Here is a 72089-nt window from a genome sequence, read left to right as displayed (position 1 = left end):
TTGATTTCTTCTCTTGTAATCAAACTGGTGGATCTTGAACCTCCATGACTTAAAACATAAGCTAGAACATGGCTTCCTTTGAGTTCCTCACAATAAATCCATCTTATTTTACTTTCTTCTTTTAACCTTGAATCCAACATATGATCAAGGATATTTCAAATATGATTGAATGAAAACATTAGACGATATGGTTCATTAATTACCAAAACCACATATGAGGCTCCAACACTTTCACATCAATAAAGTGTCTCCCAAAGTTTTTTTGCAGCATATCAACTTATCATTCCTCATGGGAAGAACGATGCATGGTAGATTGTATGCCGGCACAAAAATGCGTCATGGTAGGTGGAAGGCAAGACCTCCGCATTTTAATGCCGTAGTAGATGGGTGCATGCATACTTTATTAGAATCTAGAATACATGGTTGAAATAAATGAGGCAAAATTGTTATAAATACATATTGGCAGTCAGAAATAAGGATTATAGCTTGCCGGTCCCAAAGCAACATATTTTGTACTTGGGCACAGTAGTTTGTAAGTTCTAGTAAATTTAAGTTATTTACTTGCATTTGTGGACAACTGATAACTTTGAACTTGTAAGTATTGGTAGTTGTATGTGATAATTTTAGTTATTTTGGCATAAAATCTAACTTGTGATAAAAATGGTATTAATCAAGCAAAAAGTTAATCGATATTGGTTCATATGTAATGAAAGTGGTGGATGCTTTGTTCTCCAAATTTTGAATTTTTTCAAACGATGTGAGATGGTAAAATAAAACATGGTTTGACCTAAAAGTAAGATAGGATGAAGGAAATTTCTCAATGTATTTGTATATATCAGGTAAGTATTATTCATTATCTAAAGAATTACAAAATGCTCCATCTTTGTATTCCCTCCGCTCGAAATTAGTTGATGCAGCGTTTTTCCAAAATGAGCGAACCTACCTACTGAAATGTGTCTAGATATATTGGTCAACTAATTTGGAATGGAGGGAATATTGAACATCTCATTAGTGAGTTATTTTCTACTAAGCAATCTAATTGTTTGGTATTTAGCGCTTTGAGACTAGGTTAAACCTAAGTGCCATGTCTTAAATGATTGTATCTAACTTGTGCATTGTAGATCATTGATTCATATAACATTTAAACCGCGTTGTAAAGTATAATTTTTCCATGTATGATTACTTTTAGCTCTTAATGAATGGTTCTATTAGTCAAGGCTTAGTGGTTCACGCATGCATCTTTGAATGCTCGTATGTATATGAATCAAAAACCCTACGGTGGTATACTATGAATTAATGAATATGACTACCAATGTCGAGGCAATGAATTACTTTGATTTCATCCTCGCCTTCACTGTGATTGCCGCTGTATTTGTGGGTATTCATTCTTAACTGGTATAAGTGTCGCTCCAAGCTGCCACGGGGCTTCGGGCAAATTTTCATAAATCTTGCTTGGTGCCAATGGATGTTGACGAGGTTTACGCTACTGCACTAGCAAATTTCTTTGGATGATCCCGCCCTCCACCTACCTCGCTTTGCCATTGGGAACTACTTCGAGACCCACAGTACTTGAATTGGCACCTTTGGTGGACAGTTTGGAAGGACAGGTGAACACTTGCTCTTGTTTCCATACCTGTGGAGGCAAGCTTATACAGTATATGTTAATTCAGTAATTTATCCGCTTCCAACTTTCTTTATGTGCTTGCTGAAGCTTAATATAAAACAATCATCAAACAAGTTGATCGTGTAAGGAGTCACTGCCTCTTGGTCTCTTGGACAAACAAATAAGATGAGGGACAATTCTCTGGAGGCATGAGATTTGGTTTGCAGACCAAAACCTAGAGGGGGATTGTGAGTTATTAGTTTGGAGTTCCAGAATGATGCCTTACTTTTGATACCCCCTGAGTTATTATGGTTTGGCAGGCTTACTATCGAAATTCAGTTCCGCAAGTAACTTGCAAGATTATGTCTTTCTGGTGGCTAGATATTTGCTCTCTTCTTACCTCTTTCTGTGGTGCATCGAAATGTTCTCCAGGCAATGGAACCGCAGTTCTCTTTTGGATAGATTTCTCGATTGAGTCTCGGTTAGCAACTGATTTTGCGAGACTGTACCCGTATGCCCTTGACACAGATGTTTCTTTGCACACCATGCTTGCTTGCACGGGGCTATATCAGCTGGCACATCTCTTCGGAATTCCTCTACCTGAACAAGCATATCAGGAGCTTGATTCCCTGAGACAAAGGCCTTCAGACAGCTGAGTTTCGACAGACAGACCTTCATTTTACATAATGGTGTTTATTCTTTGGCTGGATACTTATAAGTTCATGTGTTTGACAAAACCTTATATTCTAAAAATCCAGGTTTTACTTGTCCTCCCTGAAGCAAACATCAAACTGTGTAAACATATTTTCTATATATAAACCATAATAAAAGCAAAGTGAAACTACTCGTTCAAAATGCGGTTAATTTTAGAAGTTTGCTAACAGTTATACTTTAAACACTCTCCTAAAGCCGGTAAGCCAACTAGTCCCTCTGTTGCAAATGATTGAAGTTCTAGGCTTGTCTTGAATGAAACTTTAAGTTTTACCAAGCCTACATAAAAAATACAGATATCTACAACATCAAATATAGCATATAATTTAAAAGTACATTTTATGATGAAACTAACCGAACTAATTTGGCATTGTAGATGTTGATTTATACTTCTGCAGACTAGATCTAAAGATTAATTGTGAGTATTGCAGTTTTTTCAAGCTAACCAAATTTGCTATTTCACCACAGGTTCCACATTACAGCTGAAAGGACCAATACATATATTAACATAGAATATCATAAATAAACCTCTCCGATTATTGGAAGACTGAACTTTCCACGAAAAGTTACACATATTTTCGTCATTCTACTATCCTTTCCCAGCAACATACACCTTTAACTCCTCTTCAGGACAACGTTAGAAGGCTATGAAAATGTGTGCGATCTTTCCTCACATGCATTAGCATCATCACCATTTGTAAACCTGAACGAAAGTACAGTAAACATAGCAAGACTGCAGTAGTTAGCCTTGCACAAGGAGTCTAAGTCTCAACCGCTGCTGCTTCAAGGTCCCCCATCCATGGGGGCCGGCCTCCCCGGTGGAGGGCTACTGCTGCCTAGGTCTCTTTGAGCTGCAGCTCGGGCATTTGTACTGCTTTATGCTCTCCGCCTTGGCAGGAGTTATCTTCACACACTTGCCATGGTACCACCTCTCGCAAACGTCGCACCCGATCCAGAATTCCTCCGCGCTGTATATCCCACCGCATGTCCCGCAAAGAGTCTCGCTGTGGTCGCCGTCATCTTCATCGTAGCCTTCATCAGCCTCCCTGGCGTTATTTTCCACACGTGGTGGCGGCGGCGCCTCACGTGCATGCTGAGGAGACAGAATGCAATCACACATAAGAGAAGGGAGGAGCCGTGGAGGTCAACAGCAAAGAATTTATTTTACCTTGGCTGGCAGCTTGTGTCTACCGCTGTTGTCAATACCAACCGATCTATCCCTCTCCTTCGATTGTCTCATCTCTGAGATGACTTCATAAACGGTTGCCAAATCATTCATCATGCCAAATAAACGCTTCCTGTTGGATTGCCAAGTGAAAGTAAGATAACATCATGACAACTTACTCTTTGCAACAATAGGAAATGCTATAAAAGGGTTCTTTTGTATTTGCATCAGCAGTGGTAATTAGACCATTGTCAAGCTGATTCACGACTACATATATTATCCTGATAAACTGTATGACCTCTATAGTTGGACTAGGCCAACGCATGATCTAGTTGTGCAAGCACATGCCACAAAAAACACAAAGGAGGGATCAAGCCAAGGCTGCTTATAATTGTGTAGCTACTTAGATACCAATATGATCAGGAAAATAATTATTGCTTAAATAAAGACTCAGACCCCCACCAAGAAATTCCAAGCTAGAAGCTCTAAAGAAACATTTAAAACAGCCAATTGCTTTGAGTTTCGAAGTGAAAAAGATGGGTAAAAACAACAAAGTTTCACTCCCCATAAGAAACCAACCTAGACCAACTGATTCCCACCCCTAACTGTTCTTCCTTAGATTGTGTGCTAGTCCTTCTGTTCTTCAAATCCAAACCAAAATATTCAACAAGTTCTCACAAATCTCAGACTCTATCAGAAAACCCGGTATAGATTCCTTTGTGGCATCCTTTGACAAAGGGCAGTACTACTATGTATGGTGATGCCACATGAAGAAATACAGACTTACTTGTCATCATCTACTAGCATACAAGAGGTTTTTAGTTGCTGATCTACTAATGGTACATCACCGATCGATCTATAAAATATAGTCTCCACAGTTTAATACAGCTTATTCACGTGAGGCATTTATCATGCAAAACAAATGAATGCAGTTGCTGTAGAGATCTCATGCCACGCTATATTTTTCTGTAGCAAAAAAGTACAATGACGTTCAGCCGAATATGTTTTTATCAGGGAGGGATGAAGAAATATTTAGTGTTTAATCCATAACTGAGTTTTAAAAAAAAACATCTATATCTAATTGACAAGCTGGTCAAGGTTTAATATGATAACAAGCCATACAGATTAATAGGACAGTTGACACAAATAGAATTGGTTAGCTCAACAGAACACAGTAAACTATCGGTCCCAATAAATTTAGAGATATCTCTACTGCAGAAACAATAAATGTTTGCAGAACATAATTTAAACCAAAATTGACAAAGCATAAAAGAAAGGGAAATACAATTTCGAGGGAAAAGGCTAGCACTACGGGATTTAATTAACACTGGGAAGACCTAATGAAAAAAGGTGCTAAAATAACGAGCAATTATGGGATACCAAAAGCAACTGCAATTGTTAGTCCCATAATGCTAGTCCCTTCAGTTCAAGCTTTTCTTTGATCAGGGTAAGAACACGAAGAATGGAAAAAAAGCATAGATAAGAAAACTTTAGTACAGTGTATCTAAAGGATCATAAATTTGGAAAAGTTTCTCACAGAAGAAACAGGCTAACAAAAAGACGAGACTATTATGCAAAACTACAGGTATTTTGTACAAACTATCACAAAACTTCAGATCTAAGTTCTTTCACATAGCTGTAGATTCAAGAAGCTTCCATACCACATTTCTCCAGATTTAAGACTTAAACGTTACATGCACCCATAATGACAAAACCAGCCCACATGTAATCCTCTAGATCCAACTCCAGCCGGTTTCAACCTTGGTCGAACCTCTCTTATAGGAAGGTGCAAGGCCAAGAGGCTAACAAGTTGACCAGGTGCGTTAGTATTTTGTTTAAGGGTGCGCAAAACACCAGATCATGCAAACTGGCCGGTAGCAACCTAGTTCAACTCCTTTCAGAGTTTCAGTTCACTTTCAAACTAGTATAAAAAATGAACTAGCCTAAACCGTGCAAACCGTTTTTGCACACCTGTAATATTGTAACATATAATGGCCCAACCTTAAATCTAATAACTTTCCAACATGATATCTTATGTAAAGAATATGTTTCAATACAATTTTCGGGATGGTGTGTTTTTGGAAGTTCTGCAAATTTTACACAAGAGAAAAATACATCTCTGTGGGAAATACAAGGTACAACCTAAAAGGCTAAAACTTGGCTTAACCAGGAACAATGAGGCATCTGTGGGGCATCACATCAACATTGACATTTTATGGAGACATTGAGTGAGACACCGCTTCCACAGTAGCAAACAGAACTATCCTTCTTCACAGAAGAAAGAACATATGATGTCAACATTATTATTGGCTGAATAAGAAATGTTTATTCTTTACATACATCTTTGAAAGTTAACACGGGACCAAACATAAAGGGGCAGACCAAAAACATGGATGTGTTCCTCAAGAATATATCTTTCTGAGCTCATATACCACACCATCCTCCATCTGCCCATGGCCAGTTAGGACAGTACAGACTATACGCGATAGCCTTAGGCACAAGACTGAAATCCATGGGGATATTAGGCATGGTTGGAATTTCATATCACAACTACAAGATAGAAAAACAAATAGACTCGCCTCATTCCAATGAAGTCACTACTCATGAGTTAATAACCTTAATCTTTCTCCACTCAGCTATTTATTTTCATTACTTGATGGAACATGTACACAAGAGACAACCATGATAGACTGGGTTAGATCTCCTTCTCCATGAGATCACAGAATAGCCACTAAGAAATTCCCCATTTAGAGATATATTTAGTATCATAGTTGTATGCAATAAATCGAAAATCAAATCGAAACAAGCCCGTAGATCACCCTTCACACGCACGTGAATAGCACATAACTTCTGAAATCAACCATATATACTATACAAGGCACCAACAAGTAACAACTTGCCTCTATGAGCTAATAATAGAATCCTATAAGGCCTGGATTTACTAAGAATCTTAACATGAATGCCCACAGATCCCCTACTTGTCTATGCACGACACCAAAAGGAAACAACTTGCCGAACTCCGCGGATTTAAGAAGCTTAACATGAATGCATTACGCGCTGTACTGCAGTAAAAGCATCGCTGAAATTCAAAGTAACAGAGGGGAACACCGCATACCTGTCGCTGCGGGTGAGGCGCGCGGCATAGTAGAAGGCGACGGAGACGAGCCATGAGTCTGAGTGGACGGCGACGAGCGCGAGCCAGTCGGTGCGCTTCATCCCGTCGCGGGCGAAGTTGATCCCGAGGGCCGGCTCCGGCAGCTCGGTGGGCACCTCCTCCGCCGGCAGCGCCACCTCCCAGGCCTCGTTGGCGTAGCCGTACAGGCAGAGGTTCTCCTTATCTGCCACATCGCGATCTGTCTGAGGCGGCGAATCGAAACGAAACTGCAGTGCTTGGGGGAGAGATCGCGACGGGGACTCACCTGGATCGCACTGCCCGTAGAACTCCTCGACGTCTGCGGAGCACAGGAGGGGGAGGGAGGGTTAGGGGTAGGGTTTGGGGTTTAGGCGGCGGGCGGGGAGGGAGGGAGCGGCGCTTACCGTTGGTGAGGGCGCGGAGGATGGCGGAGCGGCGGCCGCGGTAGTCCTTGTAGATGTCCTCGACGGTGCGGGGGGCGGAGCCGCCGCCGCCTCCCCCGGCGCCGGAGCGGCGGTAGGAGGCGTCCATCGCGGGCCGGGGGGGACGGGCGGCGGCCCTTGCGATCTCCGGCGAGATGGAGGTGAGGTGATCGCGATGCAGGCAGGCCAGTGAGGATGGAGTACACGCACGGGCGGTGACGCGGAAAGAGGGGGAGAGATGTGTAAGAAGCAGATTTCGCTCTCTTGCGTCTTGGTCCCTGTAAATATACTCGGATCCCCCCCCCCCCCCCTGTTTTCTTTTGGAAGCCATTGTTGACTCTACGGGTGTAAACGGAATGGATTTTTTGCTCTTATCGTGTTTCTTACCATTTCTATTTTTCTTGGATTTTGCTTCTATCGTGTTTATTACCATTTGTGTTTTATCTTTCTTAGAACCCATTTGAGATATGCGCGTGTCGTTGCATTAACCTCGAAATGGGAGAACAAAGATAAATATTTATCAGATTCGGAGACGGATAACGGATGCGGATTGGAATGCAAATTATGTTGGATGAAAACTTAGAAAGGGAGGCGGATTCATAACCAAACAATTAAATATATATGAATAAACAACATACAAAGAGAATTATATTTTCGACAAAACATGTATAGATCGAGTAAAATCAGGAAGATACACATAAGAAATAAGGTATACTTTAAGTGCGTGGAGTCTCAATCCAAAATATGTTATCTTCCGTAAGACAACATATTTTGGATTGGGACTTTGCAAACTTGGGTGGCGATGCCATGTCGCAAATCAACCACTTCATTCCCACATCACGTGTCCCCTCGTGATTTTGCCTCAGGCATCCTTATCTCTTTCGAATTTGATGTTTCCTCAAATTAAACTTTCTCTTGTCTCACGTATAGTTGTGGTTATTTTATTGCGAGATGTCTTGCTTCTGCCCACTTAACCACCGCGTCAACTCGCTTCCTTGGAGCTGCCCCCAAATATCCTCTAACTAGGTTGTGATCTCCATCCTATTCCAACCACCCATGGCAAAGCATGTATCTCCATTTGAACGGATCTCGTCAGTACTTATGTTGAGAGACGCAAGTTGCAACGAAATTTCCTACGCGGTTTTTTGAATGTTGAAATCATTGTAGTTTTTTTCAATGAAAACATTGATGCTTATTGTTGTAAATGGCAATGCAATATGCTGCAAAATAATTTTCACACTAGTTGAATGTTGGATCTTTTACTAATTTATTTTGTAATGCTATGTACTTTGCTTTGATAGTTTTGAGGTATTTGTTGTGAGCATTTTGCTGCAATGTTACATGTGTGCTTCGTTTTTGTAGAAGTATAAAAATTATGTAATGAACATACACCAAATTTTGTTCGATTGCATACCCAACTGATGTCGCTACTGTCCACGTGATGGTGAACCAAGACCTGAGAGACATGACGATGCATGTAAAATGCATGCATGAACTTTGTAGTTTATTGACACATATTCGCACATATCTGCAACATATATGATGTTATATCCATGTTTCGATTTTTGGGAATTTACTAATGATTCCCTTTATTTTGGTTATAACTCTGCAGGACATCAAAACTCTATTTTGTGTATATTTAGCTTCCAGGTACCTAAACGAAGTCAAATGAAGCTAGAACTCTCGGTGTGTCAATATTTCGTCAAGAGAAGCATCTGGAGCACTTGGACCTCACGAGATGGGCCAGGAGGGCCAAAAGAGGCCAGGTGGCGCGCCTAGTAAGCGGGGCACTCCACCCTACCTCTTTCCCTCCTCGGTCGTCTGATTCGCTTGATTATTTCATCCATAGACTTTGTATAACCTAAAAACCTCTATATAAAGGACTTCCCGAGGCTTCCTCAAGAGATCACCGCTGAAACACTGAAACACAAAAACAAAGCCAGAACCAGCAAATATTAGAGGAGGGAACTCCACCGGAGCCGTCGCCGGAGGGATCCCCACCTTTTCCAACATCTCCACCACCATCACCATGTTTAAGAGGGAGTAATCCACCTCTGGACTATGGGTTTGTGTCAGTAGCTTGATCTATTTCTCTCTTATTCTTCATAGATCTAGTACCATATGAGTTGTCCAACATGATTATGGTCATATATGTAATTCCTATGTGGTAATTTTTTATTCTATGATTTGATATGTGAGATTGGTAAGATGTATTGATAGATGCATATTATGTACCCCGTTCTTAAGTATTTGTTCTAATCCAACTTGTATGTAAGAGCATGTGTGGGCAGAAATGCTTATTAGATGGAGTAGCATGGTGGTAGTGGTTGAATAGTGACAACAAATTCAAGATCTATTATGGTATTTACCTTTCTTTTGCTACCTCACTAGGGATAAAGTGAATCCATGTGCTATAATTATCTTGTGACAATGAGATAATCTTGTTTGGTCAAGGTAGCATATTTATGATTCAAACATCATGTCAAATTACTTACGGCTATACTATGTTGATTCTTAATTCAAGATTGCTTGAAGTTTTCCCTTTATTGAGGAATTTAAGAGAGATGTGTTGCATCATCTCTATGTTAGGACGTGATGCCCATATGAATGCTTAACAAACATATGTTGAAGTTCCACCAATATTTTTGTCTTTGATGAATTGTTTATGTCCACTACAACTTAAAAAGAGAGTATACATGTGAACCCATGAACCCGGTCCATTTTAAATCATTAGAAACACCTTTCCAACACAATATGACAACACTTCATATTTTCTGCAATTTATTAATCCAAAAATAAAAAAATACTTTCTTCACTTGCAAACACACAAAACCCAAAAACAATTATCTCTTTATTGCTTTCATATTGCTTGCTTAATTTACTTGTTTTATTTTACTTTACTTTTCATATTACTAATACGAAACCTTGTGCTTGACAACCACACGGTGAACGTGAGGACACAAGACGAAAACTTTGCTTTGCAGGTTGCTAGAAGAGGAGAAGAAGAATTCAGCCTCTAGCTAACTCCCCGAGAGTTCAATATAAACCCTCTAGTCACTCTTGTGTGGAAAAGATGCTTGCTACAACACTCTCCACTTGGAGTCCCAACAAGTTGGTACACACGGAGTTGTTGCCATCACGTCGAGAAGCTATCTTAGAGGGACGCATCATCAACGCTTGGCCAAAGCGTGGAAGCAATTGTAGGGTTCCATTGCAAAAAAAATCCTACGACAGAATAACATAGCCAAGATCTATTCTATGGAGATGCAACGTAACGTAGGGGATCAGTGTTCATACCCTTGAAGATCCAAAAGCCTAACATTCCCAAGGAACGTTTGTCAATGAAGGTGTGCGTCGATGCCGACCTCAAGGTCATGAAGAATTCCAACGATGAAGTGCTCCAAGTGTCGCGCCTACGCACTTCTACGCACGTACGGTGTATAGACGTCTCCCGTGCTCTGTTCCAGCGAAGCAGCGAAAGTAGAAGATTCGTACTAGTGTTCCAGCAGCACGATGGCGTGCATATGGTGGAGAATACCCCAATCCTACGGATGTTCCAAGCTTCGGGAACACACGTGAGGGAGAGGAGAGGGAAGGGAGAGAGAACTCAGGGGGATAAATGTGGAGAGCCCCCTGATACGTCTCCGACGTATCGATAATTTCTTATGTTCCATGCCACATTATTAATGTTATCTACATGTTTTATGCACACTTTATGTCATATTCGTGCATTTTCTGGAACTAACCTATTAACAAGATGCCGAAGTGCCGCTCTGTTTCTGCTGTTTTTGGTTTCGTAAATCCTAGTAACGAAATATTCTCGGAATCGGACGAAATCAACGCCCAGGTTCCTATTTTCACCGGAAGCATCCGTAACACACGAGAAGGACCAGAGGGGGCACTGGGCCCCTGCACCATAGGCCGGCGCGGCCTGTGCCCCGGCCGCGCCGCCATATGGTGTGGGCACCCCTTCAGCCCTCCTGCGCCGCCTCTTCGCCTATATAAAGCCTCCGTCGCGAAAACCCTGATGCGTTCGACGAAACCCACAGAAACGTTCCAGAGCCGCCGCCATCGCGAGGCCAAGATCTGGGGGACAGGAGTCTCTGTTCCGGCACGCTGCCGGAACGGGGAAGTGCCCCCGGAAGGCTTCTCCATCGACACCGCTGCCATCTTCACCGCCATCTTCATCACCGCTGCTGCTCCCATGAGGAGGGAGTAGTTTTCCATCGAGGCTCGGGGCTGTACCGGTAGCTATGTGGTTCATCTCTCCCATGTACCTCAATACAATAATCTCATGAGCTGCTTTACATGATTGAGATTCATATGAGTTTGTATCACAATTTATCTATGTGCTACTCTAGCAATGTTATTAAAGTAGTTTTATTCCTCCTGCACGTGTGTAAAGGTGACAGTGTGCACCGTGTTAGTACTTGGTTTATGCTATGATCATGATCTCTTGTAGATTGCGAAGTTAACTATTGCTATGATAATATTGATGTGATCTATTCCTCCTACATATGCATGAAGGTGACAGTGTGCATGCTATGTTAGTACTTGGTTTAATCTGTTGATCTATCTTACACTACAAGGTTACTAAAATATGAACAGTAATTGTGGAGCTTGTTAACTCCGGCATTGAGGGTTCGTGTAATCCTACGCAATGTGTTCATCATCCAACAAGAGTGTAGAGTATGCATTTATCTATTCTCGTTATGTGATCAATGTTGAGAGTGTCCACTAGTGAAAGTGTAATCCCTAGGCCTTGTTCCTAAATATCGCTATCGCTGCTTGTTTACCGTTTCTTTACCGTGTTACTATCGTCGCAATACTACCACCATCAACTACACGCCAGCAAGCTATTTTCTGGCACCGTTGCTACTGCTACTATATATTCATACCACCTGTATTTCACTATCTCTTCGCCGAACTAGTGCACCTATTTGGTGTGTTGGGGACACAAGAGACTTCTTGCTTTGTGGTTGCAGGGTTGCATGAGAGGGATATCTTTGACCTCTTCCTCCCTGAGTTCGATAAACCTTGGGTGATCCACTTAAGGGAAAACTTGCTGCTGTTCTACAAACCTCTGCTCTTGGAGGCCCAACACTGTCTACAGGAAAGGAGGGGGAACGTAGACATCAAGCTATTTTCTGGCGCCGTTGCCGGGGACCAGAAAGCTACACAACAGGGATTTCCTCCCTCGTCAACCACGCGCCAGTCCTGGACAGCATCAAGCACTTTTCTGGCGCCGTTGCCGGAGAGGAAAGGTAAAAGGTACTCACACTCCGTATCTCGGCTACTAAGCTATTTTCCGGCGTTGTAAGTACTCAAAGCTATTTCCTTTAGATCCTGCAATTGCAACTTTTTGTTTCTTGTTTACACTAGTAAGGCATAATGGACAACATCTGTGAGCTTTTTATTCTATTTCCTGAGTCAAGACATGAATGGTTTAATGCGAAAATTAAAAAACCTATGGAATCTTATTTGCATGCTAGTAGCAATGATATTAGTATGAACGCTTTGAACACCATTGTTGCTAATGATATGGAAAATTCTAAGCTTGGGGAAGCTGGCTTTGATGAGCATGATATTTTTAGTCCCCCAAGCATTGAGGAGAAAATTTTCTTTGATGATACTTTGCCTCCTATTTATGATGATTATAATGATATTGGTCTTTTAGTACCGCCTGTTATGGAGCATAAATTTGATTATGATTATATTATGCCTCCTATATTTGATGATGAGAATAATAATGATAGCTACTTTGTTGAATTTGCTCCCACTACAACTAATAAAATTGATTATGCCTATGTAGAGAGTAATAATTTTATGCATGAGACTCATGATAAGAATGCTTTATGTGATAGTTATATTGTTGAGTTTGCTCATGATGCTACTGAAAGTTATTATGAGAGAGGAAAATATGGTTGTAGAAATTTTCATGTTACTGAGACACCTCTCTATGTGCTGAAATTTTTGAAGCTACACTTGTTTTATCTTCCTATGCTTGTTACTTTGCTTTTCATGAACTTGTTTATTTACAAGATTCCTATGCATAGGAAGCATGTTAGACTTAAATGTGTTTCTAATTTGCCTCTTGATGCTCTCTTTTGCTTCAATTACTATTTCTTACGAGTGCATCATTAAAACTGCTGAGCCCATCTTAATGGCTATAAAGAAAGAACTTCTTGGGAGATAACCCATGTGTTATTTTGCTACAGTACTTTATTTTATATTTGTGTCTTGGAAGTTGTTTACTACTGTAGCAACCTCTCCTTATCTTAGTTTTGTGTTTTGTTGTGCCAAGTAAAGTCTTTGATAGTAAAGTCAATACTAGATTTGGATTACTGCGCAGAAACTGTTTTCTTGCTGTCACGAATCTGGACCTAATTCTCTGTAGGTAACTCAGAAAATTAAGCCAATTTACGTGCATGATACTCAGATATGTACGCAACTTTCATTCAATTTGAGCATTTTCATTTGATCAAGTCTGGTGCCATTTTAAAATTCGTCAATACGAACTGTTCTGTTTTGACAGATTCTGCCTTTTATTTCGCATTGCCTCTTTTGCTATGTTGGATGAATTTCTTTGATCCACTAATGTCCAGTAGCTTTATGCAATGTCCAGAAGTGTTAAGAATGATTGTGTCACCTCTGAATATGTTAATTTTTATTGTGCACTAACCCTCTAATGAGTTTGTTTCGAGTTTGGTGTGAAGGAAGTTTTCAAGGGTCAAGAGAGGAGGATGATATACTATGATCAAGAAGAGTGAAAGCTCTAAGCTTGGGGATGCCCCGGTGGTTCACCCCTGCATATATCAAGAAGACTCAAGCGTCTAAGCTTGGGGATGCCCAAGGCATCCCCTTCTTCATTGACAAATTATCAGGTTCCTTCTCTTGAAACTATATTTTTATTCGGTCACATCTTATGTGCTTTACTTGGAGCGTCTGTGTGCTTTTATTTTTGTTTGTGTTTGAATAAATTGGATTACATCATGCTTGTGTGGGAGAGAGACACGCTCCGCTGGTTCGTATGAACACATGTGTTCTTAGCTCATAGTATTCATGGCGAAGTTTCTCCTTCGTTAAATTGTTATATGGTTGGAATTGGAAAATGATACATGTAGTAATTGCTATAATGTATTGGGTAATGTGATACTTGGCAATTGTTGTGCTCATGTTTAAGCTCTTGCATCATATACTTTGCACCTATTAATGAAGAAATACATAGAGCATGCTAAAATTTGGTTTGCATAATTGGTCTCTCTAAGGTCTAGATAATTTCTAGTATTGAGTTTGGACAACAAGGAAGACGGTGTAGAGTCTTATAATGTTTTCAATATGTCTTTTATGTAAGTTTTGCTGCACCGGTTCATCCTTGTGGTTGTTTCAAATAAGCCTTGCTAGCCTAAACCTTGTATCGAGAGGGAATACTTCTCATGCATCCAAAATCCTTGAGCTAACCACTATGCCATTTGTGTCCACCATACCTACCTACTACATGGTATTTTCTGCCATTCCAAGTAAATACTTCATGTGCTACCTTTAAACCTTCAAAATGCTTCTCAATTTGTGTTAATGTTTTATAGCTCATGAGGAAGTATGTGGTGTTTATCTTTCAACCTTGTCATTTACTTTTGACAGACTTTCATAATGGACTAGTGGCACATCCGCTTATCCAATAATTTTGCAAAAAGAGCTGGCAATGGGGTTCCCAGCCCCAATTAATTACAACTTGCATTAATAATTCTCTTCACATGTTTTGCTCTGATTCATCAGCAAAGCAACTTAATTTTGCAAATAGATACTCCTCCATGGTATGAGATTGATGGTAGGCACCCGAGGATTCGGTTAGCCATGGCTTGTGTAAGCAAAGGTTGGGAGGAGTGTCACCCATAAATAAATAAAAACTAAAGTACATGTGTAAACAAAAGAGAAGAGGGATGATCTACCTTGCTGGTAGAGATAACGTCCTTCATGGGAGCCGCTCTTGAAAGTCTGGTTGGCGAGGTAGTTAGAGTACCCATTACCATTCGTTGACAACAACAAACACCTCTCAAAACTTTACTTTTATGCTCTCTATATGATTTTAAAACTTGAAAAGCTCTAGCACATGATTTATCCCTGCTTCCCTCTGCGAAGGGCCATTCTTTTACTTTTATGTTGAGTCAGTTCACCTATCTCTCTCCACCTCAAGAAGCAAACACTTGTGTGAACTGTGCATTGATTCCTACATACTTGCATATTGCACTTGTTATATTACTTTGCATTGACAACTATCCATGAGATATACATGTTACAAGTTGAAAGCAACCGCTGAAACTTCATCTTCCTTTGTGTTGCTTCAATACCTTTACTTTGAATTATTGCTTTATGAGTTAACTCTTATGCAAGACTTATTGATGCTTGTCTTGAAGTGCTATTCATGAAAAGTCTTTGCTTTATGATTCAGTTGTTTACTCATGTCATATACATTGTTTTGATTGCTGCATTCACTACATATGCTTTACAAATAGTATGATCAAGGTTATGATGGCATGTCACTCCAGAAATTATCTTTGTTATCGTTTTACCTGCTCGGGACGAGCAGAACTAAGCTTGGGGATGCTGATACGTCTCCGACGTATCGATAATTTCTTATGTTCCATGCCACATTATTGATGTTATCTACATGTTTTATGCACACTTTATGTCATATTCGTGCATTTTCTGGAACTAACCTATTAACAAGATGCCGAAGTGCCGCCTCTGTTTCTGCTGTTTTTGGTTTCAGAAATCCTAGTAACGAAATATTCTCGGAATCGGACGAAATCAACGCCCAGGTTCCTATTTTCACCGGAAGCATCCAGAACACACGAGAAGGACCAGAGGGGGGCACTGGGCCCCCAGACCATAGGCCGGCGCGGCCCAGGCCCTGGCCGCGCCGCCATATGGTGTGGGCACCCCTTCAGCCCTCCTGCGCCGCCTCTTCGCCTATATAAAGCCTCCGTCGCGAAAACCCTGATGCGTTCGACGAAACCCACAGAAACGTTCCAGAGCCGCCGCCATCGCGAGGCCAAGATCTGGGGGACAGGAGTCTCTGTTCCGGCACGCTGCCGGAACGGGGAAGTGCCCCCGGAAGGCTTCTCCATCGACACCGCTGCCATCTTCACCGCCATCTTCATCACTGCTGCTGCTCCCATGAGGAGGGAGTAGTTTTCCATCGAGGCTCGGGGCTGTACCGGTAGCTATGTGGTTCATCTCTCCCATGTACCTCAATACAATAATCTCATGAGCTGCTTTACATGATTGAGATTCATATGAGTTTGTATCACAATTTATCTATGTGCTACTCTAGCAATGTTATTAAAGTAGTTTTATTCCTCCTGCACGTGTGTAAAGGTGACAGTGTGTGCACCGTGTTAGTACTTGGTTTATGCTATGATCATGATCTCTTGTAGATTGCGAAGTTAACTATTGCTATGATAATATTGATGTGATCTATTCCTCCTACATATGCATGAAGGTGACAGTGTGCATGCTATGTTAGTACTTGGTTTAATCTGTTGATCTATCTTACACTACAAGGTTACTAAAATATGAACAGTAATTGTGGAGCTTGTTAACTCCGGCATTGAGGGTTCGTGTAATCCTACGCAATGTGTTCATCATCCAACAAGAGTGTAGAGTATGCATTTATCTATTCTGTTATGTGATCAATGTTGAGAGTGTCCACTAGTGAAAGTGTAATCCCTAGGCCTTGTTCCTAAATACTGCTATCGCTGCTTGTTTACTGTTTTACTGTGTTACTACTGCTGCAATACTACCACCATCAACTACACGCCAGCAAGCTATTTTCTGGCACCGTTGCTACTGCTACTATATATTCATACCACCTGTATTTCACTATCTCTTCGCCGAACTAGTGCACCTATTTGGTGTGTTGGGGACACAAGAGACTTCTTGCTTTGTGGTTGCAGGGTTGCATGAGAGGGATATCTTTGACCTCTTCCTCCCTGAGTTCGATAAACCTTGGGTGATCCACTTAAGGGAAAACTTGCTGCTGTTCTACAAACCTCTGCTCTTGGAGGCCCAACACTGTCTACAGGAAAGGAGGGGGAACGTAGACATCACCCCCTTCGGGCTCTTTATATGGGGGGTGGGAGAGGAGAGGGGGCACCAGGGGCAGCCGCCCCCTCCCTCCATGCGCCGCCCCCCTAGTGTTAGGGTTTGGGGCGGCCGGCCTGACGTTGTGCAGTGCACACCATTGGGGAACCACAAGAGGAAGGTATAATGAGCACATTAGCAAGTTTTCCCTCAGTAAGAAACCAAGGTTTAATCGACCAGTAGGAGAAATAAATCACTTCTGAAGGTGTTGCTAGCTGACTTTTGGCAGGGCGCACTACCGGCGCCAGCAACAACGTGGAACCTGCACACAACACAACCAAAATACTTTGCCCCAACTTACAGTGTGGTTGTCAATCCCACCGGTTTTGCTGAAAACAAAGGATTAACCGTGTAGTGTGGAAAGAGATGTTTGTTTGCAGTGAAATAAAGAGAATAGTGCTTGTAGTAAGTAAACAGAACAGGTGTTTGCAGTAGATAAATTTATCAGTGTAAAAGAAAGGATCGGGGTCCACAGTTCGCTAGAGGTGTCTCTCCATAAAGATAAATAACATGTTGGGTGAACAAATTACAGCTGGGCAATTTACAGAATGAAGACCATACATGACAAGATGATTACTATGAGATTCATTTGGGCATTACAACATAATACATAGACCGTAATACAATTGCGTCTATGACTAATAATCCACCTTCCGGTTAGCGTCTGCACCCCTTTCAGTATTAAGTTGCAAGAAACAGATTATTGCATTAAGCAAAGTGTGTAAAGTAACAATAGAATTATCCTTAGACAAAGTATTGTTGTTTTCTCCCTAGTAGCAACAACACATCTATAATCTTAGAAGTTATTGTCACTCTCACAGAAAACTGGAGGCATGAACCCACTATCGAGCATAAATACTCCCTCTTGGAGTCACAAGCACATACTTGGCCAGAGAATCTACTAGCAACGGAGAGCATGCAAGATCACAAATAACATATGACAAGTATATAATCAATCTCAACAATAGTATTCAATATTCATCGGATCCCAGCAACACAACATGTAGCATTACATAAAGATGATCTTGATCATGATAGGCATCTCATAAGATCTAAACATGAAGCATAAATTGGAGAAGACAACCATCTAGCTGGTGCTATGGACCCGTTGTCCAGAAATTAACTACTCACGCATCACTTTGGAGGCGGGCATGGCGATGTAGAGGCCTCCGGTGATGATCTCCCTCTCCGGGAAGAGCTTTAGAACCCTCCCGAAATAGGGTCGGCGATGGCGGCTGACGGTGCTTGATGGAACGGTTGGGGAACCCCAAGAGGAAGGTGTGATGAGCACAGCGACAAGTTTTCTCTCAGTAAGAAACCAAGGGTTAATCGACCAGTAGGAGAAAGGCGTGACTTCTGAAGGTGTTGCTAGCTGACTAGTGGCAGGGCACACTACCGGCGTCAGCAACAACGTGGAACCCGCACACAACACAACCAAAATACTTTGCCCCAACTTACAGTGAGGTTGTCAATCTCACCGGTTTGCTGAACACAAAGAATTAAATGTATCGAGTGGAAAGAGATGCTCGCAGTAATTAAAGAGAACAGTGCTTGCAGTAAGTAATCAGAAACATGATTGTAGTGGTTGAATTTATCAGTGTAAAGGAAAGGACCTAGGTCCACAGCTCACTAGAAGTGTCTCTCCATACAGATAAATACCATGCTTGGTGAACAAATTATAGCTGGGCAATTGACAGAATACTGACCATACATTACAAGATGATTACTATGAGATTCGTTTGGACATTACAACATAATACATAGACCATAATCCAACTGCGTCAATGACTAATAATCCACCTTCCGATTATCGTCCAAACCCCTCACAATATTAAGTTGCAAGCAACAGATATCGCATTAAGCAATGTGTGTAAAGTAAACAATAGAATTACCCTTGGATAAAACATTGTTGTTTTCTCCTTTGTAGCAACAACGCATCTACAATCTTAGAACTTATTGTCACTCTTCCAGAAAACTAGAGGCATGAACCTACTATCGAGCATAAATACACCCTCTTGGAGTCACAAGCATCTACTTATCCAGAGTACCTACTAGCAACGGAGGGCATGCAAGATCACAAATAACATATGACAAGAATATATAATCAATCTCAACATAGTATACAATATTCATCGGATCCTAGCAAACACAACATGTAGCATTACATAAGGATGATCTTGATCATGTAGGGCAGCTCACAAGATCTAAACATGAGGCACAAATTGGAGAAGACAACCATCTAGCTACTGCTATGGACCCATAGTCTAGGGATGAACAACTCACGCATCACTTCGGAGGCGGGCATGGCGATGTAGATGCCTCTGGTGATGATTTCCCCCCTACGGGAGGGTGCCGAGAAGAGTTTCAGAACCCTCCCGAGCTAGGGTCTGTAATGGCGGCCGCGATAGAACTTTTCATGGATGGAGGCTCGGGTGTTCAGGGTTTTCCCGAGATCGTGATTAAATAGGCGGAGGGGCGATGTCGATGGAGGCCAGGGTGGCCCACACCACCTCTAGGCGCGGGCCAGGGCTAGGCCGGGCCTAGGGCAGGCGTGGCCGCCCTGGTGCCTCTCTTCGACCCCCCTCTGGACTCTGTCTTCGTTACGGAAAAATATTGACTTTGGATTTTGTTTCCTCCAATTCCTAGAATATTTCCTGTACAACTTTTCTGAAATATAAAACAACAAAAAATAGGGAGGGCACTGTGGCATCTTGTCAATAGGTTAGTGCCGGAAAATGTATAAAAGTGCAACGAAGCATGAGAAAAACATATATAAATTGGTGTAAAACAAGCATGGAGCATCAAAAATTATAGATATGTTTGCGACGTATCAGCATCCACAAGCATATCTCATGCTCGTCCTCGAGTAGGTAAGTGATAACAAAATAATTTTTGAGGTGACATGAAGCCAAAACAATCTTGATCAAGCATTGTAAAGCATTGTGAGCTAGGATCAAAGTACTCTAAACATAGACATGATAGATACAATTCTAACAATAGAACTTAGCAACTATGTTATAACATGAAGAGTAACTCAAACAAAGGATCATGAATAATAGTGCATTGAAAGCAACTGTTTGTTTATGAGCATAGAGAAAACATAGCAAAGTGGTACTCAGCATGTCCTTTATGAAGTAGCAGAACATAAATGCTAGGACACCTTTAAAGTTCAGAGGGTGACTAGATACAAGTAATTTAAGAACAAGCAATAACATAATCATGAATTAATCAATAATAATTTTGGGACTATGCACATTGCACTGAGAATGACAACTATGCTCTTTTAATTGGTCCATAAAGAAGAAGATGAAGACTCAACATAATAGTAAAAGAGAGACTCTTTGCAAAGTAAGCAAGATTAACAAGTTTTATAAACCTTCCAAAAATATGGTACTTACTAGATTTGAGCTCTCATTGCCCCTATCATAAGCATATTCAATGGTTAAAGTTAATGTGATGGCAAATATGAGTTATATGCTTGACAAATCACAAGTTGAAAATCTCATTCCCCTTGAATACGAGTACCTAAACCTCATGCTACTCAACTTAGGTCCCAAATAAGTTCTTTTCATTGTAAGTATGCATGTATCATCGATAAATGCCAACGGGGTACCTCTTGCCCGATGATATGGAAGTATGATGGCGTGTAACTCACACGTTCGTTGGGAACCCCAAGAGGAAGGTATGATGAGCATAGCAGCAAGTTTTCCCTCAGAAAGAAACCAAGGTTTATCGAACCAGGAGGAGCCAAGAAGCACGTTGAAGGTTGATGGCGGCGGGATGTAGTGCGGCGCAACACCAGGGATTCCGGCGCCAACGTGGAACCTGCACGACACAACCAAAGTACTTTGTCCCAACGAAATAGTGAGGTTGTCAATCTCACTGGCTTGCTGTAACAAAGGATTAACCGTATTGTGTGGAAGATGATTGTTTGCAGAAAACAGTAGAACAAGTATTGCAGTAGATTGTATTTCAGTAAAGAGAATTGGACCGGGGTCCACAGTTCACTAGAGGTGTCTCTCCCATAAGATAAACAGCATGTTGGGTGAACAAATTACAGTTGGGCAATTGACAAATAAAGAGGGCATGACCATGCACATACATATCATGATGAGTATAGTGAGATTTAATTGGGCATTACGACAAAGTACATAGACCGCCATCCAACTGCATCTATGCCTAAAAAGTCCACCTTCAGGTTATCATCCGAACCCCCTCCAGTATTAAGTTGCAAAGCAAATGTACAATTGCATTAAGTATGGTGCGTAATGTAATCAACAACTACATCCTTAGACATAGCATCAATGTTTTATCCCTAGTGGCAACAGCACAACACAATCTTAGAACTTTCTCACATCGTCCTGTGTCAATGCAGGCATGAACCCACTATCGAGCATAAATACTCCCTCTTGGAGTTACAAGCATCTACTTGGCCAGAGCATCTACTAGTAACGGAGAGCATGCAAGATCATAAACAACACATAGATATAACTTTGATAATCAACATAACAAGTATTCTCTATTCATCGGATCCCAACAAACGCAACATATAGAATTACAGATAGATGATCTTGATCATGTTAGGCAGCTCACAAGATCCGACAATGATAACACAATGGGGAGAAGACAACCATCTAGCTACTGCTATGGACCCATAGTCCAGGGGTAGACTACTCACACATCACTCCGGAGGCGACCATGGCGGCGTAGAGTCCTCCGGGAGATGAATCCCCTCTCCGGCAGGGTGCCGGAGGCGATCTCCTAGATCCCCCGAGATGGGATCGGCGGCGGCGGCGTCTCAGTAAGGTTTTCCGTATCGTGGCTCTCGGTACTGGGGGTTTCGTCACGGAGGCTTTAAGTAGGCGGAAGGGCAAGTCAGGAGGGGGCACAGGGGCCCCACACCATAGGCCGGCGCGGCCAGGGGGGGCCGCGCCACCCTAGGGTTTGGGCACCCTGTGGCCCCACTTCGTTTCGTCTTCGGACTTCTGGAAGCTTCGTGGCAAAATAGGCCCCTGGGCGTCGATTTCGTCCAATTCCGAGAATATTTCCTTACTAGGATTTCTGAAACCAAAAACAGCAGAAAACAAAGAATCGGCACTTCGGCATCTTGTTAATAGGTTAGTTCCAGAAAATGCACGAATATGACATAAAGTGTGCATAAAACATGTAGATAACATCAATAATGTGGCATGGAACATAAGAAATTATTGATACGTCGGAGACGTATCAAAGTACTCTTGTAGGAGCAATCCCATGACAAAATGACAAGACAAACAGACAATGAGCATCTCAGCAATTTTTTATTTACTATGGGTATAGCTTTTTATTGAAAATGATTCATAGAATGCTCACTATCGTTCGCTGTAAATTTCCACCATGAATGATGCATGGCTTAGATTAGCGGCCCACGCGTTTCTCTAACTCATATACGAACTCCATGGACTTACAAGTTTCCATTTTATTTTGCACCGCTAGGCATCCATAAACAAAAGAACATGACATCAACTAAATATGAATAAGTGCAATGTCGAAATCGTTCCCCATGAAAGTATGGTTGTGCTAACTCCCAACTCGTAATTTGCAAATATATAAACTTCATAAGATAGTCACAATGATCAAGTTTATGAAGTGCAAGAAAGTAAATGTTCCATCAAGTTCGTGAGAGCTTTACTGACTAATTTTCTCATGCCAAAATTTAATTTGGAAGATAAATAAAAACATGATGAACATACTTGGAATAGCAATAATGCTACTAGGTAGATATGGTGGACACAATTGGTAAACTTGATTTATGGTGGTTGGATGCACGGGTAGAGTTCATACTCAGTACATGAGAAAGCTAGCAAAAGACTCGGAGCGACCAACTAAGAGAGCAATAATGGCTATAATCATGCATATCGTCAAAACATTATCAATCAAAGCATAAAGTGATATTACAAGTAAAAAACTAAATGATCATTGATACGTCTCCAACGTATCCATAATTTCTTATGTTCCATGCTAGTTTTATGACAATACCTACATGTTTTGTTCACACTTTATATCGTTTTGATGCATTTTCCGAAACTAACCTATTGACAAGATGCCGAAGTGCGAGTTCCTGTTTTCTGCTGTTTTTGGTTTCAGAAATCCTAGTAAGGAAATATTCTCAGAATTGGACGAAATCAACGCCCAGTATCTTATTTTTCCACGAAGCTTCCAAAACAACGGAGAGAAACCAGAGGGGAGCCAGGGGCCCCACACGCCAGGGCGGCGCGGCCAAGGGGTGGGGCGCGCCCCCTAGTGTGTGGCCCCACCAGGGCCCCTCCGAGGCTGCCCTTCCGCCTACTTAAGGACTCCGTCGCGAAAACCCTAAAGGAATAAGCCACGACACGAGAAAAGTTCCAGAGCCGCCGCCATCGCGAAGCCAAGATTCCGGGGACAGAAGTCTTTGTTCCGGCACGCCGCCGGGACGGGGAAGTGCCCCCGGAAGGCATCTCCATCGACACCACCGCCATCTCCATCGCTGCTGCTGTCTCCTATGATGAGGAGGGAGTAGTTCTCCCTCGAGGCTAAGGGTTGTACCGGTAGCTATGTGGTTCATCTCTCTCTCCCATGTGATCTGTATGTGATCATGAGCTTTGTGATCAAGTTGAATATCATCTATGTGCTACTCTAGTGATGTTATTAAAGTAGTCTATTCCTCCTTCATGATATAATGGTGATAGTGTGTGCATCATGTAGTACTTGGCGTAAGCTATGATTGTGATCTCTTGTAGATTATGGAGTTAACTATTACTATGATAGTATTGATGTGATCTATTCCCCCTTTCATAGTGTAATGGTGATAGTGTGTGCGCTATGTTAGTTCTCGGTCTAAATTGCAATGATCTATTATGCACTCTAAGGTTATTTAAATATGAACATCGAATGTTGTGGAGCTTGTTAACTCCGGCATTGAGGTGCTCTTGTAGCCCTACGCAATGAATGATGTTTGTCATCCAACAAGAGAGTGTAGAGAAAGTAGTATTTGTTTATTCAGTTATGTGATCAATGTTGAGAGTGTCCACTAGTGAAAGTATGATCCCTAGGCCTTGTTTCCGAATAAGTTACACCACAGAGAATTGCTCCCACGCCAGCAAGCTATTTTCTGGCACCGCTTGTTTATTGTTTTACTGCATCTTTACTTCCTGCAATATTACCACTCATATTCATCCATATTACTTGCATCTTACTATCTCTTCGCCGAACTAGTGCACCTATACATCTGACAAGTGTATTAGGTGTGTTGGGGACACAAGAGACTTCTTGTATCGTGATTGCAGGGTTGCTTGAGAGGGATATCTTTGACCTCTTCCTCGCTGAGTTCGATAAACCTTGGGTGATCTACTTAAGGGAAAACTTGCTGCTGTTCTACAAACCTCTGCTCTTGGAGGCCCAACACTGTCTACAGGAATAGAAGCGTGCGTAGACATCAAGCTATTTTCTGGCGCCGTTGCCGGGGAGGAAAGGTAAAAGGCACTCATACTCCGGTCCCAGGTAACTAAGTTATTTTCTGGTGCCGTTGTGAGTGCTCGAAGCTATTTCCTTTAGATCCTGCAATTGCATCTTTTTGTTTCTTGTTTTACACTAGTAAGGCATAATGGAAATAAACAGTGAGCTTTTTATTCTATTTCCTGAGTTAAGACATGGATTGTTTGCTGCGAAAATTAAAAAACCTATGGAATCTTATTTGCATGCTAGTAGCAATGATATTAGTATGAACGCTTTGAACACCATTGTTGCTAATGATATGGAAAATTCTAAGCTTGGGGAAGCTGGTTTTGATGAGCATGACATTTTTAGTCCCCCAAGCATTGAGGAGAAAATTTTCTTTGATGATACTTTGCCTCCTATTTATGATGATTATAATGATAGTGGTCTTTTGGTGCCACCTACTATAGAGAGTAAATTTTATTATGATTATACTATGCCTCCTACACTTGATGAGAATAATAATGATAGCTACTTTGTTGAATTTGCTCCCACTACAACTAATAAAATTGATTATGCTTATGTGGAGAGTAATAATTTTATGCATATAGCTCATGATAAGAATGTTTCATTTGATAGTTATATTGTTGAGTTTGTTCATGATGCTACTGAAAATCTTTATGAGAGAGGAAAATATGGTTGTAGAAATTTTCGTGTTACTAAAACACCTCTCTTTTTGCTGAAAATCTTGAAGTTACACTTGTTTTATCTTTCTATGCTTGTTGCATTATGCTTTATGAATTTGTTTATTTACAAGATTCCTTTTCATAGGAAGTGGGTTAGACTTAAATGTGTTTTGAATTTGCTTTTTGATGCTCTCTTTTGCTTCAACTCTTATTTCTTGGGAGTGCATCATTAAAATTACTGAGCCCATCTTAATGGCTATAAAGAAAGAACTTCTTGGGAGATAACTCATGTGTTTATTTTGCTATTGTTTTGTTGTGTCTTGGAAGTTGTTACTACTGTAGCAACCTATTCTTATCTTATTTTATTGCATTTTTGTGCCAAGTAAAGTCTTTGATAGCAAGGTTCATACTAGATTTGGATTATTGCGCAGAAACAGATTTCTGTCTGTCACGAATTTGGGCAGGGTTCTCTGTAGGTAACTCAGAAAAATCTGCCAATTTACGTGCGTGATCCTCAGATATGTACGCAACTTTCATTCAATTTGAGCATTTTCATCTGAGCAAGTCCAGTGCCTCTAAAAAATTCGTCTTTACGGACTGTTCTGTTTTGACAGATTCTGCCTTTTATTTCGCATTGCCTCTTTTGCTGTGTTGGATGGATTTCTTTGTTCCATTGACTTCCAGTAGCTTTGGGCAATGTCCGGAAGTGTTAAGAATGATTGTGTCACCTCTGAACATGTGAAAGTTTTGATTATGCACTAACCCTCTAATGAGTTTGTTTCAAGTTTGGTGTGGAGGAAGTTTTCAAGGATCAAGAGAGGAGGATGATATATGATCAAGAAGAGTGAAAAGCCTAAGCTTGGGGATGCCCCCGTGGTTCATCCATGCATATTGCAAGAAGACTCAAGCTTCTAAGCTTGGGGATGCCCAAGGCATCCCCTTCTTCATCAACTTATCAGGTTTCTTCTATTGAAACTATATTTTTATTCGGTCACATCTTATGTACTTTACTTGGAGCGTCTGTTTGTTTTTGTTTATGTTTGAATAAATCCATGCTTGTGTGGGAGAGAGACACGCTCCGCTGTTGCGTATGAACACATGTGTTCTTAGCTTTACTCTTAATGTTCATGGCGAAGGTTGAAACTGCTTCGTTAGTTGTTATATGGTTGGAAACAGAAAATGCTGCATGTGGTAATTGGTATAACGTCTTGAATAATTTGATACTTGGCAATTGTTGTGCTCATATAGATCATGTTTAAGCTCTTGCATCATGTACTTTGTACCCATTAATGAAGAACTACATAGAGCTTGTTAAAATTTGGTTTGCATGATTGGTCTCTAGAGTCTAGATATTTTCTAGTTAAGGTGTTTGAACAACAAGGAAGATGATGTAAAGTCTTATAATGCTTACAATATATTCATATGTGAGTCTTTCTGCACCGTTTTATACTTGAGTTTGCTTCAAACAACCTTGCTAGCCAAAACCTTGTACTGAGAGGGAATACTTCTCGTGCATCCAAATCCTTGAGCCAAAACATATGCCATTTGTGTCCACCATATCTACCTACTATGTGGTATTTTCTGCCATTCCAAGTAAATACTTCATGTGCTACCTTTAAACAATTCAAAAGCTAGTATCTCTTATTTGTGTCAATGTTTTATAGCTCATGAGGAAGTATGTGGTGTTTATCTTTCGATTTTGTCATTTACTTCTGACAGACTTTCACCAATGGACTAGTGGCTCATCCGCTTATCCAATAATTTTGCAAAAAGAGCTGGCAATGGGGTGCCCAACCCCAATTAATTAACTTGCATTAATAATTCTCTTCACATGCTTTGCCCTGATCTATCAGTAAGCAACTTAATTCTGCAAATAGACACTCCTTCATGGTATGTGAATGTTGGAAGGCACCCGAGGATTCGGTTAGCCATGGCTTGTGAAAGCAAAAGGTTGGGAGGAGTGTCATCAATAATGAAACTAAAATACATGTGTAAATAAAAGAGAAGAGAGATGATCTACCTTGCTGGTAGAGATAACGTCCTTCATGGGAACCGCTCTTGAAAGTCTGGTTGATAAGGTAGTTAGAGTACCCATTACCATTTGTTGACAACAACAAACACCTCTCAAAACTTTATTTGTATGCTCTCTATATGATTTCAAAACTTAAAAAGCTCTAGCACATGATTTAATCCCTGCTTCCCTCTGCGAAGGGCCTATCTTCTACTTTATTGTTGAGTCAGTTTACCTACTTCTTTCTATCTCAGAAGCAAACACTTGTGTCAACTGTGTGCATTGATTCTTACATGTTTACTAATTGCACTTGTTATATTGCTTTATGTTGACAACTATCCATGAGATATACATGTTACAAGTTGAAAGCAATTGCTGAAACTTAATCATCCTTTGTGTTGCTTCAATGCCTTCTACTTTGAATCTATTGCTTTATGAGTAACTCTTATGCAAGTCTTATTGATGCTTGTCTTGAAAGTATTATTCATGAAAAGTCTTTGCTATATGATTCATTTGTTTACTCATTGTCTTTACCATTGCCTTGAGTCACTTCATTCATCTCATATGCTTTACAATAGTATTGATCAAGATCATGTTGGTAGCATGTCACTTAAGAAATTATCCTTGTTATCGTTTACCAACTCGAGGGCGAGTAGGAACTAAGCTTGGGGATGCTTGATACGTCTCCAAGGTATCCATAATTTCTTATGTTCCATGCTAGTTTTATGACAATACCTACATGTTTTGTTCACACTTTATATCGTTTTGATGCATTTTCCGGAACTAACCTATTGACAAGATGCCGAAGTGCCAGTTCCTGTTTTCTGCTGTTTTTGGTTTCAGAAATCCTAGTAAGGAAATATTCTCAGAATTGGACGAAATCAACGCCCAGTATCTTATTTTTCCCCGAAGCTTCCAAAACAACGGAGAGAGACCAGAGGGGAGCCAGGGGGCCCCACACGCCAGGGCGGCGCGGCCAAGGGGTGGGGCACGCCCCCCTAGTGTGTGGCCCCACCAGGGCCCCTCCGAGGCTGCCCTTCCGCCTACTTAAGGACTCCGTCGCGAAAACCCTAAAGGAATAAGCCACGACACGAGAAAAGTTCCAGAGCCGCCGCCATCGCGAAGCCAAGATTCCGGGGATAGAAGTCTCTGTTCCGGCACACCGCCGGGACGGGGAAGTGCCCCCGGAAGGCATCTCCATCGACACCACCGCCATCTCCATCGCTGCTGCTGTCTCCTATGATGAGGAGGGAGTAGTTCTCCCTCGAGGCTAAGGGTTGTACCGGTAGCTATGTGGTTCATCTATCTCTCCCATGTGATCTTTATGTGATCATGAGCTTTGTGATATAGTTGAATATCATCTATGTGCTACTCTAGTGATGTTATTAAAGTAGTCTATTCCTCCTTCATGATGTAATGGTGACAGTGTGTACATCATGTAGTACTTGGCGTAAGCTATGATTGTGATCTCTTGTAGATTATGGAGTTAACTATTACTATGATAGTATTGATGTGATCTATTCCCCCTTTCATAGTGTAATGGTGATAGTGTGTGCGCTATGTTAGTTCTCGGTCTAAATTGCAATGATCTATTATGCACTCTAAGGTTATTTAAATATGAACATCGAATGTTGTGGAGCTTGTTAACTCCGGCATTGAGGTGCTCTTGTAGCCCTACGCAATGAATGGTGTTTGTCATCCAACAAGAGAGTGTAGAGAAAGTAGTATTTGTTTATTCAGTTATGTGATCAATGTTGAGAGTGTCCACTAGTGAAAGTATGATCCCTAGGCCTTGTTTCCGAATAAGTTACACCACAGAGAATTGCTCCCACGCCAGCAAGCTATTTTCTGGCACCGCTTGTTTACTGTTTTACTGCATCTTTACTTCCTGCAATATTACCACTCATATTCATCCATATTACTTGCATCTTACTATCTCTTCGCCGAACTAGTGCACCTATACATCTGACAAGTGTATTAGGTGTGTTGGGGACACAAGAGACTTCTTGTATCGTGATTGCAGGGTTGCTTGAGAGGGATATCTTTGACCTCTTCCTCCCTGAGTTCGATAAACCTTGGGTGATCCACTTAAGGGAAAACTTGCTGCTGTTCTACAAACCTCTGCTCTTGGAGGCCCAACACTGTCTACAGGAATAGAAGCGTGCGTAGACATCAATCATGCATAGAGGCTTTAGTTGACTGGTTATAGTCATAACATGGTATAAGCATGTGCCAAGTCAACCCAATAAAGCATCAAAGGAGAATGCCACAATATAATGCTTTGTATGATGAAAACAACATATGATTCTTTCAATAGCACATGCAGTCTCAGCTATTTGAGACAAGTCATGTTACAAAAATAAATACTAAGCGTATGACAAGAATAACATCCAAAATGAGATGCCAAAGTCTATGCCACAGTCTAGACAAGCTCTCTTTTGCATCACTATAGACATGAAACATTTTACTCGTCTCCAACGCCAATCAACTTATTTGAAATAACTCTCAGAGATGAAAATCAATATGGACCAGAGAGCTAATCATACATAAATAAAGAATACTAATGAGCTATGAACAAAATTAGAATAAAAAACCAAGAGCTAAACGCAGTACTAGAAAACTAGAACACTCGCAGAACAATAAGAGCGAAAACTAGAGCGTTCTATGCAATTAAAATGGAGCGGGTATTTCTCCAAAACAAATGTGCCAGGATCCAACGTATGATACATAAAATAAAATAAAACTAAACTAAAAACTAAAATAAATACGCTCCAAGAACAACACATAGCGTATGAAGCAATAAAAATATAGCGCATAGAGATATGACCTGTTACTTTATTGATGAAGAGGGGATGCCTTGGGCATCCCCAAGCTTTGACGCTTGTACCTTTTGAATATTTCTTGGGGTGAAGGGGCATCCCCAAGCTTGAGTTTTTGTCCATTCTTCATCTCATCACATCATTCTTCTCTCCCTACACTTGAAAACTTCCTTTATACAAAACTTCACACAATTCTTTATTAGCAGCATTAGTACAATCAAAATAATAAATCCACTTGGGTTCAGTTATAACATATGTCAAACATATATTAAAGCATTAGCTACTGTAGCAACTCTTAAAAAATCTCTTTGCTCAAAAGAACTCAAAAGGAAAGAGATTAAGAAGCAAATGCAAATAATGCAGAAATCTGTCAAAACAGAACAACAGGTAAAGATCGATTTTTCCGAAATCTTCTGTTGCTCATCTCGAAAAGTTGTCAACTACCGAAAGTTAGATAATAACCTGGGGCATATGTAAAACAATTGGCAGCTCAAAATTCCGCTCTGGCTATTTATGCAATTTTTTATAGTGACAGCACAAAATCTGTTTTCAGGACAGCAACTTTCCTAATTCTTACTTTCTTCCTATTAGTGGCTATTCTTGGCACAAAAACAAAATAAAACTGATAACAAGAGGTTATTACGGAGGTAAGAACTTCCAATACTCAACAAAATAAAAATTACGAAAATAAAACATGGGTTATCTCCTAAGAGTGCTTGTCTTTAACGCCTTTTAGCTAGGCGCAGAAAAAGAGCTAGCATCAAGTATTATCAAGTGAATAAGCATCAACATCATAATTTGTTCTAATAATAGAGTCATAAGGCGACTTCTTTCTTTTCCAAGGGAAGTGTTCCATACCTTTCTTGAGTGGGAATTGGTATTTAATAATCCCATCCCTCATATCAATAGCAACACCAACAGTTCTAAGAAACGGTCTTCCCAAAATATTGTACAAGAAGCATGGCATTCAATATCCAAAATAACAAAATCAATGGGTACAAGGTTATCGTTAACCATAATAAAAACATTATTTACTCTCCCCAAAGGTTTCTTTGCAGCAATATCAACAAGATGAACATTCAAATAACATTGTTCCAATGGTGGCAAATCAAGCATATCATAGATTTTTCTAGGCATAACAGAAATACTTGCACCAAGATCACATAAAGATTTGCAATCAAAGCCATCTACTTTCATCTTAATGATGGTCTTCTAGTCATATTCTAAATTTTAGGAATAGAATCTTGACGCTTTAATTTCTCTTCTCTAATTTGCATGAGAGCATCTGTAATATGCTTCGTGAAAGCTATATTTATAACACTAGCATTAGGATTTATAGCAATATTTTGTAAGACCTTAATTACTTTAGAGATATTGCTATCATCAAAATCAAAGTCATTTTTATCAAAGGTGAAAGAAAAATTGTCTCCCATACTCGGAAAAAATTCAGCACACTTATCAGGAGCAGTTTCAGTTGTTCTAAGAAATTTTGTAGAAGGAGCGGGGACTTTTCCTACACCAATTATTTTACCATTAATACTAGGAGAGTGGCTATCATTTGAAACTCCATTTCTAATTGTGGTGGTGATGGTACAAATTTTACTCAAATTATTATTTCTAGCAATTACATGTTCTCTTTCCCACCTAGCATGCAATTCCGCCAACATCCTAACATTTTCATCAATTCTAACTTGAATGATGATACGTCTCAAACGTATCTATAATTTCTTATGTTCCATGCTTGTTTTATGACAATACCTACATGTTTTATACACACTTTTTGTTATATTTATGCATTTTCTGGAACTAACCAATTGACAAGATGCCGAAGTGTCAGTTCCTGTTTTCTGCTGTTTTTGGTTTCAGAAATCCTAGTAAGGAAATATTCTCGGAATTGGATGAAATCAACGCCCAGTATCTTATAATTCCACGAAGCTTCCAGAACACCAGAGAGGGGCCAGAGGAGAGGCCCAGGGCCACCACACATGGTGGCGGCGCGACCCAAGAGGGGGAGCGCGCCCCCTGTTGTCTGGCTGCCCCAGACCCCCTCCGACTCCGACTCTCCGCCTATAAAAGCCTTCCTGACCTAAAAACTTCGGGAGAATAAGCCACGATACGAGAAAAGTTCCAGAGCCGCCGCCATCGCGAAGCCAAGATTCGGGGGACAGAAGTCTCTGTTTCGGCACGCCGCCGGGACGGGGAAGTGCCCCCGGAAGGCATCTCCATCGACACCACCGCCATCTTCATCACCGCTGCTGTCTCCCATGAGGAGGGAGTAGTTCTCCCTCGAGGCTAAGGGCTGTACCGGTAGCTATGTGGTTAATCTCTCTTCCATGTACTTCAATACAATGATCTCATGAGCTGCCTTACATGATTGAGATCCATATGATGAGCTTTGTATCACTATTAATCTATGTGCTACTCTAGTGATGTTATTAAAGTACTCTATTCCTCCTTCATGATGTAAAGGTGACGGTGTGTGCATCATGTAGTTCTTGGCGTAGTTTATGATTGTAATCTCTTGTATATTATGGAGTTAACTATTACTATGATATTATTGATGTGATCTATTCCTCCTTTCATAGTCTGTCGGTGACGGTGTGCATGCTATGTTAGTACTCGGTATAATTGCGTTGGTCTATCATGCACTCTAAGGTTATTTAAATATGAACATCAAATGTTGTGGTGCTTGTTAACTCCGGCATTGAGGTGCTCTTGTAGCCCTACACAATTAATGGTGTTTGTCATCCAACAAGAGAGTGTAGAGTGGTTTTATTATGTGATCAATGTTGAGAGTGTCCACTAGTGAAAGTATGATCCCTAGGCCTTGTTTCCAAATACTGCAATCATCGCTTATTTACCGTTTTACTGCATCTTTACTTCCTGCAATATTACTACCATCAACTGCACGCCAGCAAGCTATTTTCTGGTGCCATTACTACTGCTCATATTCATTCATACCACTTGTATTTCACTATCTCTTCGCCGAACTAGTGCACCTATACATCTGACAAGTGTATTGGGTGTGTTGGGGACACAAGAGACTTCTTGTATCGTGATTGCAGGGTTGCTTGAGAGGGATAGCTTTGACCTCTTCCTCCCTGAGTTCGATAAATCTTGGGTGATCCACTTAAGGGAAAACTTGCTGCTATTCTACAAACCTCTGCTCTTGGAGGCCCAACACTGTCTACAGGAATAGAAGCGTGCGTAGACATCAAATGACATTCAAAGTTTTGATTTATTTAACATCATGAGGCATAACCTTTAATTTATGAAATTCAACATCATGAGCTAGGCTATCAACTTTAGAAGCAAGAACATCAATTTTGCCAAGCTTTTCCTCAATAGTTTTATGGAAAAGAGTTTGATTACTGATAAAATCCTTAAGCATGACTTCAAGATCAGAGGATGAACTTCTATTATTGCTGTAGGAATTACCTTAAGAATTACCATAAGCATTACCATTATTAGAAGGATATGGCCTATAATTGTTACAACCAAAATTACTCATATAAGCATTGTTATTGAAATTGTTTTTTTAATGAAGTTCACATCAACATGCTCTTCTTGATTAACCAAAGAAGCTAACGGTATTTGGATCAACATGTGCTTTACCATTAACAAGCATAGACATAATAGTATCAATCTTATCACTTAAGGAGGAGGTTTCTTCAATAGAATTTACCTTCTTACCTTGTGGAGCTCTCTTGGAGTGCCATTCAGAATAATTTATCATCATATCATCAAGTAATTTACTTGCAACCCCCAAAGTAATGGACATAAAGGTACCTCCAGCAGCTGAATCTAGAAGGTTTCTTGAAGAATAATTTAGTCCTGCATAAAAAGTTTGGATGATCATCCAAGTAGTCAGTCCATGGGTGGGATAATTCTTTACCAAAGATTTCATTCTTTCCCAAGCTTGAGCAACATGTTCATTATCAAATTGTCTAAATTTCATTATGTCACTTCTCAAAGATATAATCTTAGCAGGAGGATAATATTTTCCAATAAAATCATCTTTGCATTTAACCAAGAATCAATACTATTTCTAGGCAAAGATAGCAACCAATATTTAGCTCTCCCTCTCAAAGGGAAAGGAAACAATTTCAGTTTTATAATGTCACCATCTACATCCTTATATTTCTGCATCTCACAAAGTTCAACAAAATTATTAAGGTGAGAAGCGACATCTTCAGTACTAACACCAGAAAATTGCTCTTTCATAACAAGATTTAATAAAGTAGGTTTAATTTCATAGAAGGCTACTCCGGGAGCAGGTAGAGCAATAGTTGTACAAATAAAATCATTGTTGTTTGTGCTAGTAAAGTCACACAACTTAGTATTTTCAGCAGAACCCATTTTAGCAAAATTAAAACTAAGCAACAGAAATAACAACTATAATAGAAACTAATTTTTTTTGTGTGTTTTTGATATAATGAAGCAAACAAGACAAAATAACATAAACTAAGAAAAACAATAACAAAGTAAAGAGATTGGAGATGAGAGACTCCCCTTGAAGAAATCCTCTTTATCCTCGGCAACGACGCCAGAAAATCTTGACGGTGCTTGATGGAAGCGGTTGGGGAACCCCAAGAGGAAGGTGTGATGAGCACATCGGCAATTTTTCCATTAGTAAGAAACCAAGATTTAATCGACCAGTAGGAGAAATGCGTGACTTCTGAAGGTGTTGCTAGCTGACTAGTGGCAGGGCGCACTACCTGCGTCAGCAAAAACGTGGAACCTGCACACAACACAACCAAAATACTTTGCCCCAACTTACAGCGAGGTTGTCAATCTCACCAGTGTGCTAAACACAAAGGATTAAATGTATCGAGTGGAAAGAGATGTTCGCAGTAATTAAAGAGAACAGTGCTTGCAGTAAGTAAACAGAACATGATTGCAGTGGTTGAATTTATCGGTGTAAAGGAAAGGACCGGGGTCCATAGTTCACTTGAGGTGTCTCTCCATAAAGATAAATAACATGCTGGGTGAACAAATTATAGCTGGGCAATTGACAGAATACCGACCATACATGACAAGATGATTACTATGAGATTCGTTTGGGCATTACAACATAATACATAGACCGTAATCCTAGTGCGTCTATGACTAATAATCCACCTTCCGGTTATCGTCCGAACCCCTTCCAGTATTAAGTTGCAAGCAACAGATTATCGCATTAAGCAATGTGTGTAAAGTAAACAATAGAATTACCCTTGGATAAAACATTGTTGTTTTCTCCCTTGTAGCAACAACACATCTAAAATCTTAGAAGTTATTGTCACTCTTCCAGAAAACTAGAGGCATGAAACTACTATCGAGCATAAATACCCCCTCTTGGAGTCACAAGCATCTACTTGGCCAGAGTATCTATTAGCAACAAAGAGCATGCAAGATCACGAATAACATATGACATGAATATATAATCGATCTCAACATAGTATACAATATTCATCGGATCCCGGCAAACACAAAATGTAGCATTACATACGGATGATCTTGATCATGTAGGGCAACTCACAAGATCTAAACATGAGGCACAAATTGGAGAAGACAATCATCTAGCTAATGATATGGACCCATAGTACAGGGATGAAATACTCACGCATCACTTCAGAGGTGGGCATGGTGATGTAGATGCCTCCGGTGATGATTTCCCCCTCCGGCAGGGTGCCGGGAAGAGCTTTAGAACCCTCCCGAGCGCTAGGGTCTGCAATGGCGGCCGCAACGGAACTTTTCGTGGATGGACGCTCGGGTGTTCAGGGTTTTCCCGAGATCATGATTAAATAGACGGAGGGGAGATTTCGGTGGAGCCCAGGGTGGCCCACACAACCTCTAGGCGCAGGCCAGGGCTAGGCCGCGCCTAGGGCTAGCATGGTCGCCCTGCTGCCTCTCTTTGACCCCCCCTCTGGACTCTGTCTTCGTTACGGAAAAATATTGATTTTGGCTTTGTTTCATCCAATTCCGAGAATGTTTCCTGTACAACTTTTCTGAAATACAAAGCAGCAGAAAACAGAGAACTGACACTATGGCATCTTGTTAATAGGTTAGTGCCGGAAAATGTATAAAAGTGCAATGAAGCATGAAGAATACATATATAAATTGGTGTAAAACAAGTATGGAGCATAAAAAATTATAGATACATTTGCGACATATCAGTGGCCGCGACGGAACTTTTCGTGGATGGAGGCTCGGGTATTTAGGTTTTTCCCGAACAGGTGAATAAATAGGCGGAAGGGCTAGGTCGGTGGGTGCCCGAGGGGGCCACACCACCCCTAGGCACGACCAGGGGTGGCCCGCGCCTAGGGCAAGTGTGGCCTCCTCCTGGCACATCTTCGTCTCTTCTCCGGACTCCGTCTTCGTTACAGTAAAATAGGAACTTTGGCTTTTATTTCATCCAATTCCGAGAATATTTCCTGTACAACTTTTCTGAAATACAAAACAACAGAAAACAGGGAACTGGCACTGTGGCATCTTGTCAATAGGTTAGTTCCGTAAAATGCATAAAAGTGCAACGAAGTGTAAACAAAACATATAGAAATTGGTGTAAAACAAGCATGGACCATCAAAAATTATAGATACGTTTGCAACATATCACGGCCCACACTTCCCCCAGGGTTCGGCCGGCCTCCCTCTTATTGGGCTGCTAAATGGTGGCCTAGTTAGGGGGTTCCCTTTTTTATTTTTTATTTAATTATTTAATTCATTTAATTGAATAATCAATACATATTTGAATCTCCGAACAATTAACTGCCTCCAGAACTTATTATGATTCCTCTCCGGAAAAATTCCGGTGTTCTCTTCCTATTCTCGAACAATACCAAATATATCTCGAAGCGCCGTATACCCTTAAGTGTGCTACCCTACAAATTCCGAAATACGTAGACATGATCGAGACGACTCTCCGATCAATGACAATCAGGGGTTTTGGAAAATGTGACGCCCCGGAACCGGTACCATGAGGATTCCAGCGAACCCGCCGAAATCCTCACGATATCAATTCAGAGACGCATGATGAAACATGGATGATATGATGCATATGCCATGATGATGCACAAAATAAAAACAACAAACAATTCTAATAGGGGTGCTACCCTGGGCCGTTACAGAAAACCATAATGATCTCTACGTAAGCACGAATTAAGTTTATCATTTGAACCTCAATATTTTAGTCCTATTCCTTTTGTTACATGATACCTTGTTTGTCCGAGACTTGATCTTCGGTATCCACTATATCTCGTTATCAGCAAACACAATTCAACTTGTCATCGTGATATCATATGCTTGTGACCTAGTCACTTGCTTGCAAGCGGTGTTGATATAATATTACCTTGTGGTCCCTTTGGTGTATCTATCCATCACATGATGTAAGAATTCCCCTCTTGACTCATACGCCTCAACCCACCCCATTGGAATACTTGAGCACCACCTTTATGACTACCATGTTACGGTCTAGCGGTTGATGATGTCAAAGCAGCCGCTGGTGGTAATGATTAAATATAGTCTCACTGTCTAAGGATTAGGTTACAGCATCTTATGCTAGTATTGCAATGATGAACTTTGTGACTTGATCACGTTGCAATACCTTATGGGTGTGTGTCCATCATGTTCACTAACATGACTCCATTATTAATGACTACTTGGTCACATGATCAGGAAACCTTGACCATCTTATTAATCAATGGACTATATCAATAGGGACATGGTTTTGTTTACATACCACACATGCATTAATGTTTCCACTTCATACGGTTATAGGATGGCATAAAACTTAAAGGCACATCTTCATCTCTCCTCTGGACTCCGTCTTCGTAACAGTAAAATAGGAACTTCGGCTTTTGTTTCGTCCAATTCCAAGAATATTTCATGTACAAATTTTATGAAATACAAAACTGCAGAAAATAGGGAACTGACACTATGGCATCTTGTTAATAGGTTAGTTCTGGAAAATGCATAAAAGTGCAACGAAGTGTAAACAAAACATAAAATTATAGATACGTTTGCAACGTATCAGCATCCTCAAACTTAACTCCTGCTCGTCCTCGAGTAGGTAAGTGATAACAAAAATATTTTTTCAGGTGACATGAAGCCAACACAATCTTGATAGTGTTATTGTAAAAGCATTGTAAGTTGAGATCAAAGTACTCTAATATACGTATGATAGATATAATTCTAACAATAGAACTTAGCAACTATGTTATAACGTACATGAGAAGTAACTCAAACAAAAGATCATGAATAATTATGCACTGAAAGCAACTGTTTGTTTTTCAACATAGAGAAAACATAGAAAAGTTGTACTCAACTTGTACTTTATGAAGTAGCAAAACATAAATGTTAGGACACCTTTAAAGTTTAAAGGGTGACTAGATACAAGTAATTTGAGAATAAGCAATAGTATAATCATGAATCAATCAATAATAAATTTTGGGACTATGCACATTATACTCAGAATGACAACTATGCTCTCTTAATTGGTGCATAATGTAAGAAGATGAAGACTCAACATAAAAGTAAAAAAAATGCACTACGCAGAGGGAAGCAAGATTACTCATGTGCTAGAGCTTTTTATTTTGCATAAAGTAGAGGTGTTGAAAATATATTTTGAGAGGTATGTATGTCTATGTCAACGAATGGCATCAAATGATCTATCATCCTTTCATATTTAATGGCTTCAAGAGCGGCTCCCATAGAGAGAACAATAAATTTCCTCTTCTCCTTTGTTTAAACAAGCTAGTTCATGATTTCTCAAGTACATAGTGTTAGGAGATTTAGATTATTGGTTCAATTTATATTTAGTTGGTGAGCACCCGCGCCTGCTCTTTTGCAAAACTAAGGACTGACACATTGTGCATGCTATTCAAAGTGTGAAGCCATAATAAACATGAAAGAGATGATAAAGCATTCAACACTTTCTCATGAGCTAAAACAAAACACAAAATAGGTAATAATTTTTTGAAGATTTAAAGGTAGCACACACGCAATTAACTTTGGAGTGGCGGTGAAATAGCACATATAGGTAGGTATGGTGGATACAATTGGCAAACTTTGGTTTTTGGGATTTGGATGCACGAGTAGAGCGTATACTCAGTACAGGCGAAGGCTAGCAAAAGACTGGGAGCGACCAACTAAGAGAGCAATACTGGCCATAATCATGCATAACGACAAAACATTATTAAGTATTAACCAAAGCATAAAGCAATATTACAAGTCAAAAACTAAATGATCATAAAGGCTTTAGGTGACTAGTTTGTAGTCATAACATGATGTAAGCATGTGCCAAGTCAACCCAGTAAAACATGAAAAGAGAATACCACAATATTATGCTTTTTATGATGGAAACAACACATGATTCTTTCAATGGCACATTAAGCACTCTCAGCTATTTGAGACAAGTCATGCTACAACAACAACTACTAAGCATATAATTAAAATAACATCTAACATGACATGCCAAAGTCTATGCCACAGTCTAAACAAGCTTCATTTTGCACCACTATAAGCATGAAACATTTTACTCGTCTCCAACACCAATCAATTTATTTAAAACAACTCCCATAGATAATAATCAATAAAGAAGAGAGAGGTAATCATACCTTACTAGAGAAAACTAACAAGCTATGAACAAAATACGAGTGGAGAACCACAACTAAACGCATTACTAGCAAAAGAGAACACTCGTAGAACAATAGGAGTGAAAACTAGAGTGTTCTATGCAATTAAAACGGAGTGTGTCATTCTCCAAGACAAATAAGTTGGGATAGTACCATATGCTACAAAAAACAAAAACAAAACTAAAAACAAAAATAAATACGCTTCAATAACAACACATAGCATATGAAGCAATAAAATATAGCGTCTTGAAAGATGACCTAATACTTTGTTGATGAAGAAGGGGATGCCTTGGGCATCCCCAAGCTTTGACGCTTGTACCTCTTGGATATTTTTGGGGTGATATGGGCATCCCCAAGTTTGAGATTTTGTCCATTCTTCATTACATTACATCATTCTTCTCTCCTTACACTTGAAAATTTCCTTCATACAAAACTTCACACAATTTTCATTAGCAGCATTAGTGTAATCAAAATAACAAATCCACTTTGGTTCAGTTCTAACATATATCAAACATCCATTAAATACTGTAGCAACTTCTTCAAAAAGCTATTTCTCTCAAAAAAAACTCAAAAAGAAAGAGATTAAGAGGCAAATGCAAATAGCGGCAGAAATTTGTCAAAACAGAACATCAGGTAAAGATCGATTTTTTCGAAAATCTTATGTTGCTCATATCGAAAAGTGGTAAACTAACGAAATTTATTTAATAACCTGGGGCACATTCACAAAAATTGGCAGCTCAAAATTCCGCTCTTTCTATTTATACGAATATTTATGGTGACAACACAAAATCTGTTTTTAGGACAGTGATACGTCTCCGACGTATCGATAATTTCTTATGTTCCATGCCACATTATTGATGTTATCTACATGTTTTATGCACACTTTATGTCATATTCGTGCATTTTCTGGAACTAACCTATTAACAAGATGCCGAAGTGCCGATTCTTTGTTTTCTGCTGTTTTTGGTTTCAGAAATCCTAGTAAGGAAATATTCTCGGAATTGGACGAAATCAAAGCCCAGGACCTATTTTCTCACGAAGCTTCCGTAAGTCCGAAGGAGAGACGAAGAGGGGCCACGGAGGGGCCACACCCTAGGGCGGCGTGGCCCCCCCTTGGCCGCGCGGCCCCGTGGTGTGGGGCCCCCGTGCCGCCTCTTGACCTGCCCTTTCGCCTATACACAGTCTCCGTGCCGAAAACCCCAGTGCCGAGAACCACGATACGGAAAACCTTCCACAGACGCCGCCGCCGCCGATCCCATCTCGGGGGATCCAGGAGATCGCCTCCGGCACCCTGCCGGAGAGGGGAATCATCTCCCGGAGGACTCTACGCCGCCATGGTCGCCTCCGGTGTGATGTGTGAGTAGTCTACCCCTGGACTATGGGTCCATAGCAGTAGCTAGATGGTTGTCTTCTCCCCATTGTGCTATCATTGTCGGATCTTGTGAGCTGCCTAACATGATCAAGATCATCTATCTGTAATTCTATATGTTGCGTTTGTTGGGATCCGATGAATAGAGAATACTTGTTATGTTGATTATCAAAGCTATGCTTATGTGTTGTTTATGATCTTGCATGCTCTCCGTTATTAGTAGATGCTCTGGCCAAGTTGATGCTAGTAACTCCAAGAGGGAGTATTTATGCTCGATAGTGGGTTCATGCCTCTGTGAATCTGGAGGAGTGACAAGAACCACTAAGGTTATGGATGTGCTGTTGCCACTAGGGATAAAACATTAGTGCTATGTTCAAGGATGTAGTCACTAGTTACATTACGCGCGATACTTAATGCAATTGTCTGTTGTTAGCAACTTAATACTGGAGGGGGTTCGGATGATAACCTGAAGGTGGACTTTTTAGGCATAGATGCAGTTGGATGACGGTCTATGTACTTTGTCGTAATGCCCAATTAAATCTCACTATACTCATCATGATATGTATGTGCATGGTCATGCTCTCTTTATTTGTCAATTGCCCAACTGTAATTTGTTCACCCAACATGTTGTTCGTCTTATGGGAGAGACACCTCTAGTGAACTGTGGACCCCGGTCCAATTCTCTTTACTGAAATACAATCTACTGCAATACTGTTCTACTGTTTTCTGCAAACAATCATCTTCCACACAATACGGTTAATCCTTTGTTACAGCAAGCCGGTGAGATTGACAACCTCACTGTTTCGTTGGGGCAAAGTACTTTGGTTGTGTTGTGCAGGTTCCACGTTGGCGCCGGAATCTCTGGTGTTGCGCCGCACTACATCCCGCTGCCATCAACCTTCAACGTGCTTCTTGGCTCCTCCTGGTTCGATAAACCTTGGTTTCTTTCTGAGGGAAAACTTGCTGCTGTGCGCATCATACCTTCCTCTTGGGGTTGCCCAACGAACGTGTGAAATACACGCCATCAAGCATATTTTCTGGCGCCGTTGTCGGGAGATCAAGACACGCTGCAAGGGGAGTCTCCACTTCTCAATCTCTTTACTTTGTTTTTGTCTTGCTTAGTTTTATTTACTACTTTGTTTGCTGCACTAAATCAAAATACAAAAAAATTAGTTGCTAGTTTTACTTTACTTGTTATCTTGTTTGCTATATCAAAAACACAAAAAAATTAGTTTACTTGCATTTACTTTACTTATTTCATCATGTTTCCTTTTAATTTTACCACAAAAAACATACCGGTAGGACGTGGGTCTATAGTTGGGAGAAATAATATAGAAGAATTTTTCAATCATGTTAGTACTATTGAAAATTTTGAAGATAGACACTTGGTAGACCTTGCGCCTACTTATGAAATTGCTGCTGCACATTTAGTTTGCTTGTTGGAAACTAAATTTGTTAATCTTAATCCTATAATCCAACACATGTTCTTCACACTTGGCGATATGGAAGAAGGGGAAAAGAAAGATTTTGTATTAGAAACCCTTCTTAGAGAATTTGGTGGTCTAGCAAGAGAAGCTAGAAAGGTGTTTGCTAAATTTAATATGCTTGGTTCTCCTACTAATTTTGTTAGTCTCCTTGAAAAGATGGATATGGATAGAATAAGATACACTAATAATATTGATGATAGAGGGGAGATAAAAGCACCAATACCATGTAAGCTCTTAGCTATGAATGATGCATTAGAAAATAACTATGCTTGGCTGGTTCCTGAAAATTTGTTTGATGAGAGTAGCACGCCTAAGACTAATGAAAAGGGAGATGCTGAAACTTATGTATCCAATATACTATGCCTAGTTGAGAAAACTCCACACCCCGCTGAGAATGCATCACCCTTCGATAATACTTGATACACACTTTCTGCGCCTAGCTGAAAGGCGTTAAAGAAAAGCGCTTATGGGAGACAACCCATGTTTTTACCTACAGTACTTTGTTTTTATTTTGTGTCTTGGAAGTTGTTTACTACTGTAGCAACCTCTCCTTATCTTAGTTTTGTGTTTTGTTGTGCCAAGTTAAGCCGTTGATAGAAAAGTAAGTACTAGATTTGGATTACTGCACAGTTCCAGATTTCTTTGCTGTCACGAATCTGGGTCCACCTCCCTGTAGGTAACTCAGAAAATTAAGCCAATTTACATGCATGATCCTCAGATATGTACGCAACTTTCATTAAATTTGAGCATTTTCATTTGAGCAAATCTGGTGCCATTTTAAAATTCGTCAATACGAACTGTTCTGTTTTGATAGATTCTGCCTTTTATTTCGCATTGCCTCTTTCGCTATGTTGGATGAATTTCTTTGATCCACTAATGTCCAGTAGCATTATGCAATGTCCAGAAGTGTTAAGAATGATTGTGTCACCTCTGAATATGTCAATTTATAATGTGCACTAACCCTCTAATGAGTTGTTTCGAGTTTGGTGTGGAGGAAGTTTTCAAGGATCAAGAGAGGAGTATGATGCAACACGATCAAGGAGAGTGAAAGCTCTAAGCTTGGGGATGCACCCGGTGGTTCACCCCTGCATATATCAAGAAGACTCAAGCGTCTAAGCTTGGGGATGCCCAAGGCATCCCCTTCTTCATCGACAACATTATCAGGTTCCTCCCCTGAAACTATATTTTTATTCCATCACATCTTATGTGCTTTTTCTTGGAGCGTCGGTTTGTTTTTATTTTTTGTTTTGTTTGAATAAAATGGATCCTAGCATTCACTTTATGGGAGAGAGACACGCTCCGCTGTAGCATATGGACAAGTATGTCCTTGGTTTCTACTCATAGTATTCATGGCGAAGTTTCTCCTTCGTTAAATTGTTATATGGTTGGAATTGGAAAATGATACATGTAGTAATTGCTATAAATGTCTTGGGTAATGTGATACTTGGCAATTGTTGTGCTCATGATTAAGCTCTTGCATCATATGCTTTGCACCCATTAATGAAGAAATACATAGAGCATGCTAAAATTTGGTTTGCATATTTGGTTTCTCTAAGGTCTAGATAATTTCTAGTATTGAGTTTGAACAACAAGGAAGACGGTGTAGAGTCTTATAATGTTTTCAATATGTCTTTTATGTGAGTTCTGCTGCACCGGTTCATCCTTGTGTTTGTTTCAAATAAGCCTTGCTAGCCTAAACCTTGTATCGAGAGGGAATACTTCTCATGCATCCAAAATACTTGAGCCAACCACTATGCCATTTGTGTCCACCATACCTACCTACTACATGGTATTTTCCGCCATTCCAAAGTAAATTGCTTGAGTGCTACCTTTAAAATTCCATCATTCACCTTTGCAATATATAGCTCATGGGACAAATAGCTTTAAACTATTGTGGTATTGAATATGTAATTATGCACTTTATCTCTTATTAAGTTGCTTGTTGTGCGATAACCATGTTTATCGGGGACGCCATCAACTACTCTTTGTTGAATTTCATGTGAGTTGCTATGCATGTTCGTCTTGTCTGAAGTAAGAGAGATCTACCACCATAGGGTTAAGCATGCATATGTTAGAGAAGAACATTGGGCCGCTAACTAAAGCCATGTTCCATGGTGGAAGTTTCAGTTTTGGACAACAATCCTCAAATCTCAAATGAGAAAATTATTAATTGTTGTTATATGCTTATGCATAAAAGAGGAGTCCATTATCTGTTGTCTATGTTGTCCCGGTATGGATGTCTAAGTTGAAGAATAATCAATAGCGAGAAATCCAATGCGAGCTTTCTCCTTAGACCTTTGTACAGGTGGCATAGAGGTACCCCTTTGTGACACTTGCTAAAAACAATGCATTGTGATGATCCGGTAGTCCAAGCTAATTAGGACAAGGTGCGGGCACTATTAGTATACTATGCATGAGGCTTGCAACTTGTAAGATATAATTTACATGATACATATGCTTTATTACTACCGTTGACAAAATTGTTTCATGTTTTCAAAATCAAAGCTCTAGCACAAATATAGCAATCGATGCTTTTCCTCTATGAGGACCATTCTTTTACTTTCAATGTTGAGTCAGTTCACCTATCTCTCTCCACCTCAAGAAGCAAACACTTGTGTGAACTATGCATTGATTCCTACATACTTGCTTATTGCACTTATTATATTACTCTATGTTGACAATATCCATGAGATATACATGTTACAAGTTGAAAGCAACCGCTGAAACTTAATCTTCTTTTGTGTTGCTTCAATACCTTTACTTTGAATTATTGCTTTATGAGTTAACTCTTATGCAAGACTTATTGATGTTTGTCTTGAAGTGCTATTCATGAAAAGTCTTTGCTATATGATTCACTTGTTTACTCATGTCATATACATTGTTTTGATCGCTGCATTCACTACATATGCTTTACAAATAGTATGATCAAGATTATGATGGCATGTCACTCCAGAAATTATCTGTGTTATCGTTTTACCTGCTCGGGACGAGCAGAACTAAGCTTGGGGATACTGATACGTCTCCGACGTATCGATAATTTCTTATGTTCCATGCCACATTATTGATGTTATCTACATGTTTTATGCACACTTTATGTCATATTCGTGCATTTTCTGGAACTAACCTATTAACAAGATGCCGAAGTGCCAGTTGCTGTTTTCTGCTGTTTTTGGTTTCAGAAATCCTAGTAAGGAAATATTCTCGGAATTGGACGAAATCAAAGCCCAGGGGCCTATTTTCTCACGAAGCTTCCAGAAGTCCGAAGGAGAGACGAAGAGGGGCCACGGAGGGGCCACACCCTAGGCGGCGCGGCCCCCCTTGGCCGCGCGGCCCTGTGGTGTGGGGCCCCGTGCCGCCTCTTGACCTGCCCTTTCGCCTATAAAAAGTCTCCGTGACGAAACCCCGCACCGAGAACCACGATACGGAAAACCTTCCAGAGACGCCGCCGCCGCCGATCCCATCTCGGGGATCCAGAGATCGCCTCCGGCACCGCCGGAGAGGGGAATCATCTCCCGGAGGACTCTACGCCGCCATGGTCGCCTCCGGTGTGATGTGTGAGTAGTCTACCCCTGGACTATGGGTCCATAGCAGTAGCTAGATGGTTGTCTTCTCCCCATTGTGCTATCATTGTCGGATCTTGTGAGCTGCCTAACATGATCAAGATCATCTATCTGTAATTCTATATGTTGCGTTTGTTGGGATCCGATGAATAGAGAATACTTGTTATGTTGATTATCAAAGCTATGCTTATGTGTTGTTTATGATCTTGCATGCTCTCCGTTATTAGTAGATGCTCTGGCCAAGTTGATGCTAGTAACTCCAAGAGGGAGTATTTATGCTTGATAGTGGGTTCATGCCTCGTGAATGCGGAGGAGTGACAAGAACCACTAAGGTTATGGATGTCTTGTTGCCACTAGGGATAAAACATTAGTGCTATGTTCAAGGATGTAGTCACTAGTTACATTACGCGCAATACTTAATGCAATTGTCTGTTGTTAGCAACTTAATACTGGAGGGGGTTCGGATGATAACCTGAAGGTGGACTTTTTAGGCATAGATGCAGTTGGATGACGGTCTATGTACTTTGTCGTAATGCCCAATTAAATCTCACTATACTCATCATGATATGTATGTGCATGGTCATGCTCTCTTTATTTGTCAATTGCCCAACTGTAATTTGTTCACCCAACATGCTGTTCGTCTTATGGGAGAGACACCTCTAGTGAACTGTGGACCCCGGTCCAATTCTCTTTACTGAAATACAATCTACTGCAATACTGTTCTACTGTTTTCTGCAAACAATCATCTTCCACACAATACGGTTAATCCTTTGTTACAGCAAGCCGGTGAGATTGACAACCTCACTGTTTCGTTGGGGCAAAGTACTTTGGTTGTGTTGTGCAGGTTCCACGTTGGCGCCGGAATCTCTGGTGTTGCGCCGCACTACATCCCGCCACCATCAACCTTCAACGTGCTTCTTGGCTCCTCCTGGTTCGATAAACCTTGGTTTCTTTCTGAGGGAAAACTTGCTGCTGTGCGCATCATACCTTCCTCTTGGGGTTGCCCAACGAACGTGTGAAATACACGCCATCAAGCATACTCACACATGGATGGGGGAAACATGGCTGGTTGATGTAGAGGCGTTGGCGGTGATGGCGGTGATGATCTCCTCCAATTCCCCGTCCCGGCGGAGTGCCAGAACGGAGACTTCTGGCTCCCGCGACGGAGTTTCGCGATGTGGCGGCGTTCTGGAGTGTTTCTGGCGACTTCGACTTCTCTCCTGGTGTTTTTAGGTCGAGGCGAATAAGTAGTCCGAAGGAGGGCGTCGGAGGCCGGCCGAGGGGGATGGTAGGGATTGGATGAGATTGGTCATGTAATAGCATAAGATTGTTAGGGCATAGTGCCTAGTGTCCGTTATTGGTACTTTGATGATATTGTTGCAACTTGTTATGCTTAATGCTTGTCACTAGGGCCCGAGTGCCATGATCTCAGATCTGAACATGTTATTGTTTCATGAAGATAATCATTGTTTATGGTCTTACCTATAAGTTGTATACACATGTCGCTGTCCGGAACCAATGGCCCCGAAGTGACAAGAATTGGGACAACCGGAGGGGATGGTAGCGATGTGAGGATCACATGTGTTCACGGAGTGTTAATGCTTTGCTCCGGTACTTTATTAAAAGGAGTACCTTAATATCCAGTAGTTTCCCTTGAGGCCCGGCTGCCACCGGCTGGTAGGACAAAAGATGTTGTGCAAGTTTCTCATTGCGAGCACGCACGACTATATATGGAACACATGCCTATTGATTGCTTTGTACTTGGACACCGTTTTATTATTATCTGCAAATGCCCTGCTATGATTGTTACATGAGTTTCTCTCATCCATGCAACGCCCGTCATCCGTCCCCGTGCCTACAGTATTTTAATCTTGCTGTTTACTATAATCACTACTGCTGTCTCTGTTACTCTGCTGCTGTTATTTCACTATCGCTATCGTCGTAAAATCACATTATCGATAAACTCTTGCGAGCAAGTCTGTTTCCAGGTGCAACTGAATTGACAACTCCGTTGTTAAGGCTTCCAAGTGTTCTTTGTCTCCCCTTGTGTCGAATCAATAAATTGGGTTTTACTTCCCTCGAAGACTGTTGCGATCCCCTATACTTGTGGGTCATCAGACAGCAACTTACTCAAATCTTACTTTCTTCCTATTAAAGGCTATTCTTGGCACAAAAAAAATTAAAATGATAATGAAAGGTTATTACATAGGTAATAACTTCCAAGACTCAACACAAGAAAATTACAGAAATAAAACATGGATTATCACTCAAGAGTGTTTTATTAACACCTTTCAGCTAGGCACAGTAATTTGAGAAGATGCTCACATAAGAAATATGAATTGAAGCAAAAGAGAGCATCAAAGATCAAATATCAAACACATTTAAGTATAACCCACTTCCCATGCATAGGAATCTTGTAAGAAAATAAATCAAAGAAGCACATAGTAACAAGTATGGGTAGGTAAAACAAGAGCAACTTGGGAACTTTCAATATAAAGAGAGTTGTTTTAGTAACATGAAAATTCCAACAACCATATTTTCCTCTCTCATAATAATTTTCAGTAGCATTATGAACAAACTCAACAATATAAATATCACATAAAACATTCTTATCATGAGCCACATGAATAAAATAATTATTACTATCCACATAAGTATATTCATTCTTATTAATTGTAGTGGGAGCAAATTCAATAAAATAGCTATCATTATTATTCTCATCACCATAATCATCGGATATAGGAGACATATTGTATTTATAATTAGTTTTCTCCTCAATAGTAGGTGGACTGAAAATATCATATTCATCATTGTAATCGTCATAGCAAAGTTTATCCTCTAAAGTTGGGGAACTAAAAAGATCATTTTCATAAAAACTAGCTTCCCCAAGCTTAGACTTTTCCATAGCATTAGAAATAATGGTGTTCAAAGAATTCATACTAATAACATTGCTATTATCATGCAAATAAAGTTCCATAGGTTTTTCAATTTTCTCTTCAAACACTTCATGTCCTACCTCAAGATAAATACTATAAAGCTATCTAATTTTGTTGTTATTTTCCATTTAATCTAACTAGTGAAAAACAAGAAACATCAACATGGGAGGTGAGCATGGAATAAACTAAGAAAAACAATAAAAAAAAGTAAAAAGATTGGAAGTGAGAGACTCCACTTGCAGAAATCCTCTTTCTCCTCGGCAACGGCGCTAGAAAAGTTGTTGCCATGGGAGGTGGCAATCTCTGTGGTGTAACTTTTCTTCAATTCCCCGACAACGGTGCCAGAGAAAGCTTGATGTTCTGCAGCGCACACTACTGGGGAACCCCAAGAGGAAGGTATGATAAGCACAGTAACAAGTTTTCCCTCAGAAAGAAACCAAGGTTTAATCGAGCAGTAGGAGAAAGAAATCACTTCTAAAAGGTATTGCTAGCTGACTTTTGGCAGAGCGCACTACCGACGTCAGCAACAACGTGGAACTTGCACACAACACAACCAAAATACTTTGCACCAACTTACAATGAGGTTGTCAATCTCACCGGTTTTGTTTAAAACAAAGGATTAACTGTATAGTGTGGAAATAGATGTTTGTTTGCAGTGAAATAAAGAGAATAGTGATTGCAGTAAGTAAATAGAAAAGGTGTTTGCAGTAGATAAATTTATCAGTGTAAAAGAAAGGAGCGGGGTCTACAGTTCGCTAGAGGTGTCTCTCCATAAAGATAAATAACATGGTGGGTGAACAATTACAGCTGGGCAATTGACAGAATAAAGACCATACATGACAAGATGATTACTATGAGATTCATTTGGGCATTACAACATAATACATAGACCGTAATCCAACTGCGTCTATGACTAATAATCCACCTTCCGGTTATTTGAATCTCCGAACAATTAACTAGCTCCAGAACTTATTCTGATTCCTCTCCGACAAAATTCCGGTGTTCTCTTCCTATTCTCGTACAATACTGAATCTATCTCGAAGCGTCGTATACCCTTAAGTGTGCCACCCTACAATTTCCAAAATATGTAGACATGATCGAGACGAATCTCCGATCAATGACAATCAGTGGTTTTGGAAAACCATAACGGTCCCTACGTAAGCATGAATTAAGTTTATCGTTTGAACCTCAATGTTGAGTCCTATTTCTTTTGTTACATGATACATTGTTTGTCTGAGACTTGATCTTCGGTATCCACTATATCTTGTTATCAGCAAACACAATTCAACTCGTCATCATGATATCATATCCCTGTGACCTAGTCACTTGCTTGCAAGTGGTGTTGATATGATATTACCTTGTGGGCCCTTTGGTGTATCTATCCATCACATGATGTAAGAATTCCGCTCTTGACTCATATGCCTCAACCCACCCCATTGGAATACTTGAGAACCACCTTTATGACTACCATGTTACGGTCTAGTGGTTGATGACGTCAAAGCAACTGCTGGTGATAATGATTAAATATAGTCTCACAGTCTAAGGATTAGGTTACAACATCTTATGCTAGTATCGCAATGATGAACTTTGTGACTTGATCACGTTGCAATACGTTATGGGTGTGTGTCCATCATGTTCACTAAAATGACTCAATTATTAATGAATACTTGGTCACATGATCAGGAAACCTTGATCATCTTATTAATCAATGGACTATATAAATAGGGACAGGGTTTTTTACATACCACACATGCATTAATATTTCCACTTAATACGGTTATATCATGGCATAAAACTTATTATGAAAAACACAGATATGATAAAAGAAAACATCTTTATTTATTTGCCACTAGGGCACATATCCAACATCAATGATCGTGGACCATAATCAGATAGAGCGACAAGCAGAAGTGTTGCAGGGGAAGGATGCATCGATGCCAGTTGTTCTGTTCCCTCATGAGGAAGGGAAGATGCCAATAGCGACTAGGAGCGGCATGTTCATGTTGGGTTTACAACAGACATGATAACACATATGCAAATCATGTAGGGCCGCCATGGTGCATGTTCTAGTGGCAACAACTGGTTGCATGGGACACAAGCCAGCGACATGATCCCTGCCCTCCAGGGTTTATCTCCATCAGTGACGTCTCCATGCCACCAACAGACACGACTATGGAAAATAGGGTAGCGGAGGAGCAAGAAGTACAGGGGCAACGGATGGAGCTCTCCCTTGGGCTAAACTACAAGGGAAGAAAGACGCAAGGCTCAGTGCAGGGTCAGGTTGAGAAGCGCCATGCTGATGTGGTGTACATGAGGACAAATAAAGTGGAGAACACCAGGCACATGCCAACCGCTAACTCGACCAGACCCAATGTGTGGGCTCGCCAAGTGCAATGAATTGCTTATTCATCAACTGTCGGGGAGTCGTGAATACCCCGACAGTGAGAGAGGTGGCTACTAGTTCCCAAGTGTGGAGTCCCCGTTTAATTTTTGTTTGTGAAACTAGGCAAAATAAAAATAAGATGCATCGTCTTCATCACAGGTTAGTCCTAAAGAGTTTTGAATGTTTTAGTAGTAATGGTTTGAGTGGGAGCTTAGCCCTCTTTTGGCATGAGAGTCTCTCGTTAGAAGTACATGAAGTTAATGAAAGGTTTATTGATCTGTATGTTTGTGTGTCACACAATGCTCCCCAATGGCGTTTTCCTTGTGTTTACAGCGATCCGCAAGTGGAAAATCATTATCGTATGTGGAATATGTTAAGAGATTTAAAAGTAAAATCTAATCTACCGTGGTTAGTAGTGGGATATTTTAATGAGGCCCTCTGGCAGGAGGAACATTGCTCCAATGCCCCGAGATCAGTTTCACAAACGAAAGTTTTTCACGAAGTGTTATTTGATTGCAACTTATATGGACTTGGTTTTTCAGGTCTGTCTTACACTTATGATAATAGAAGGCTTGGACTGGCCAATGTGTGTGTAAGGCTGGACATGGTCATGGCATGTCCGACATGGAGAGATCGGTACGCGGATACACTGGTGCATCACCTCATATCTCCGGTGTCAGATCATTTCCCGATCCTAGTCCAAATGGAGAAGGAGGTAGGTATGCATGCCTAGGCAACCACAAAGACAATACAAGATCTTCTGGAAGCGCGAGCATGCGCTGGCCGAGCGTGTCTCCAATGCTTGGGTAGAGGCAGGGTGAAGCGTGATCTTGGTGATGTCATGCGATCTTAGATTGATTAATGCTGATCATCGGGAAATTCGCTAGGCTGCTGATCACATGCATGAACTACTGTAAAAGGAAGAGCTTATCTAGCTTCAACGCTTGAGGATTACTTGGCTAAAGGATGGAAATAGAAATACTAGATGATTCCACCATCAGGCGGTTTGGAGAGCTAGAAGAAATAAAATAAAAAGCTAAAGAAAAATGATGGCACTTGGCAAGATGCACCGACAAACATGGAGCTTATTATGGCTACCTCCTATTTCCAAGAACTTTTAGACATGATTATTTATTAAATTGTGATAGCCGCATTGCTTTCACACATGAGAAGGTAACATCGACGATGAATGACAGTATCTGTAAGGGTTTTATGAAGGAGGAAATCAGTGATGCCCTCTTCCAGATCGGACCCCTCAAGGCACTAGGGGTAGATGGATTCCCTTTTCCATTTTACCAATAAAAATGGGCCACTCTTAAAGCTGAGGTAATTAATGCATTGAAGCTCTTTTTTGTTACTGGAAGGATGCCTGAGGGTGCAAGTGATAGTGGGGATCGTCCTTATACCAAAGGTAGATCATCCTGAGACTTTGAAATATTTCCGCCCCATTAGTTTGTGCATTGTTATCTATAAGGTCCTCTCCAGGTGTATGGTTAAAAGGGTTCGGCCGGTGTTAGGAGAAATTTTCCCAATCAACCAGAGTGCATTTATACCAGGGAGGTTGATCACAAATAATTCTCTAGTAGCTTTCAAATGCCTACATTTTATTGAGCATAACACAAATACATCAAAGAATTATTGTGCCTATAAGTTGGACCTATCCAAAGCCTACGACAAAGTGGAATGGGATTTTATAAGGAAAATGATGCAAAGGTTAGGGTTCTTTCACCTCAGTGAGATATCAGGTTAAATTTAACGGAACCCTCTTGGATTCTTTTTCGCCTTCTCGAGGTCTTTGACAAGGTGATCCCCTATCTCCCTTCTTGTTCTTGTTCATTGCAGATGGCCTATCAACCTTTCTACAAAGGGCAATGTGTACTAATAGTATTGACCCGATTAAAATTTGTCGGCGAGCACCGGGAGTCTCTCACCTTTTATTTGCATATGATAGTTTGGTATTTTTCAAGGCTCGAGATGATCAAATCCTTCCATGTCGTCATTGCCCTGCCCTCTTCTCCCACCGGTGGTGGTATTTTTGTTGTTGCTAATGATATTTGTTGGCTGCTACGAAGTGGAATCGACTAATTCTAGTTAGAATCGTGGTCGTCGACTTTGCAACGAGCAATATTCGGCGTTGTTGCACTGGGTGGGAGGCATTGTTGTGAGTGGTAGGCGGCAGAGCTAAGAGGAAACTCCAACGATGTTGCAAGCGGGAGGGGGGTTCAACAAGCAGGATTCAACATTGACGAAGATGATGCGAGTGCAAAGCGGCGGTGCTGCCAGTGCCAATGATGGTGTTCAAAGCTAGATTCATCATCGTTGGCGATGCTGCAAGTTTGGATCGGTAGAGCTGCAAGCGGAGGAAGCCGATGCTGCCAAGCAGTGGCCGGTACAGACGGCTCGGGAGGCGTGGCTAGGAGCTCCAAGTGTTATCGATGGTGTTGCAAGCGGCCTTTGCTCGAGCTACAAGCGGCGTCGTTGAGAGCTACAAAGGACCGTCATTTCCGCTACATCAGCGAAGATGCGATTGTGTCTTCGGCGAGTGGGGGGCCACAGAGACTACCTATGAAGCCATGTGAACATACAGGGGATGCGGTGGTGCTGCCAATCGGGAGGTGACATACTCCTGGTGGTTCTGCCGATGGTGCTTCAAACGGTTTTGGTGGCTCGCGAGAAGGAGAAGAGGGGGAATAAAACAACGGTTTTGCTAATTCTTAGTCGACTGAGAATTAGGTTTGTTGTCAGTCGACTTCTAAACCATAGGATTGCACCACCGTGATTCTTACTAGCATGAGTAGCAACTGAATTTTTTCTAGTTGCAAATATGGTTGCAACTGAATTTTTTTCTAGTTGCAAATACGGTTGCAACTGAGAAAGATATGTGGATCGTTGGATTGCCTCATGATTCGTAATAGGCATGAGTTGTAACATAGGTTGCAACTGCCCTGAACCATTATATTATTTCGTGATTCGTTTTACTAGTGAGTTGCAACATGAGATGCAACTGGAATATGATAACACAGCTGAGTCTGAATTAATTTAGTTCTCATTTTAAGTGAGAAATACTCAAAACCCATAAATCAGAAACAGAGACCGGACGAACAGGTGTGGCCCGTGGACGTTGTCGTGTGTTTTCTCCCACGGGAAACGACACTCGAGACGGGACGACGCTCTTAATCCATGTGACTCACTGAACTTTTTTTTTAGCAGGGAGAGAAACAGCGAGCACAAAAATGTTACAGTACACCAAACTTCAGAAAATATACATTAATCGTACAGAAACAACACCAAAACGAAAAAGAAAAAAAACACCAGAGCAACTGGCCATTTGTAGAACATGTTGACTGTCGTCTCACGAGGAAGAAAAGAGAAGAGAACAACCTTCAAGTGCATGACATGGCAGCATAACACTTCCTCGTCACATGCCACACCACGCGGCTGCCACGGCGACGGCCACCCCGCACAGACCGACGCCGAGGCCCCGCATCCCGCGAGGCGCCGCCTCCGACGCCGTGGCGGAATCAGCCTCCGGCCCGTCGGCCACTGCCACCGGCCCGGCCTTCTTCTTGTCCTTGTCCACCGTCGGCGACGGCGCGGGCGCAGGCGGCACGGGCGGCCCGTAGAGCTTCCACGGCAGCAGAACCTTGTCCACCTGGTACACCACTAGCCTGTCGCCCGTGAAGAGCGTGCTGTCGACGGTGGCGTTGACGACGCCGGTGGAGATGTTCACCCTCCCGGCGCCGTCGGCCGTGACGTTGAGCGGGTACTTGCCCCTGCCGGTGTCGCCGGCCTGCGTGCGCAGCGGGTTGCTCACCGTGTCGAACTGCGCCATGGGGAGCAGCTGCGAGAGCACGTGGAACTGCACCAGCGACGTCTTCTCTTGGTCGGAGAGCGCGTTCAGGGAGCCGGACTTGAGCGAGGTGAAGGCGTTGTCCGTCGGCGCGAAGACGGTGAAGCCGCCGGAGGAGGCCTTGCCCTTGAGTTGGGAGTCGATCTGATCCTCCTCCTGCGTGGACTTGAGCAGCTGGAGGAACTTGGTGAACTGCCCAGCCTTGGTCAGCACCGCCCTGATTGACTTCGCCGGGGCCGCGGCTGGTGCAGGCGCCGTCGCCACCGTCTGGCAGCGCGCCGAAGGGGCGGTTAAGGATAAGGAGAGGAGCACGAGGAGAATGGAGGCCACCATGGTTCGCGCTTGCTTCTCCATTGCCTTGTGTTTCTTAGCTTCTTGTTCTGTGTGATGCTACCGCGAGCTTGCTCTGCTATATATATGGTGATGCTATTAATGGAAGTGGGATCAGAAGGTTAATTAGGCTGTACGTAGGGTGAGATGGAAGTGGATCGATGGATGGATGGAACATTAACAGGTGGATTGCCTTGGTTGCTTCTTGGAGCAGCTAAGTGCTAATTAGTGGGTTTTGATTAACCCTTTTTTCTAATTTTCGACTGCCTGGAATTTGCCTAGATCTCGGTCACCTAAACCTGCACATTGCTAGTCTAAAATCATGATACTGAAAGCGTGTAATTTCTTCATATATTTATACATACAACTATAAATACACAATTTCTTTGTTTGGTTCAATTGATCGTGATCAATACCAAGATCTAAGGCTGAAGAAAAAGAAGGTTAGAACCATGCTACTAATCATTTTTTGCGCAAATCGCATGCTACTTATTTCTGAATGACACATTTGGTGACTGGAAGTCGTCCCTGGACTGTAGTTTTTTATTATATGATTCAAATCCTTCAACAATTTTGCTCCAGATGATCTTTTCATAGAAATAGAATGGTGCTGCCAAATTGCTATGGATTTCTTTCATATGCCCCAAATTTTATAGGATTTCTTCTCTCTGACACAATTCTATAGAAATGTTAAATCAAGGTAGAATTACAATCATCTGAAGCAGCTTTTGCAATTTCCGGAGGAAAATTGGCAAACCATACTTCCGTTCTCTTCTCAACTCTACCTATCTTAGCTAATTCATGGCTAACAACATTTGCACCTCGGCCAACATTTTACCCATTCATGTGACGTCGAGGAATTTTCATGAATTATATTCAAGAGGGGCAATCTTAATATGAGGGGGGCAAAACTAGCTAAAATTACACAAATAAGGAGCTGCCATGACTTGTCTCCGTCGCTATTCTTATATTATTTGTATTCGTGTGCTTCTTGTGATCCAAATAGATGCTAATCATGGAACAGACACTTGCATTCCCTGCCTTGCTGAACGCGCATATTGCACGTGTACTTACAAATAGTGTGACAAAATGTTGCAATTTTTAGTTGTCAGTTATACACCAAGTGAGGCAAGGATGATTTTATTTAGATGTTAATCCAAATGCTTGGAAACTTGTGGGGAAAAAAACGCACAACTTCATTCTCGAAGGGTTGGTATCTCATATTCATAAGATGATTTCTCTGAGGAGACATAACGACTGTTTATCTAGGGACAGTGATATATCCATCGTAGGCTGGAAGATCACACTCAATCGTGCAGCCTGGAAGTGCCTTTCCGAGCTGTAAGGCGAGCAATTATCTCACGGCTCTCACGTGAGGGCATCCTTCTGCGCCGTCTGATCGTGATATGAACGCTGATCAGACAGATAATAGGGCCATCACACTGTTCATCACCTTGCAGATGCAAACACCGTACCCAACCATCTGGGTCAGGAGGGTGGTGCATCAGTCAGAAATGCTAAGCATGAAGAAATAACAAGCAAGGAAGCAAGCAGCTCGATGAGATCAGATGCGATATCACTGATTCTGATGACACAACCATACCGTTCGCTAGCAGAGGCCAAGCTGGCACGAGAACAACCTCTTAACGGCCGTCTGCCTAATCATGAGAAGAAACTCGAGATGTGAACAGCAAAGACTTCCCAGTAAAGAGGACAACTTTAGAGCAAGTTAATTGCTAGGAAAATGGATGCTTTGGACAGCTAACTGATAACCTGCTTAAATATTTTTACTTACATTGGACATCCTGAGGTTTTTGAGTTCAAAGCCAACTCACAAAACAAATCCTGACTTTTGGACTACTTATTTACACACCCAACTTGAGCAGACATAAATGAAATCTGGCCTGAACTAGGATAAATAGGGAGGGATGCACCATTTGGTCCTCCTCAGGTGGTCTCGTTTGCGGCATCAGCTTTGCAAACCGGACAGGCGTTCTTCACCTCCAGCCACTTCTTGATGCAGCCCACGTGGAAGTCGTGCCCGCATTTCAGCCTCCCGAGAGAGTCCCTGTGCCTGTATTCCTCCTACAGCAGGCGGTAATGGATGAACAAACTTATAGCCAGGAAGACAGATTATGAAATGTCATTTTTCGTAATTATTTTACTTAGGTGTATCATCTTACCAGGCAAATTACGCATCTTGCATTGTCTTGATCATTGTGTGTATTTGCATAAGAGCTGTGGCAAGCAAGCTCCATCACACAGCCTGAGATTTTCTCGTCCGCCAGACCAGTGTTCACATTGCCTATTCTTTCTTCCAAAGCCAGGAGCTCCTATACATCAACATAAACAATCACATTTTTGATGCTACTGTAGCCAATAGGCAATAAGAGGCTAGAAAAGTTTTTCCTACCTCATAACTCATGTCATCAATGTCTAGTCTCATGTCCCAGTGAGGATCAAATGCTTCCCTTGATTCGTGGATGACCAACTGATCCAGCATCATAAACCGCTTCAAAAAGGGTGCAACTAAATCAGATACAATGCCAAAATGTGTAGTATGTTGAAACAATAATGAGAGAACAAAAACATTATCTACCTCGGCTGCAGATCTTCCCAAGTTATTGTCCTCAATCGTCGAAGGATTGAAACAATGAAAGGAATCCCTCATCCTTCTACTCCTTGCGCTACCAGTGTGCCCTACGGATACATGCCTTGGATGTCTCAAAGATGCAGCAGCTTCAGCATGTAATGGCTGGACACTTGATGATGCTGCAGAGGTTGCAGGGGGGTAGCTGGGGATTGCAGGTTGATAGTGGGGGTTAGAAGGCTCACACCGGACTACGGAAGAGTGGGAAGAAGTTGCAAAAGCTGGTGGAAGATAATTGCGGACAGTGGTATGGTGAGCTGATCTAGGAGCATATCCACCATGAACAAATGGTGCACTGTCAGAAGAACCAGGACGTACTGGCATGTGAGCACCTATGTTGGTGCCCTGCGGAGCAGGATAGTATTGCCTCTCTCTGAATGCTATGCTAGTGCTTCCATCTGTTCCTGGGAAATAGTAGAAAAAGTTCTTAGCTTCTTGAATAGCGAAAATCTGGAACAATATTAAACTAAAAGAAATGGGATACCACCTTACCATGCATGTAATCCATATTTCATTAAAAACTGGAATATAGTTGAAATTGGGTATCAAAAATTACGCTTAGTAGTATAAGATAACCAAATATAATATCATGAGAGCTGAGCTGCTCAGTGGTGCGGCAACTGTGTGTGCTTCGAGACGGCCTTGGGTCGATCCCTGTGGGATGAATAAACCATTGCTTCTTGCCCCCTTAAAAATAAACTGAGGAGGCCTCCCTCCCTAGCGTCTATTTTTTTTCAAACATGATATCAATGTGCCACGACTATTCCATTCATCTACCATCTAAGATATGACTAGTCCACCAGACTACCCAAAGTGTTGTACTACATCATTAGGAAGAGCATAAAGAAACACTGGAAACACATCAGATTAAAAGCAAAGGATACTGCTTGAAAGACAAAAATTGAAACTAACCTGGGGGGACAATTCTTGGAGGTAGAGATAAAGGAGCTCTATCACGTTGTACTGGTGCACTTCCGAAAGGGGCATTTGCATTTGGACGGTAAGGTGGCAAATGAATGCTGCTTGATGGGCAAGCTGTAGGTGTATTATATTCTGAATGGATAGAGTTATGATCGTGGCGTCCCCTCACATTCCTCTGAGATCCTTCATGATTTATAAAGTGATGATCACTCCAGTGGCTTGAACCCATGTTTGAAGTTATTTGTGGAGGGCAGGATTCAGGGGTAGGAACTGGATTGGGAGGCATGTAACCAGAGAACTGATTATTGGAAGAACTGCCAGGATAATAGCCTCTGGCACTGACACCATCTGCAGGATGAGTGATGGGATTTCTTCGCTTCAGTGCAACCCTTCTGTCATCCACATGGATTCCAGAAATAAAATTATCTTCAGGCCTATGTGGGTAGCTTAGATGCTGTTGAGTATTGTATGGTGCATAGCCGCTACTAGAGCTTCCAGCAGGAGGATAAACATGGGAAGCATGAAAGGTTCCAGGGGCTCCACTCTGCTGACTATAAGACTGACTGGCGTAGCTTGAAGATGGAAGGTCATTTGATCTAACTGCTGTACCCCCATAACCAGATGGCCCAGCTCCATTAGGTGCATCACTTCTAGGATGCATAAATAACTTTTGACCTGAGATAAACAAGGTACAACTGAATGAGTTCCCCATAATTTAGGTGCATCAATAATAAAACAGCATTTTAGTGAAGTTCTCGTACCAAAAGGTGGAGGTTCATTGCGTGGCTGGTTCATATGATCCATTCTGGACATCTGGGAATTGTTATACTGATGCCCAGCCATGACGCATGTACAGTCTGATCAGATGTTTTGCTTAATCTGGAATTTTTGAGGCTCAAGATTAGTATTTCAGCTAAAGAAGCTGCAGCTGCAAATAAGAACTTGGCATTTAAAAGAAGGAAACTTAAAGGAGAGGTGACTATATACAGCATAAAAATGCATGAACTTCAGAGACAAAATACAGCCATTTCAAACCTTACACGTGTGAGATGTGAGATTAGTCACGCGGAATAGAGATGCCCAAAGCCAAATGATTCAGTCCTATGCAGTTATTAACTGCGTATTATAGTTTTATTAGATAACATGCAAACAACCGTTCTCACATCTCAAGAGAAGAAGCAAAGAGATAGAAGAGTTAAGCAGCAAGTGTCAAAGACCAAGATCAACGAGATCAAAAACAAGCAACACACGCACACCAGATATTCCTCATGGCGGTTCGAGCAACCTTTTGGGGAATTAATGCTAAGTCACAGCAAAATGATAATTATGTTGGAAAATACAATTCACCCCACAAGTCACCCTTACAGTACATGATAATTTCACATGTATAGCTATATCTCTTTGAAATGGTGCTGAGACATTTATCTATTCCATTTGGCAGAAAACTTCTGACATATATGAAGCCAAAGAAAAAAAATCCAAATGGTGCTGAGATGTAAGGCCAAAGAAAAGAAAAATGACCACAAACTATGATTTGCATATTTTCAAAACAGAGATGGCAATGCCAATGGTTTCCCATATCAATCTTTTGTGGCATACTTATTGCTGGAAAAACTTGTCACGAAATGTAAGTAGCAGAGTATAATGACATAGCTTTGGTTATGGAAGCACCACGGGCTAGAACATAACAACAGAGTACAGGATTTGTTATGAACAGTTCAAATTTTTCATCCTTTTGAAACTTTATTTACATAGGCTGACTTTGCAGATCGCCAGAATTTAAAAAGACTTTGTACTAGTTTATTTGATTATGTTACTCCAGACAACATTATCCACCTTAAGATTTTAGTTTCCTAATAAAAAATACTACATCTACTATCTATGTTGAAATTGTACAGATAAAATTGACTGCAGCTTTCTGTAATTTGATTGTGTTACAGAAGATACTGAGATGATAGATAATACAAACTGGTAAAGAAATATATAGTACAGTCCATTAAATTGATAACTTAAGAAATTCAACTCTTGTGCCTACATGTTTTGGTGATTATTCGTGCGCAAATTTTTTGAAGAAATCTTTTTGAAGATATTTTGGCTTCATACTGAAAAGCCAAAAGGAACTATTTTACTACATGTACAATTTTATATGATTAAACATTTATATTTTCCAACTTTAGACAGGATTTAGACAAAAATAGATACAAAGCAGCATACCAAGACTACATCCAACTTTTCATCAAGTGATAGACACACATGATATTAGTTATACACAGCAAAAGTATTTTAGGAATTTAGGATTATGCTGTACAAAAATCTCCAATACTTGAGTACAAACCATGTAAAACTGCCTTCAGAAATATATTTTGCCAAGCCAGGCAAGAAAGATAAGACCAGAATCTCTGGTGTACAGTAGGTAAAATAACAGATCTCTAATGGCCAAAAAACCTATGGTAAGCATCCGTAATCATGTTATCATGATAATACAATTAATAGCAAAGGAAGTTGGAACTGAACTACTGTGAACTTTGGTGACAGCATTCTTCCAATAGTACGGCTATTATTTACATTCTAGCAAGTATAAGAAATATCTGACTTAAAATTCAACATTTACATAGTATGAGATGAGCTCTTATCACAATGAGCTATGCCATGGGGAGAGATAGATAGTGTACACAATACTATGAACAAGATAACATAACTTGATGTCTAAGAAGTGTAATCCTAGCTATCAGCTTCAGACGATCCTGGAAATATCGTCAAGTCAGGTGGTCATAGCATGTCAGGTAGAAACATGGCCCGTTTAAATAGATTCCAGGTGTGTGATATTGGTAAGGTTCCTCCATGAAATTGTTGTCCCCTTTTGTTCTGTTTATGTGTGCATGCATCTTGTTCCAGTCCCATCAATTGATCTATATTCCAATATCCTTTCTCTCCTTTCAATTCCCGTCAAATGGCAATCTGCAAATGCATTCTCTCAACACCATAAGAACTCAGCTTGTTTCAAGGGCCCAGCTACCCTCATCACAGCCAGTTCTACATCTTAAGCTGAATTCATCTTGGAAAAGCGCCTTTGGTTCAACTAATTTGGCAGGGACCATTAGGCCTTACATTACTTTTCCAGATTTTAAACCATTCTATTGGTGAATTAGTCATCCAAACCATGGCAAGCAAATTGATGGTTCTTGTATAAAGTGCATGCCTGCACTGCTCCAATTAATACTCACATGGATCACGAAATCCTTCTACAGAGATTAACAGTGGCCATTGGTTCATATATCGTCACCAACATACTTGGTCCATAAATTTCACGAAACAAACCACAATAGGCTACACGTACTATGTGCCAAGTCTGGCAGCAGTTCCGTACACTTATCCAGTTCCCGAAAGGGCGCCACTTCCAAAAACCACATTGGGGCCTGACTTGGGATGCTTAAGAATATTGTTGTGTTACACGATCTTGCAAGAGGACAACATGCGATGATTTTGAGCATATGCCCTTTCTGAGGCCAAATAGGTCCTCATATGGCATAACTCAGATGGAAGAGCTCTTCCATTTGCTGCTACTGCTGCAGTCAGTACATAGCACTGGCAACATGAATCGAGAAGCCCAAAAACGCCCATTTGTTTGACCATAGCTTCATTTTGGCAAATCAAGAAGTCAAACAAGAAAACAAAAATCTCCATTACTTTGAAAGATCAACTAGTACCTGCAACATTATTAATAACTCAGTCCAAATGAAAGAAGTACGAACAAGTAGGGAAAAAAGATTCAGATTATACTAATATCTGTTTAGATCCAAAGCTATAATCCTCCAGAATAAATACAACTTCCCTTGTTCCAGGATAAGTCAGAGCAGCCATAAGCTAGAGAAAAAGGAAGGCCAACGACAAACCCATCGAATAAAGGCAAGGGAGATGAACGGAAAGGGTTTGTTTCCCAGAAAAGGTGATAGTACCCATTGAATAAAGTTTAGCACCTGGGAGTGGTTGCTTCCAGCTTACTGGCCAGATTAAATCTGTAGGTGCAGTATTTCTGAAACTATTCACTAACCTGGGTTCCTGACCATCAGATAATTGGAGGAAACGACAATTGCTTACCCAACCTAATCCCCGCATTTGCCCAATTTGAAGTCAAACAAACAATGATATTGAATCATGTTCCCACAGACTGAACTCCAACTCTAATGGTCTGCTTTCAAGGACGTGGGCTACTCTGGAAGCCAAATCTCACTATAACCTGCATTTCCATAAGAGATAACGGTTTCGTGTGCCATTTCCGACAACATAAAATACTGTAATGGTAGTCTTCAAAATTTCAACAAGAAATACCTGACAATGCAGAAGACATGTTGGTGCAAGTACTGTAGAATTTCATGCATAATCTCAAAGCATGGGACTATAGTGGTGTGCCCTTAACATATAGAACAGTTCTGCATCTAAGGAAGAGCTGAAGCTGTAGAACTTTTATGATCTGTTGGATGGAGCTTATAAACAACCAGCATGGATGGAAGAATCAAAGAGTACCTTCCATGATCTAATGGTCGTAGCATTGCAGGAGGTACACTTGAAGGCTGAGATTTATCACGAGTTATACATACCACATGATTTTTTTAATCTTATGATCACTTAGATGTTAAGAGATAGCATGGAGTATGTTTCCACTGATATACCTTATAGTGTGAACATTCTTAATTCTTCACGCTTACATATACAATTAACCGTGACCACTGAACAGACAAAATGCATGGTGCACACATAAGTTCAACTTAAATGATCATGCTCAAATAAAATAGTTTGTGTGCTGTGGATGCTTTGAGATTGAAAATAATAATAAAATAGTTTACTGGCTGCTGTTAGCAAAGGAAAAAAGCTGCAAACAAAGAGAACAAGGACATAGAAACAAAAGAAGTAGGCCCACATGGGTAAGAATTCTCTTGACTACAAAATTCTGGAGCTCATCATGGATATATTTCTAGTAAAAAAATGGGAAAAACGTCCAAAGGCTTTAATCGGCAGTTTGGAAGGTCAAATGTATAAGGGTTTTGTGCACTACAGTCGGAACTAAGAAGATTAGGGGAAAGGATGCTGAACTCATCGAACAGGATTAACTAGTGTCTGGGAGCACCAATCGGGCAGAATCTTCTATACAGGTAAACTGAAACACATAGGTGGCATGAATAATGGCCAATCCAGTGAAAGGTTATAATAAAATGGTTGAGTGAGACGAGCCAGACGACCACAGCAAGTAGATGGATGGTTCGATGAAACGACGACAAGCAAGTAGATGAATGGATTGCAGGCAATTGTGTAGAGCAATCATCAAGCGATCAGAGATTATTGGACAGCACAGCACGTTTGACATGGACCAGTTGGTGAGTAGAGAACAGCACAAGCTTGGGCAGTGAGGTCAGGACAGGTTAGAAGCATTTCATGTTTATGGGGACCGTGCTTGCCGGGTCACAGATCGTTAGTCACACCAAACCACCAATGGTCTGAAGTCCAAAGGGGAGGAACCTGTCAACAGAACTCGAAGAAGCACGGTGGTGCTGTTCTTCACAATGATCAATTCACCAAAACGTCATAAAACATAGTATGGTCAAATACGAGGCTGAGGGAGGGGATACAGCTTAACTGTTGTTAATCCAGTATCATGCAAGTGAGTCGTGCGGGCAAGTCGCGAGTACAGAACCCAAACAAGCTGCGGCAGAGAGCCCAGAGCGCAGTAAGGAGGGCATTTCGCAGGACGTCGCTCCGCCGCCTAAATCACACGACCACGGCAGCCCGGCCGAATCCGGGAACAGAATCAACCACCCGCACCGCCCGAAACCGCACCCATCGCGCCAATTAGAAGCCGCCAATCATCGACGACTGGAGAGACCCGCCGCCCCAAAATCCCCCAATCCACCAATCAATCTGACCCCATCAAATCCCTCTCCTCCCCCGCAGCACCCCCGGAATCCACCTGCGGGCACCGATCGACCGCCGGAAAACGGGGCCGCTCCGGGGAGGAAACCCCCGATCAGACCAACTGCCCCCCACCGAATCGGACGCACGCACGCACGCGACGGGATTGAGCGGGGTTTGGGGATCGGAGGAGGCGGCGGCGTTACCTTCGCGGGCGGGCGGCGCGGTCGGCGGCCTCGCTCCCCGCCGGCGCGAGGGGGGAGGAGGGTTTGGTCTCTGCTTCGTCTTCCGCGAACACGCAACCGCTTCTTCGAGGGGGAGGAAATGAGGACTGGGTGATTTGATTGAATGGGGAGGTGTGTGTCTGCTTCTTCGAGGGAAAGGGGAGAGGGTCGCCGTATTTATAAGAGCATCCCCACTCGTTGGCGCTCCCCACGCCCAAATCCGGCGAAATTTTCGTCCGGATTGGAGGAAGATTTGGCGTGGGGGGCAGTAGTTTCCCAGCCGCGTGCCCAGGCGAAGTCGACGATGCGAATTTAAAAAACGGAAACTTGACAAACTTCGGCTAAATTCGGGTGAATATAGACTAAATTTAATGATATTTAGACTAAAACGGGCGGAGTTCATACATAGAGGCCGAATTCGACTATATTTCGAATTCGGCTAGGTGAATTCAAACGCTAATTTTAAAACACGGCGCTCTACATGCCCAAATGGCGGTAGAACACCGTGTAGTCGCCGTCGCCGTCGTCGTCGGAGCCGTCGTCGTTGGCCTTCGCCGCGCGGCCTTTGGCTGCTGCTGCCCTGGCCGGCGTCTCCCCACCCCGGGGATGGCTTGTACCGATCGTCGTCGGAGGACTCGAGGTCGACGACGGGGACAGCGACGCCGGATGGAGGTGTCGCAGACGGCGGTACCGCGCGACATCGTCGTTGGCGGTTGGAGCGGCGCGGGCGGCGAGTTGGCGTGCGGCGGCCAGGTCCGGCGGCAGCCGCCGTCGCCGCTCCGCCTTCGGCGCCGCGCCGCGCTCGTGCCCAGCCCAGCGGCGTCGTCCGCGCGCTTCTCCTCCTCCAGGTCGGCAAGCGACCCGGCGATCGCCTCCGCCATCGCGGCCTCCTCCGCGCTTCGCCTCCTCCTCGGCGAGCCGGCTTGCGGCGGCCTCTTTCTTCGTCTTCTTCCGCCGCCCGCGGCGCGGAAGGTCGTTCTCGGATGACGAGGGCGCCGCCGCTGCGCCCTTCGGTCGCCGGCGGAGACGCCGGCTCCTTCTTGACGCGCACCGGCGTCGAAGGCGACGTCGCCTCCTCCTCTTCACCGGCGCCAAGGATGACCTTGACGCCGATCCGAAGACGACGAGCCGGCAGCCATGCGCCGTGGCTGCCAGACGCTTCCCCGACGGCGGCTCGCCGATGCCCTCGATGCCGATAGAGGGGGCATCGTGAGCACCGGGTAGTTGCCGCCCTCGATGTGCGCGAGGACGTTCGCCAACGTCCTTTCCGGCGCGCTCCACCACCGTCGGCGGCCCGCGGCGTGGTTGCGCGCAGGCGGAGGCGGCGGGCCGTCGTAGGCCGCCAGCTCCCGCTCCCACCGCTGGAGGAAGTAGGAGTTCCACCGCGTGTAGTTGTCGGGGTGGTGGCGCGGGTCGGCGCGCTCCTCGTCGGTCATCGTCATCCTCGCCTCCTCGATGGCGACGTCGAGGGCATGGCCCCGCGGCGGCGGCGGGATTGGAACGCCGCCAGCACTTAGCCGCCAGCCGCCTCCGGGAGGCCTCGTGTCCGGCGGGCAGGGGTACCCCGCCTGGTGGAGGAGGTGCCCCTCCCACGCGTGGAGCGACCGGCGGGGGAAGCCGTTGTTGGCTGCGCCGTCGTCGTCGTAGAACGCCATCTTGAGAGTAGAGGGAGAGTGGAGGGAGAGTGGAGCACGGGGTACGCCTCGCGGCGAGCGGACCGGCGTATATAGGCGTGGCTGGCGCGGGGATTAAATGCCGCGTGGATTGCGACGCGTCCGCGGCGAGCTGACCGGCGGCAGCCTTTAGTGCGCGCGGAAGACGATGCGTGCGCGGAAGACGACGACATTAACTCGCCGCGTGGCCGGCGAATGCAGACCGGCGGCAGGCTTTTACAGCGCGCGGAAGACGATGCGATGAGGACGACGATCGGTTTCTCTCGCCGACAAGTTGGGGCCACCAGACGCGCGGGAAGTTTCCTCGCCGTTTCGCGCGCTTTCGTTTCGTCCGGAGTCCCCGAGCGCTCCCCGGGGGGCCGGGGGGGGCGTGGGATCGCCGGATGAATTTAGGCCCAAATCCGGACGAAAACGAGGAACCGGGGGCGCGACTGGGCCGAATTTCGCCGTCCGGATGGAAAAAACGCTCGCCGAGGGCCTGTTCGGGGGGACGAGTGGAGATGCTCTAAGCGACGATGGAGGGTGGGGTGCGGGACGGGCCTACCGGTCAGGGAGAGTGCGCGTAGCTCGTTCTGTTCCTGCCGAAATGGCTTTGGACGAGGGCGAGTAATTGGTGGGCAATGTGCCTTTCGTGACTCAGAGTTGACGGGCCCACGCCTCAGAATTGTGGAACGGAAGCACTGAAAACACGGCGGTTGCAAAGTCTGGCAATAATCTCCTTTTAATCCATCTGAAAAGCAATAATCTCCTTTTAATCATTTGAATAATTTTCTTTTAACACAACAATTTTACCTATCCTCTACTGATGAGGACATCCCATCTATTGATACAACCGTTGTACCTACAGCCACACAAATACAAGGATCGATCACTCGAGCTCGTGCCAAACAACTTAAGTATCAAGTACTTTCGTTTTTAAAATTATTCCCCACATACATGAGAATATGATATTGCATAAATCAGATGTGTTTGTTACTCTTAGGAATGATGGACCTAGCATGGACAAGAGGAACAAGTTTTTGAGCATGATCGTGCATGGAGATGGCTGCCAACATGTGAGGATTGAAGAGGACGCTGCAAGTGGAGATTTCAAAACTTTGAAGCCACCATAATTGGAGATGAAGACATAGACGAAATATAGAGTTTTCCATATCATAATTTCGTCCATATGATTACATGGTGTTGCGTCACCTTTAGTTTTGGGCCAGACACACGTTATTTTCGCAGGAATTAAGTCAGCCATTTTTTAGAGTCCGTATTGAAGGAGAAAGGCCAACGCCCAGAACAACTGCACCGGGCTCCAGCAGGGAGATGGATCCCCCACCGGGGTTCTCGTCGACCACGATGCAGGCGCCGATATTATGGGGCATACCGTGTCCGGCTGCACCGAACGGCACGCCGCGCGTCGTGCCGCCACCGGGGTTCAGCCGACCTCGTGCTCGTCGGCAGCCAACAAAACCATCGGCGCCCCGCTTCCCGACCGCGGCACTGGCGCCGTACCAGAGGACCTACGCTCCGGATCCGCCTCCTCCTCAACCCGGATTTGGAGTGCGACCTCCTCGAGGACCTACCGGCGCCTGTGTGCGTCCTCTTCCTCCTCAGACTGGGCCGCTCTCGCTCCACCCAATCGTAAGTACCCTCAGTCGACTCCTCCTCCGCTTGTTTAGATCGATTATGTGACATTGTAGATCACATAGTTGTCTGGCCGCTCAGATCGACGTGAATGTAGATAGAATGCATGCCCATGTGCATGCGTGTGCTTGATAGTGGTTCTGCTTGCCATGCCCAAGTCCATGACAGTGCTTGAGCTTGGCATTGGCATTGGCATTGTCCATGGCAGTGCTTGTGCTTGGCATTGTCAAACTCAAACACCATGATGGACTTGACAGTGCTTGTGCTTGACATTGGCATTGTCCATGACAATGATTGTGCTTGGCATTGCCAAGCTCAAGCACCATGATGGACTTGACAGTGCTTGTGCTTGTGCTTGTGCTTGGACTTGATCTTGTCATTGCTAACTCTTTGCATTGTCATTGCATCTGCAGAACTGGCCCTTCATGGAAATGTTCTCGACATGGCCCATACTGGACGCAAGGGACATTGCCGTCCGGGTGCAGCTGCGTGACCCCAATGTAGCGTTCATGGAAGCCCACCGCCAGATCACCGCGCCAAGGGTTCACGTCGACCGTCCTGCTAACCTGGGGCACGCTACCAGGCAGCGGTTGCCGGTGTTCTTCGTGTAGGTGGAGAGCCAGGACCTCGTTGCCCTCGCTGTGTCGCATGATGACCCACAAGTATAGGGGATCGCAACAGTCTTCGAGGGAAATAAACCCAAATTTATTGATTCGACACAAGGGGAGCCAAAGAATATTTATAAGCTTTAATAATTGAGTTGTCAATTCAGCTGCACCTGAAAATAGACTTGCTCGCAACAGTTTATCAGTAGTAACAGTTTTATAGCAGTGGTAGTAGTGGAGTAACAACAGTAATGATATAAAAACAGCAGTAGCGATGATTGCAGTAGACAACAGGATTAAAATATTGTAGGCACATGGATGGATGAACGGGCGCTGCATGGATAAGATAATTCATATAATAATCAAGACGTGGCCATTTGCAGGTATAATGATAAAAGCATCCTAGTATAAAGTAATCATAGGCGTGTGTTCCTATTTAGTTGTGCGTGCTCGCAGTGAGAAACTTGCACGCCATATTTTGTCCTACCAGCCCGTTTGCAGCGAGGCCTTGATGTCTACGTGTGCTTCTATCCTTGTAGACAGTGTTGGACCTCCAAGAGCAGAGGTTTGTAGAACAGCAGCAAGTTTCCCTTAAGTGAATCACCCAAGGTTTATCGAACTCAGGGAGGTAGAGGTCAGAGATATCCCTCTCAAGCAACCCTGCAATTAAGATACAAGAAGTCTCTTGTGTCCCCAACACACCTAATACACTTGTCAGATGTATAGGTGCACTAGTTCGGCGAAGAGATAGTGAAATACAAGTAATATGGATGATTATAAGTAGTAATTGAAATCTGAAATAAAAATGGCAACAAGCGAACATGTAGCAGAACTTGTTGGAAATGGTGTTTCAATGCTTAGAAACAAGGCCTAGGGATCATACTTTCACTAGTGGACACTCTCAACAATGATCACATAATTGAATAAATAAATGCTACTCTCAAACACTCTCTTGTTGGATGACAAACACCATTCATTGTGTAGGGCTACAAAAGCACACCTCAAGCCGGAGTAAACAAGCTCCACAACGTCATAAAGGAATCACACATGATGCACACACTGTCACCATCACACCGTGGAGAGTGACTCCGGAGTTCATATTAAAGTAACCTCTAGAGTGCATAATAGACAAGAGTAACATCTACATATTCAACTAGATTACAAAGCTCATGATCACATAAAGATCACACCATGGGAGAGAGAGATGAACCACATAGCTACCGGTAAAGCCCTCAGCCTCGGGGGAGAACTACTCCCTCCTCATCATGGGAGACAGCAACGGCGATGAAGATGGCGATGGAGTCGATGGAGATGGATTCCGGGGGCACTTCCCCGTCCCGGCGGCGTGCCGGAACAGAGACTTCTGTCCCCCGAACTTGGCTTCGCGATGGCGGCGGCTATGTAACTATTCGTGGAGGAAGACCGATGCTCCTAGGGTTTTTACTTCTGGGAGAATATATAGGCGGAAGGGTGGCCTCGGAGGGAGCCAGGGGGCTCCCTCCCCATATGTCGGTGCGGCAGAGGGGTGGGCCGCGCCCCCCTATGGTGTGGGGGCCCCTTGGCCCCCCTTTGGCCCTTCTCTGGCTCTCTGGGTTCGTCTCGGCAAAATATTGACTTCTGTCTTCGTGGGGTCCAATTCCGAGAATATTTCCTGTGTAGAATTTCTGAAACCAAAAACAGCAGAAAACAGGAACTGGCGCTTCGGCATCTTGTTAATAGGTTAGTCCCAGAAAATGCATAAAAATAATATAAAGTATGAGCAAAACATGTAGGTATTGTCATAAAACTAGCATGGAACATAAGAAATTATAGATACGTTGGAGACGTATCAAGCATCCCCAAGCTTAGTTCCTACTCGCCCTCGAGTAGGTAAACGATAAAAAGAATAATTTCTGAAGTGACATGCTACCAACATAATCTTGATCAATACTATTGTAAAGCATATGAAATGAATGAAGTGACTCAAAGCAATGGTCTATAGTTTGCTAACGAAAAGATAATGACTAAACAACTGAATCATATAGCAAAAACTTTTCATGAATAGTACTTTCAAGACAAGCATCAAAAAGTCTTGCATAAGAGTTAACTCATAAAGCAATAGATTCTTAATAAGAGGTTTTGAAGCAACACAAAGGAAGATTTAAGTTTCAGCAATTGCTTTCAACTTTCAACATGTATATCTCATGGATAATTGTCAACACAAAGTAATATGATGAGTGCAATAAGTAAGCATGTAAGAATCAGTGCACACGATTGACACAAGTGTTTGCTTCTAAGATAGAAAGAAGTAGGTAAACTGACTCAACATAAAGTAAAAGAAAGGCCCTTCTGATGACCCACAAGTATAGGGGGTGTATCGTAGTATCTTCGATAAGTAAGAATGTCGATCCCAACGAGGAGCAGAAGGTGTTGACAAGCAATTTCGATGAAGGATTCACTGTAAATGCTCACAGACAAGTATTCAGGGGGTTTTGATGTAACAGTTGAATAAAGTACGAGTATGTAAAGTGCGAGAGTAATAATTGCAGCGAGTGGCCCAATCCTTTTTAGCACAAAGGACAAGCCGGTTTGTTTACTTATAATGACCAAGCGTTCTCGAGGACACACGGGATTTTAGTCTAGTGCTTTCGCTACATACGGCTAAATAATCTTCATTGTTGTGATAAGTGTTGTGTGGGTGAACCTATGCTAATGTACCACCCTTCCTAGGACTAATACATACTTGTGATTATACCCCTTGCAAGCATCCGCAACTACAAGAAAGTAATTAAGAAATAAATCTAACCACAGCCTTAAACTCTGAGAT

General features: G+C 42.2%; 3 protein-coding genes across 9 annotated transcripts; all 3 read right to left on the bottom strand.

Annotated features, from left to right (window-relative positions):
• Window positions 1–2790: 2790 nt before the first annotated feature.
• LOC127292656 (PHD finger protein ALFIN-LIKE 1) lies at window positions 2791–7281 on the bottom strand. Of its 2 annotated transcripts, XM_051322109.2 has the most exons (5): window positions 7017–7277; window positions 6899–6931; window positions 6595–6817; window positions 3483–3612; window positions 2791–3407 (listed from the first exon to the last, which is right to left on the bottom strand). In XM_051322109.2, exons 1-5 carry the CDS (start codon window positions 7141–7143, stop codon window positions 3141–3143), a joined length of 780 nt encoding a protein of 259 aa, XP_051178069.1. In that variant the 5' UTR covers window positions 7144–7277; the 3' UTR covers window positions 2791–3140. The 2 variants fall into 2 exon arrangements, with proteins under 2 accessions (XP_051178069.1, XP_051178064.1); XM_051322104.2 differs by having other exon boundaries at window positions 6595–6931; window positions 7017–7281.
• Window positions 7282–54746: 47465 nt separating this feature from the next.
• On the bottom strand, window positions 54747–55745 carry LOC127292645 (fasciclin-like arabinogalactan protein 11). The gene has a single exon (XM_051322093.2). It carries the CDS (start codon window positions 55696–55698, stop codon window positions 54913–54915), a length of 786 nt encoding a protein of 261 aa, XP_051178053.1. The 5' UTR covers window positions 55699–55745; the 3' UTR covers window positions 54747–54912.
• Window positions 55746–57426: 1681 nt separating this feature from the next.
• LOC127292610 (uncharacterized) lies at window positions 57427–65517 on the bottom strand. 6 transcript variants are annotated; one of them, XM_051322066.2, is made up of 8 exons: window positions 63770–65039; window positions 63575–63681; window positions 60007–63482; window positions 59237–59920; window positions 58274–58728; window positions 58088–58186; window positions 57858–58007; window positions 57427–57759 (listed from the first exon to the last, which is right to left on the bottom strand). In XM_051322066.2, exons 3-8 carry the CDS (start codon window positions 60086–60088, stop codon window positions 57622–57624), a joined length of 1608 nt encoding a protein of 535 aa, XP_051178026.1. In that variant the 5' UTR covers window positions 60089–63482; window positions 63575–63681; window positions 63770–65039; the 3' UTR covers window positions 57427–57621. The 6 variants fall into 6 exon arrangements, with proteins under 6 accessions (XP_051178026.1, XP_051178044.1, XP_051178033.1 ...); XM_051322084.2 differs by lacking the exons at window positions 63575–63681; window positions 63770–65039 and adding an exon at window positions 65356–65517 and having other exon boundaries at window positions 60007–60124; XM_051322073.2 differs by having other exon boundaries at window positions 60007–62952; window positions 63344–65039.
• Window positions 65518–72089: the final 6572 nt, after the last annotated feature.

Source organism: Lolium perenne, chromosome 1, assembly GCF_019359855.2.
Source record: "Lolium perenne isolate Kyuss_39 chromosome 1, Kyuss_2.0, whole genome shotgun sequence".
Lineage (NCBI taxonomy): Eukaryota > Viridiplantae > Streptophyta > Magnoliopsida > Poales > Poaceae > Lolium > Lolium perenne.
Note: the sequence above shows the minus strand (reverse complement) of the source record. Positions and strands in the feature narration are given on the sequence as shown.

Excerpts from the sequence above, each read along its gene's own strand:
- LOC127292656 (XM_051322104.2), bottom strand. The coding sequence starts at position 7,143 with ATGGACGCCTCCTACCGCCGCTCCGGCGCCGGGGGAGGCGGCGGCGGC. Across the intron at positions 3,613-6,594 it reads CGCCTCACCCGCAGCGACAG|GAAGCGTTTATTTGGCATGA; the intron begins GTATGCGGTGTT and ends GCAATCCAACAG. Across the intron at positions 3,408-3,482 it reads GACACAAGCTGCCAGCCAAG|CATGCACGTGAGGCGCCGCC; the intron begins GTAAAATAAATT and ends CTGTCTCCTCAG.
- LOC127292645 (XM_051322093.2), bottom strand. The coding sequence starts at position 55,698 with ATGGAGAAGCAAGCGCGAACCATGGTGGCCTCCATTCTCCTCGTGCTC.
- LOC127292610 (XM_051322084.2), bottom strand. The coding sequence starts at position 60,088 with ATGGCTGGGCATCAGTATAACAATTCCCAGATGTCCAGAATGGATCAT. Across the intron at positions 59,921-60,006 it reads CAATGAACCTCCACCTTTTG|GTCAAAAGTTATTTATGCAT; the intron begins GTACGAGAACTT and ends TGTTTATCTCAG. Across the intron at positions 58,008-58,087 it reads TTGATGACATGAGTTATGAG|GAGCTCCTGGCTTTGGAAGA; the intron begins GTAGGAAAAACT and ends GTTGATGTATAG.